This window comes from Hakea prostrata, chromosome 6 (assembly GCF_041222555.1).
Source record: "Hakea prostrata isolate BN-2017 chromosome 6, UWA_Hpros_2, whole genome shotgun sequence".
NCBI lineage: Eukaryota > Viridiplantae > Streptophyta > Magnoliopsida > Proteales > Proteaceae > Hakea > Hakea prostrata.
Genome location: NC_142605.1, coordinates 7,351,648 through 7,423,736, shown reverse-complemented (window position 1 = coordinate 7,423,736; position 72,089 = coordinate 7,351,648). Strand labels below are relative to the sequence as shown.

The 72,089-nt window shown below is 38.9% G+C and overlaps 1 protein-coding gene across 1 annotated transcript; it reads right to left on the bottom strand.

The window, feature by feature from the left end:
• Positions 1-29,888: 29,888 nt before the first annotated feature.
• LOC149012186 (uncharacterized) lies at positions 29,889-68,822 on the bottom strand. Its single transcript, XM_089158895.1, has 8 exons — positions 68,449-68,822; positions 68,255-68,363; positions 44,310-44,425; positions 38,319-38,438; positions 38,099-38,188; positions 32,734-32,885; positions 31,093-31,348; positions 29,889-30,998 (listed from the first exon to the last, which is right to left on the bottom strand). The coding sequence occupies exons 1-8, from the start codon at positions 68,650-68,652 to the stop codon at positions 30,846-30,848; spliced, it is 1,200 nt and encodes a 399-aa protein (XP_089015021.1). The 5' UTR covers positions 68,653-68,822; the 3' UTR covers positions 29,889-30,845.
• Between the last annotated feature and the right edge of the window lie 3,267 nt (positions 68,823-72,089).

The following is a 72,089-nucleotide window of genomic DNA, read 5'->3' as shown; positions in this document are numbered from 1 at the left end:
GGGTTACGTGGGATTTCACAGATATGAAACTATTGGCAGACATGCATTAAGATAAAACACCATACTCCTTTTGGTAGGTCTCAAATCACTCTCCCTCACGGCTCTGTTGCACGTCTTTTGGGTTCTCCGGTGGTAGTTGGGTCCTACATCCTTCTCGGACATTCCATGGCTGGGGTTTAGGGCAACACTATCGCTCACCATCATTGGTCTGAGTACTGGTGCATGTTAGGGTTATACCTAGCCCATTGCAAGTCATGTGAAATCCCGCAAAATCCTAATCTGAAAATCCTTAGTGTAGATCCAAAAACCCGAAGTCAAGGTAGAAGACAATTGTGGACTATCCAAATTTGAACCCATTAGGTCTGATCTAGTACCCTTAGAGGTAGATGATGAAGATCCCAGTATGGAAAACCTTGAGTTAGTTTGGAAGAAGAGGATGGACTTGGAAGATAGACTTTGATTATAGTGTTGACACCTTCAAAAGGTCCTATGAAGTTAGGTAAGACCCTTTCCTAAGTTGGTTGAGGACCCAAGTGGTAGAGTTGGCTTTCGGGAACCAAAATTCCGCATTTACTAGTAGGGGATCCCTTTGGTCGTCCAATCGACCAAAGCATCCTTCAAGGCAGAATTGACTATTTTGGGAAATTTTAGGTTTTGGGAGCCCTATATATTCAAACCTTTATCTAATTCATACCACTTCGCCTCTAAGCCTCAGGAGAATGTGAGAAGAACCCTAGAGCCTCCTCCTCAACCCAAGGAAGATCCGGAAGCATCCAAGCGAAGTTCCTCCATTGAATCTTCTTCTACAAGGTTAGTATTCGCTTCTATACTCTCTAGATCTTTTCTCTCTACTGTTTCTATTCTTTGTTTTGATTATGTGGAAGGTCTTACATTACTGTAATGACCTACTCTCAAATCCTTATAGTCTTAGAGTGAATTCCCAGTCACTCTATTCTCTCCGTAGACAATACGGTGTTATTTCGGTATTTTGATCTAGCATGAGACCATATTTACTCTTACTAGAGTTATTTGATTCTAAACTATGTTAGATCTATTCATAGGTTGTTTTCTATGCATGATCTACTGTTTTCTTATCATTAGAATGAATCGCCATTCATTCTAGTCTTTCCGTGAGAATCCACGGATCAAGCCTATTAGGTGATTTATTAGATTTCTATTCTAATGGCCTTGTTTGATTTTTAGATCATCATAGATAGTCAAGCCATGGAAGCGAGAAATGGAAGTATTTGACCCTAAAGTAGATGTGACTCAGTAGATGCCTTGCATTGGGCTAAGTTTAACCTTGACACATGCTAATACTCATACCAATGGTGGTGAGCGATGTGTTGACCAAAACCCCAGCCATGGAATGTCTAGGAAGGATCCTCCGTACTGGTGCACGGGATCTCTTCCGAACTTGCAAAATCATCTAAAAACATATCCCCTGAAGGGTGAGCTTAAAAGTACTCAGCAAGCAGTTCAAACACAATTAACAATTATAAACATTCACAATCTCAAGATCAAGAACAAGGCATGAATGCAAATGATATGAAACAATATGCAAGTATGCTTCTAACTCTATATATGTTGGTTTGTAGTGGCAGACATGCTTTAAGTCATAGCACCATACTCCTCTGGGTAGGTCTCAAATCACTCTCCCTCAACCATCTCGGTATCTTGGGGTCTCCGATGGTAATTGGGTCTTGCATCCCTCTCGGACATTTCATGGCTGGGGTTTAGGTCAACACTCTTGCTCACTACCATTGGTCTGAGTATTGGCGCATGTCAGGGTTTATCTTAGCCCAATGCAAGTCTTCTACTTAGTTATATCAACTTAGGGTCAAATGCTTCCATTCCTCGCCTCTCGCGATCCTATATCCTTCCCCCTAGAGTCATTACATCTAGGGCTCCGACCAACTCAGACTATGGACTCATTAACCCTATTGGTCATCCAAAAATAATAAACGGGAAGCTCTCGTGTCCTCTCATGGGTTGGTTACCGATCTTGAGCTCCCATGAGCCCAAGTTTATTAAATGCGACCCTACCAATGAATGACCCCTCACAATGTGATTCATGTCCTCTCATGGGTTGGTTACCGGTCTTGAGTGCCCACAAATCCCCCACTGCTGCCACTGGTCACTTGGTGTCAATTCCATTCCGTATCGGATTTGATATAACAGGGTATTCCTAGCCAAACACTTCTAGACATGCCCTAATTATGTTAACCAATAATTAGGGATAGCACCAAGGGGCACCATAGGAATGCGTCCCATACCACCTCCACTGGTGTCCAATGATAGAAACACCGAAAGGGAATTCCCCATTCCCCAATCACAACCTAGGCAATCACATCATGAATCCATACATATATCCAAACAAGATTCATTCACAAATCCAATCATTCCCATTCATAATAAATATGTAAAACACAATCATGGATAGGATACTATAATTACAGAATTAAAACAATATAGAAAAGAATCTAAAATAGTAGTGCTATCATATGCAAACCAAATCAAACAACATATAGAATGCAATATGTCAATTGTGAGTGAACGTACTCATCTAGAATTTGATTCGTAAACTTCGAGAAAGAGATCAATGGGCAATTCCAAAATCACCAAAATAACCCTAAACAAACATGGGTTAAGCATTAGGAACAAACCATAAAGATCGGAGATGAAACGGAAGCAAAATAGAGCAAATTTGCTGTCACTGACTCAGTTGGTCGCTCAGGGGTTGGTCTCTCCAAGCGACCAAAGGTGAGCGACCAACACACTGTTGTACAGACAGAAAACACTAAATTGGTCATAACTTCTTCGTTTGAAATCCGATTACTCCGATTCTTCGAAGGGGAGTTCCATTAAAACATACAGAGATTATCTATGATGATTCAAGTATAAAACATGGTCAATGAAATAGATTTCTAATCGAATCATAAAATAGGGTTTTTTTTTTTACCAAAATCAGTCTGTGTATCTAACATAAAGACTAGAGAGAAAGGGGTTTAACTCTAGGAAAGAAAGAATAGTAGTTCAAAATCAAGAATTGGCATCGGGAAGGGTCTAACATGAAATAGTAATCAAGGTCTTCGAATGATGCCCATTCTTGAAGCTTACCCTAGAATTTCCCCTCAAAATCAATCCACAGCAGATTCACAAAGTGATAGAGGGAAAAGGGATTCACCCTAAAATTATGGGGATAGAAGGGAAGGTCAAGGTAATGGTATGAGACCTTCTTCATAATCACAGAGGTAGATAGAAAACAATGAGAGAGTAAATCTAGAGAGAAATAGATCGATTACTAACCTTGTACAAGAAGATTCGACGGAAAAACTCCTACGAATGCTTGGGGATCTTCCTTGGCTTTGAGGAGGTTCTAAGGTTCTTCCCACGTTCTCCAGAGGATTTAGAACATCATGGGATGAATTAGAACGAAAAACACTTAAATAAGGCTTCAAAAACCTAATTTCCAAGGAATTGACCAAATTGCCCCTGTCACCTTTGGTCAGTTAGGGTTGGTCGCTTGGAGCAACCAAGGCGGAGCGACCAAGCTTGCCAGTAAGGTCAAAAATAGGTCTTTGATTCTCCAAAAGCCACAAACTCCACTAGGACTTATTCCAACATAGAAAAGGGTCTTAACTAGCATTGTAGGACCTCCCAAAGGTGTCAACACTATATCTTGGTCCGCCTTTCAAGTCAAACTTCATTCTAATCATATCATCAACCAAACTCACTCAGGGTTTCCATACTAAGATCTTCATTAACTACCTCAAAGGGTTCTAGTTCATACCTAATGGGTTCAAATTTGAATGGCCCACAACTATCTTCCACCTTCACTTCAGGTCTTTGGATCTACAATAAGGATTTCAGGATTAGGGTTAGGTGGGATTTCACAATAGAGATCAACATACTTAGAGTTAGAAGCATATTTGCATTCATTGTCTCATATCATTACATCATGTTGCTTTGAACTGCTTGTAGTTGTTTGTTGTGATTGAACTACTTGCTAAGTTCTGTTGAACGCACCCTTTGGGGAATATGTTTTTTTAGATTCTATTGCAGGTATCGATGACTTCGAGAGCCAAGACTATGAAGCCACAGCGAGTAATCGGTACTCTATGCAAGTTGTTGGCTGTTACGAAGACAATGGTGAAGATTTCTTGTGTGATTATGAAGCGTATCAAGATTAGTCCTATCTTGGAGTGGGAGCGTCTGTTTTTTATTACAAGAGTCTACAAATATGATCATACTTTATTTGAGTTGAAAGAGTTGTATGGTTAGATGTAGATTGGATTTCACTCAGTTTTATTCTTTGTTCTTTTAGACTTTTATTTTGGTAGTAATAACTTTAGAGCTACTTTAGAGTTTTGATATACTCTTCCGCATTATGAACTGTAGAGTTATTTTTTGCTATACTTCATAACTACTTACTCTGATTATATTTCAAGATTATTTCTTTGATTGATTTCTTAATAAAGTTAACATTGATTATTCTTTCCTCATGATTGTGTTATTGTGTAATGTGGGTATATGGTTTCTCTAAACTTGACCATGGGACTTGTGGATCACACCTTTGGGTATCATGGTTAGGGTATTGGCTGGGGGGATGTGGCAGAGTGGTATCAGAGCTCAAAGTTTATGAACAATCATAATCACAGAACACAATAATGGAGCATCCTTGAGTCATAAATCCAAAAGTGACTTAATCTTCTTAGAAGTGAATAATAGAAATCTTTTGAATAGAAACTTGAATTAATGAAGCATAATACACGAAGAGCACCTTTTTACAATGTTTGTTCCCTCGGGCGAGAGAACTCTTTACAATCTTTGTTGCCTAGGGCAAGAGCAACCCTTACAAATCTTTATTTATTCTAGGGTAGGAGCACCCATTAACTAATTCTAATCTTTCTAGACTAGAATTAAAACAACAAATTACAAAAATATGGTGAGATATTACCTTACAAGGGGTGTGACACTTTACCCCTTGTGTGAAGGTAATGCTAGTGAGAATGGTATGCTCAAAATGAATGTATGCACCATGTTTGTATGCCCAATATACTTTCAATCACTCCAAGCTTGGCTCCAATGAGCTTGCTTAAACCCTTTGGTATGTTCTTCAAGGGTATAACAAGTGTGAGAGGTAAGAACAAGTAAGTCTTTAATAATCTGAGAGCTTGAGAGTAGTTGGGGAGCATGTAATCAATAGGTAAGGTGGCAGCTCTCAAACGAGGGTGCTTGGACATATAAAAATGGCATTTAATTACTTGGTGCAACCCCCCCCCCCCAATGACTAGAATTAACAATCAGAATTTGGCTTAGATGGTGCATCTTTTGGTCAGACAGTGCATCATCACTTACAAAATTAGCTGTTGAAAATAGTTGTTAGGCTTCAAGGTTTCAAACGGACCACCATTTGAAATAGATGGTACGCTGTCAGCTCAGACGAAGTAATCCGTTTGAGCTTCTGTGACTTCCTAAAGTCAAAAAAGTTCATAGGGCACACTGATAATACTTTGTGTCACATCCTCCCAGCTGGTACCCATTTCCTTGAATATCTAGTGGTGTGATCCATAGCCCCAAATATCAGGTCTCAGATAATCATCAACCATACCACACAATAGTCCAATCATGACCAAGAATAAATCAATGTATTAATCTTAATAAAGAATTAAATCAAGTGTTAAGGATCTCAGAAGGAATTTAAAACAGAACCAAAGTGCGAAATGATGTCAAATCTAAAGTGTACAACTTTGAAAGAAAAATTAAAAAATTAAAAATTAAAATTTCCCTAAGTGTTCTATTGTTTCACCTTCTTCTCCAATTGCTCATACACTTGTAACTTAGGATCAATTTCCAGCTCATAGTCCCACCGGCGAATTAGGCAGTTTCTATTTTTGTAAATCGGAGCCGTAATAGTGCTCCATACCAGTACAGGGACTATACCACGAGCTACAGTCAGCTCCCATTGCTTCCTTAGCTGTATGATATATGGGGAGGATCTCCAAACCGGAGCTCGGGATCTCTTCTCCACCTTCATAGTCATCTAAAACAACATTTTCCCCAAGGGTGAGCTCAAAAGAACTCAGCAAGTAGTTCATAAACAAATAACCAATATCAAAGTCCAAATGAATGCATTACATGATGAAATATGATATGAGACAAAATGCAAGTGTGCAACTATACTCTAACATATGCTAGTCTTTGATGGCAGACACACATTAAGATAGAACACTAGCCTCCTCTAGATAGGTTTCATCACTCTAATCTCTCACAAGTTGGTTACCGGTCTTGAGATCCCAGGTAAGGGGTCAAGGCATTCTTCTCGGACTATCACCATGGCTGAGGCTTAGGTCACCACTCTTTCACCACACCATTGGCATGAGTATTAGGGTGTGTTAGGGATCTACCAAACCTAATGCAAGTCATCTATTTAGTCACATTATACTAGGTCTAGATACCTCCCCTTATGCTTCTTGCATTCTTGGTTTAGTATCATTTCCTATCTAGAGTCACCGTTTCCTTCTCATACCATACCTTCCCTTAACCCTATTGGTCATCCACATGTAATGGGCGGGAAGCTCTCATTTTCCCTCATGTTTCTCGCCTTCTTGGGAGCCCATGAGCCCAAGCCTATTATATGCAACCTTACCAATGAATGACCCCCATGGTAATGTTGTGTCCCCTCATGCTTCTCGCATTCTTGGGCAGCCACCAACCAAATACCTCTGCCACGAGTCCCTCGGTATCAATACCCCACCAATAAGGCAATGATATGATGGGGTTTCTAACCAAACTCCACTATACTTCCTAGTCATGGCATCCAATAATCATGAAAAGTGGTGAGGGGCATCATAGGATTGTGTCCCATACCACCTCCACTGATGTCCAAAGAAAGAATCACCCATATAAGTATTCCCCAATTCACAGTCATAACTTATATACACATAGCATGAAGGTTCAATCACATTCTCAATTCATAAGACAATCTAGGTCCAATAAGTCACATGTTGATCCATATAAGCATCATCAATCACTTATATACTGCAATTTCAGAGTCATAATAATCATATCTAAACCCTAAAACAACATGTAATCATATAAGCAAGTTTCATAACAATCAAGAATGTAACAATAGTTATGTGCAAAGTGAACGTCCTCACCTTACTACTGATTTGTAACCTTGTAAAAATAGGTCAAAGAGTATGTTCACACTTCCCAAAAAGTCCTATTAACATGTTGTAAGAAACAACCCTAGAGGTGTGATGTTGAAAAGAGAAGCAAACGACCAACTTGGCAGTGGGTGGATTGGTCGGATGGGTTGCCTGGGGCAACTAGAGCAATCAACCCAGACATGAAATCTACCAAAGCATGGGTGGGTTGCTTGGGCAACCAAGTCAATCAACCAGCCTTTTGTGTACAGATATATTTGGCTCAAATTGAAAGAAAGCTTCCTATTTGGGTTCTAAACTACTCTGAAAATACTTAGAAAATTATAAAATCATACTAGAACATGATCTATCATAGTTTAGAGATCAAACAAAGAAAAAAGCATGAAAACCTAACGAATCCTATATTAGGTCTTCTCCAAAATCTAACCGCAAGATTCACGAAAGAGTGACAGTGAATGGGGATTCACTCTTGAGTAATGAGGATAGAAAAATTAGGTTGTTACAACAAGTAGAAGCCTTCAACTAGGTCTTGGCAGTAGGAAAAATCAATCAAAAGAAGAGAACTAGAATGAAGAAGATGAATCCTAACCTTTAGGAAAAGTGAAACGACATTTGGAAACCTTGATGGATGCTCTCCACACCTTTCACCTTGGGGTGGGTTCTCTTGAGAAGCTTTGATGGATTTAGAACATAATGACATGTTTTAGAATGAAAAATCATTAAATAGGGTTTCAAAAATATCTTTTTCCCAAAATACCTTTTTTCTCCAAATTGGGTGGGTCTGTCACACCCCACCCGCCGGTCTCGGTTACCCGCCCGACAACCCATGGGAGTGATCCGTCACAGGATCCACAGTTTTTGTCCATCAATAATAATAAATGCAAGTAAAGATAATCGTGAGCAAGAATAAGTTCAATAATTAAATAAAAGGATTACAGGAGTCCAAATACTCCAATAGAATAATCAAGGAAAGAATAAATGATAAAAAAGAATATGAGTTCAGCGGAAGCAATTCAAAATGTTTAAATAAATTTCTTTCCGGTTTCTTTTTCTAAAGCTAAAAACACTCAAGTTTATCAAGGTGTGGGGTTCTCCAATTCTTCTCCAGACTATAGCCAAACTACCTGACAACTTGTCTCCTCCGCCCATCAATGGGTGCTATAAGCGCATTCCATGCACTCGCAGGAGCTCCCGCACATGCTATCTCCATTTTCCATTGTCGGTGCCACATCTTCTTCATACGAGAAGGCTCCTTCATGGGAAACCAATCCATCTTCTGGTGTATATCCTTCATTTGTACAGGTTAATATAACATAGACAAATAAAGGAATGAGTTCTAATGAACTCAATAAGAACAATAATAATTCTCATCCATATGCAAATATGAATTTAACTCTATGTATGCTGGTCTCTATTGGTAGACATGCTTTAAGTCATAGCACCATACTTCTTTAGGTAGGTCCGCTCACACCCTCAACCATTTAAGATATCTTGGGCAGCCGGTTGGTAATGGGTCCTGCATCCCTCTCGGACATTCCTTGGTTGGGGATTTGGTCATCACTCTCTCACATCACCATTTGGTATAAGTATTAGCGCATGTCATGGTAAACCTAGCCCAATGCAAGTCATCTACTCAGTCATGTCAACTTAGATCCGGATACTTCCATTCCTCCTCAACCATTTAAGATATCTTGGGATCCTTTTCTATATCCTTCACACTAGAGTCATGGATATACCCACCGGACTCATCAACCCTATTGGTCATCCACAAATAGTAGACGGGAAGCTCTCACGTCCCCTCACGGATCATTTCACCGGTCTTGAGTGCCCGTGACCCCAAGTCTAGCTATTTGCAATCCTACCAATAAATGGCTCCCACAATGTGATTCATGACCTCTCACGGATCATTTCACCGGTCTTGAGTGCCCACAAATCTCCATTGCCACCACGGGTAGTTCGGTCTCAATAACCTTCCGATTCAGGTCTGGCACGACAAGGACATCCTAGCCACACTACTAGACAAGTCCTATGTATGTCATCCAATAATTTGGGAAAGTGTCGATGGGCATCTTCGGAGAACATCCCATACTATTCCCTCTGATGTCCAAGGACAGAAGCGTCAATAGGACACTCCCAAATCCTAATTATACCTAAGCAATCACATGTTTATTTCCATCATATCATATATCAACGATACATCTTCATATTGAAAGATATGTCATAACATCTCAAGATCAAGTGTATAAGTAAATGACAAGAATAAATAGACATGATAAACAAAGTAATTAAGCATGGTGCTACTGTCATAAGGTAACTACAGTAGTCATATGATGTCTAGAATTAACTAATAATTAAGCCTACTAAGTTGCCAACAACAATGTAAAAGTCATACAGTCTATGTTATATGGCGATAACCGTCCTTACCTTAAGCTGTGATGATGATGATCCAAAAGTCACAAAAGAATGATCCAATGATGGTATTAAGACCCTAGACAAATATAAATGAAAGATTAGAGAAGAAATCGGGAAAATCGGAGGTCGAACGGGTCAAAACAGCGAAGGACACAGTTCAACAACATGCTTGGTCGATGCTCCTTGATTGATGGGATCGACCAAGGATCGACCAAGGACAGTCTCGGGCTGCATAGTGTATTTTGGTGATTTGGTCCGAAATCGGTCTTCCGGGACTCGGATCTATCCGAAACTTGGAGGGATGATTAATAACAGTATAAGAACACATCTAAGCAAGTATATTATAATCCAATGGCCCAATTAAAAATCCCCAATTTGAAACCCTATGCTCTATATGTTGTGACTAAAATATCCACTTCCGGTTTATATCGGTCTAACCAGATTCAGCTGATGAGATGAATGAATTTAAGGGACCACCCAAAGGTTAAACAAAGGCTTAATCATAGCCATCCGATCTATACTTTCCATCCGACGGTCATCAGTGACAAGAGCCAACGTATTAAAGCCTATAAATAGAGCCAAGATTCTCATGAGAGGTGAGCTCATTCGAATATTCACTCTTCTCGCTCATTTTCCATTAAAGCTCTTTGAGAGCTCTACTTCTGATCAACTACTGACTAGATCGTCGGAGACGGACCAATCAAGACGATCGGCTTCGTTTCTCATTGGTGTTCTATTTTTCAGGAGCGAGAGGTTGACTGTAGAGCGAGCCAAGATCGATCCAAATCGAGTGATTTGGTGCGAAGATTACGGTTCAAAGCCTCCGGCAATTTTAGCACCAACATTTGGCACCGTCTGTGGGAACCTGAGCAAGAAGCTATGGCTCAACTACCGGAAGAGCATGATGATTCACCGATCGTTCTTCTGCAATCTTTTTGTTTGGAGATCTTCTGCTTTTACGATCAAGTTTTTCTTGAACGGTTACTATGAAATTTTGTTAAAATCAACAATTTATTGTTGTGATTCGCTAAAGGAAAAGGAAGAGAAGAGACATTGTTCCTCGTCAAAAGCGACTTCCCGAAGTCTTGAGTCTAATCTTTGAATTTGTTGTTTTCTAATAAAAATCTTTTAGCTTTGTCAGATCTTGGAGAAGCATCCGGATACTCGAAGTTCCGTGTACTGCAAGCTAGATTTCACTCGGTTATGTGAATTTGAAGAAGAAATCAAGATCTTCTTGCCAAATATATCTGTCATCTTACTCCATTCTTCTGGATTTAAGTTTCTATGTTTTCAGATTTTAGATCTCTGTCGCTTTTCTTTCAGATCTAAATATCGCTGTTTTTTTAGGTCTCCATTGCTCTTTTCTGCAAGTTCGTGACCTTCAAAGAGTGCCGTACGGCCGAACAACCTATTCTTCCTAGGAAAGCTTAAACCACTCAAGCATCACCGCTTCAACTAGCCACAGTGCTTCCGGTGGCTTTTGAGATCAGCTACCACAGAGAAGTTTTCTTGTTGCAGCGATTACACCAGATCGGCCACGTATTTGGTTTCTCTCTCACTGTTCACGGTTCAGTTTATACGCAACAGAGTGTATTTTCTATTTGTTCCTTTCTGTTTGTGTCAACTCTTCTTTAGTTTCTCCCAACCGTTCAAGATTTTCTGAGATATTCGTTTCAATGGAGATGAGTATGGCGAAGAAATTTATTTTTAATCGGAAGAGAAGAAGAAAAGCTTGGCCTATTTTTAGATTTTAGATCACTTTTGTCGCCGTTCTTTCAGATCTAAATATCTCCAATTCTCATATCTTAGATCTCGGTTGCCATTTTTTCAGATCTAAACATTTTCGTTTTCTTATATCTGTCACTATTCTCTTAGATCTAAATATCTCTGTTTTCTGAGATCTTTTATCACTCTTTTCTGAGAAGCATGAAGTTAAACCTGTTGTAAAGCCACCTATATTCTTCAAATTGCTCTTATATTCTCTGATCGTCTTCTCCAAATGGCTTTTATATTTTTTCACCATTTCTGATAGGATCGATTCTTTGAAAAACAGTGACAATAATGGTGGAGCAAGAGGCATCCTTCTATATCTTGTTTCTTGATCTTTGGTTCTTGCTTCGATCTATCTCGAGATCTCTAGATCTTTGATCGGCAACTTTGTGCTTCTCCTGCCAGCGATAAAATTCTTATTATTCGATCGATATCTTGATCAAGGTGAAAGAATAATTCTTGTTGATCGGTTGCGGATCTCCATCTCATCTTGTTTGATTGCTGCTCTGGATTAGATTCGCTTGTTCCATATCTCTCAAGATTAGTTTCTGGATTTAAGATCAGAGGTGAAGGCATATAATCTTCAGCGAGCTTCTTCGTCTACAACAAGTTTGCGAGATTTCTAGGTTCATTCATGGTTCAATTATTTTTCCATTAAAAATAACAATTGACTATAGTATTTGTGGATAGTTATGGTCTGATTACTCCGTAATTGATCTGCAGTAACTAATAACCATATAATCCATGGTATAAATTGTTTTCTGGATTATGGCACCCAGTATTGTCTGGTCTGCAGTAGCCATATTTCTTACATGTCTTTGTAGTTCTTATGTATATATTTATCTGAAACATCTGTTTGGGCTTGATCTTTGCTTTTGTTTGAGCAGAACACTTGTTGCTACATGCCTTCCTTGGACGACTTTTGATGCTGCAATTTTATATTTCTTTATCCATTTCTCTGATTTCTGATTTTATCGTTTCTTTCCACTGGAGTCAATTCTAGACGTCTGAAAAATGAGAAAGCAAGTGAGAGCAAATTGCCAGCTTGACTCTTGTGACCAAGATAGACAAAAATAGGACAAGTGTTGGCCATAACTCAAGCTCTACCTTCCCTAGCTACTAGTAAAAGACAAATTCTGAATATAGAAATTGTGAGATTGGATTCTCCTCCACTTCGAAGAGAAGAGTCGTGGATCGATATGAATAAGTTTATCATGTTTTTTCCTATACCAATTTTTTGGTGAGGCACTGAAATCAAGTTTTGTAGATGGGGTTTCTGATATCCCATAAATCTTGAGGAAATTGTGGTGCCTAGATCTGGGATACAACTCCTGTAGCAGTTTTCATGCATGACTTCAACTTTGCAGGTCTTCTAGAACTTCAAGTCTTAGTTTCAGATTTCACTGATGCAAGGATACTCTAGGCTATTTCTTAATATAGGTTACAAGTGTATGGTGCTTAACATTAATATTAGGGATGAATTAATGGTAGTTGCATTTCAGAAAAAAGTAATTTACTTTTATGTTTGATTGTGATCATGTCTTTATACTGTTCTTTGGTGTTGTTGCTAAAAGTAAATATCTCTTTGCTTCTTTCTAATATCTAACAATTGTTGTTTGGTTGCTTTCTTTATCACTTTTGGGCAGTGGAAATACATTGATATATTTATAACAACCATAAGTATTGGGCTTGGCATTCATTTTAAGTTGCGTAGCCATGATTATCCAATTTATATGTTCTCTAATAGTTTTTTCTTTTCAGCAAGGGACTGATTTTGAGAGACCAATTGTGTCCTATGCACTTAATATCCATAAGCATATTTGAATCAAAATTCAACCCAAAACCATATCTCATTCAAGACCCATGGTCTAATATCTGTTCATTCTTAAACAAAGTCCTTATTTTTCTGATCCTTGGAAATGATTTCAGAATTCTACCAAGAAGACCCGATACCCAACACAACCTGTAAGAGTATGGTTTATATTGCACTTGCTGTTGTAGATCATCATTCAATTGAGCTTCTGTGTATGCTTGTGTTCAGTAAATATTATTTTAAACTGATGAATGTCTTCCTTAACTCATTGGAGATTCTTGTTTGACAGTCACATTGTTTTGATTTCTTTGCATTGCTGCTTCTGAAGGTATGGAAGTTTGAAGTGTAGAGCAGTGGGAAGGTATGGATGTATGAAGTGCTGGGATCATCTTATATATTCTTGTAAATGGAGATGGAATATTTGTACAACTGCAGAGAAACAAGAAAACAAAATTTTCTCATGTTTAGATGCAGGGGATGTCACCACATACACCTAGCTCATTATCTACAATCCAGAGGATCAAATGAGAAGAACAAAGAGATTTTCTCATGATCATGGTTGAAAGAGAAATTGGTCCTTGCTTCTCCCCTCCAAAGTGTCGAAAGAAATTTTGATTATAGCATGACTAAATATGGTTGGGATGCAAACTGCAAAATAGTTGAAGGATTGGGGTATTCAATATCTTGCCAATTTTGTTTTCTTGCCTAATAGTTTACTATTAGATATTAGTGAAATAGATTACCACAAAAAAATAAAAAAAGGAGAAAGAATAGACATTGGTGAAATATGCATTCTGTTAGTACTGTATATAGTTAACTTATGACGGGAGTTTGAGTAAATAGAATATAAGTTTAGAGGAGTCATAGAAGTTTTTATTTTGTTTTGTATGTTTTTGTTAATTGCATATAGATATCAGTACCCTAAACAAACAATTGTGAAGTGTCTTATTTGTTTTTATTATTAATCATAAAAGAATATCTAGTTATCCTTCTGGATGCATATAGGAAGGATGAGATATCGTCTTATCTTTAATGAGGCAAGAATCCATATATTCTATACTGAACTGATATGAAATGCTTAGTTCCTAACCATTCACTAATCATGCTTTTTATTAAGTTTCTAATCGCGGGCTTCCCTATAAGTGTTATGATATATTATTCTCCTTTTATGATTGTCAGGTTTAGAATTGAAGCTTTAAGTTTGCAGGTGGAAACAGAAAAAGGAAAAAAATACATCTTGGGAGTTCTTCAGTCCAAAACTACATAAATTAAAATTTCTTGAGGAGTTGCAATAATTGCAAACTTCATATTATCATTTTATTATTTGATCTTGCACTTTATGGCAAACTTTGATCTTTCACTCTGCTCAATTTTAATAGGCTAAACATTAAAGCATTGAACATTGTGCAACTTTCTATAAAGGCTTCTCTCAGCCACATAAAAGGTTTATCTCGGCTATGAAGGCTTCTGACCAGCAATTTTCTATATAGTGGAGGACCACCAAAGATTTGCATAGAAGTTGTTTAAGGCGACCATGAAATATAATCCATCTCAAAAGATATTATCAATAGCAAGAGCAGAGATTCCTTTTATTCTTGAAGACTTATATTATTCTTGAAGACTTATCATCATTCTTGAAGACTTATATTATTCTTGAAGACTTATCATCTTTCTTGAAGACTTATCATCATTCTTGAAGACTTTATTATTCTTGAAGACTTATATCATTCTTGAAGATTTATCATCATTCTTGAAGACTTTATTATTCTTGAAGACTTATATCATTCTTGAAGACTTATATTATTCTTGAAGACTTATCATCTTTCTTGAAGACTTATCATCATTCTTGAAGACTTTATTATTCTTGAAGACTTATATCATTCTTGAAGATTTATCATCATTCTTGAAGACTTATATCATTCTTGAAGACTTATATTATTCTTGAAGACTTATTTCTATCAAAGGATTCTTCTTCAATTAGTTCAAAAGATATTTTTGGCGAACCAATCTTCTGATCATGCCTTTCAATGCTGATCCAGAGTCATTCCTTCCAAGGGTAATCCCGACTTTCCGAAGTCAGGCTCAAGTAGCCAGCCTTCCGAGGCCAGGTCATGCTTTCCGAAGTTGATCACGGATCATTCCTTCTGAGGGTGGTCCCGACTTTCCGAAGTCAGGCTCAAGTAGCCAGCCTTCCGAGGCCTGGTCATGCTTTCCGAAGCTGATCACGGATCATTCCTTCCGAGGGTGGTCCCGACTTTCCAAAGTCAGACTCAAGTGGCCAGCCTTTCGAGGTCTGATCATGCCTTTCAACGCTGATTCAGGGTCATTCTTTCCGAGGGTGATCCCGACTTTCCAAAGTGAGGCTCAAGTAGCCGGCCATCCGAGGCTTGATTATGCTAGTTGATCTAGATCATTCCTTCCGAGGTGGTCCCGACTTTTTGTAAGTCAGGCTCAAGTAGCTAGCCTTTCGAGGCCTGGTCATGCTTTTCGAAGCTGATCATGGATCATTCCTTCCGAGGGTGGTCCCGACTTTTCGTAAGTCAGGCTCAAATAGCCAGCCTTCCGAGGCCTGGTCATGCTTTCCAAAGCTGATCAAGGATCATTCCTTCCGAGGGTGATCCCGACTTTACGTAAGTCAGGCTCAGGTAGCCAAGTCATGCTAAGCTAATCACGGATCATTCCTTCCGAGGATGATCCCGACTTTCCGAAGTCAGGCTCCAGTAGCCATCTCTCTAATGCAGCATCTCTTTAAGGCAGCATCTCTCTAAGATAGCCTTTTGATCGAGAGCAATGGAATTAATCAATAAAACAACTCAAGGATCAGGTTATATGGAGGATTATTTATCGAAAGCTCAAAGATTTTCAACAGACCATTATTTGAGAATATCTGATTAGCTATTAAGGTTTTCATCAGCTATATTTTCTTCAGAAATATCTCATCAAAAGCTAATACTGAATACAAGTTTGATCAGAAGTATATATCTAATCAGATATGCAATGATCAGAAGATGATAAGTTAATATTATAAAGAATTCCTTCAAACTACTACTCTGTCAAAGCCAAAAGGAGTTGATCAAGAAAATTTCTCAAAGCAAATTATATTGAAGATTCTAATCAAAGTTGCTAAAACTCTCTTCAACTATTGTCTAAGGACAGAAAGTTTCTGATCAACTATTGAGGTTATCATCAGCCATTTTCTCAAAAAGGCATTTGATCAGTTATTAAGGCTTTCGTCAGCTGTTTTCTCAAAAAGTTTCATCAGCCACTCTTTCCTAAGAATACTTCATCAGCAACTGATCAAAGATATAGCAAGTGTCAGAAGTATAGTATGTGGTCAAATGTGCACCAAGTCAAAGATTGCTGCCCCCTCTATATTCCTTTCATTCTCAAGATTCTCTTCCGTCGCCCATTATTTCCTTTCTAAAATGATTTGGGGGCTGAACATTTTCCAAGTGCAATAGAAGATCAAGATTGAAGAATTCTCACAACCAATACAAGATGCAGAATATTCTGAAGTCATTTGAAAGAAAGATTCAAACCTCCTGACCAGAGTCTCTATACAAGTTCGACCTGATCAGCAGGCTTGGGGGCTTGTGTTGTGACTAAAATATCCACTTTCGGTTTATATTGGTCTAACCAGGTTCAACCGGATTCAGCTGATGAGATGAATGAATTTAAGAGACCACCCAAAGGTTAAACAAAGGCTTAATCATAGCCATCCGATCTATACTTTCCATCCGACGGTCATCAGTGACAAGAGCCAACGTATTAAAGCCTATAAATAGAGCCAAGATTCTCATGAGAGGTAAGCTCATTCGAATATTCACTCTTCTCGCTCATTTTCCATTAAAGCTCTCTGAGAGCTCTACTTCTGATCAACTACTGATTAGATTGTCGGAGACGGGCCGATCAAGACGATCGGCTTCATTTCTCACTGGTGTTCTATTTTTCAGGAGCGAGAGGTTGATTGACTGTAGAGCGAGCTAGATCGATCCAGATCTGAGTGATTTGGTGCGAAGATTACGGTTCAAAGCCTCCGGCAATTTTAGCACCAACACTATATGCTAAACATCAAGTTTCATAATGAAATCAAATGCAATTGTAAGGGAAATCAGGGATTCAATCAAAAGAATGATAAGTAATAAATTAGGAATGATTACTAACATATAATCAGACCTAGCATACTATAGGAATAAGTTTAGGAGATGAAATTATGTTGCTATGAAGGAATTTCATAAGAAAGACAAGGTTAAGAATCGATATGAGATACATAGCATTGATAAAATGAATGGGGGTTTATAGAAATCAAAAGAGACACTAAAAGAGGTGGTTGCAAGGTTGCAACACCTTCTTCATAGCCCCAACAACAAGAATAAGGTGAGGTAGAAGTAGATTAGAGAGAGAGAGTGAGAGATTACATACCTTGTAGAAGAGATTAGAGAAGAGAGACAATGATTCTTGAAAATGATCATCACCCAAGCCAAGGAGGAGCCTAAGAGGAGCCTTCCCACGTTCTCAAGTGTTACAATGATTAGAATAGGGTTCAAAACACAAGGCTAGGCTAAATAGGGTGTGGAATATTCCAAAGGAATCATTAAGTCGAATCTGGGCAGCCTTGGTCGATGCTCCTTGGTCGATGGGATCGACCAAGCAGGATCAACCAAGCATAGTTCAGCAGAAAAATCAGCAATAGTTCAGCAGCTTCGGACAGGAATTCGGAGGGCTATAAGAGGTCAAATTGAGTGGGGTTTTCTTCTACAAGTCAATCAAGAAGTCTAGTTTTGGGAAATACTTTTGGATCGTGCACGGGAGTTCATTAGGTACTTCAACTAGTTCACCCCTCTTCGATGCGCAGATTCTCACTAAACACTAACAATGCTTCCAAGTATGGGGCACCATCAACCATATCCATGGGTTTCGGGTCAAACACCATGTCTTCCATAAAGAGGGCCTACAAAGACTTCTTCCTTCACTTCAGGACATTGGATCTACCCTAAGGAAAAGGTCGGACATGACCTCCTAAGGCTTTCAAAGATAACAGGATTGCAATCAAGGTCCGACCCCAAGGTCTAACATTAAACAAACCTTTCTTTAACCCAAAACAAATAGGGTGTCCTGGCTAGGTTTGGGCTGGATTTCACAATATTCGTAAAATAGACGAGGGTTTCTATTTATAGAAGTCTGGGGGCAAAATAGGGCAAAACCCTGCAACCAGGACCAGGCGGTCGCTTGGTCCAATCAACAGCCACTAGCAACCGCCCCCTAGTATATTGCTATACAAGGGTGCTTTGCTCAGGGGGTTGAAGTTCAAGTACAACCTAACCCTAATGAACACATGGGGGAGGTCTTACCTTCATTATGGACATCTCCAGACATCATTTGCCTTCCAGAAGTCCAACTACCGAGCAAGGCAAGCTCTTCATCAAGAGAATCTAGATCCATGGGTTCAGGGTATGGATCATGGACTTCTATCCGGACACTCCACAAATTTACCTGGTTAGACCTTTGGGTTCTCGGACCTGCAATACGGATCCCGGGTTAGAAATATGGGATTGTTACAGGGTCACCTGGGGCAACCAGGGCAGGCAACCCACCCCTGGTACTTTTGTTCCAAGTGAAATTAAGGCCCTAAATGCCTTAGCTCCACCTTAGGTCCTTTTCTATGTAATAGAAGAGTCTTTACATGATTTTCTGGGGACCTTCGCATGTATCACCATCGTATTCTTGATCCATCTACTTCTTCCAAATTTTGACAGAACTCCCAACTTAGCATCATCTCCATTTACTTCCATTGGCTTGAAAACCACTCCAATGGTCTCAACTTGTATGGCCCACATTTGCCTTCTACCCGCACTCCAGGTTTTCGGATCTATAATATGAATTTTCGGGTTAGGGTTTTGGGGGAGTTCACACTTTGTGTTTGTTATCATCAAAATTAATGGAGACTAACGTGGCAATGTTAAAATGGCATTTCCTCAATATAAATCATCCAGAGTGTTTCAATTTCAAAGTACCATTTCATCGGTGTGGAACAAGATACATTGACAACTTCTACAATTAGAATTTCCTTTTCTTTTTCTTTTGGATTGGGAGTGTTGGGGAAGGGTTTCGAATTTTGACTCTTATACCCAACATCAAATCCCAAGCACTTAAATGATTTCAAGCTCATGCTCCAGCCCAGTGAGTTAATAATGATTAGAAATTAATTTTGTCAATACCAAAACTAATCATCTAAGTGTGTTTGAACATAATTCCATCATTATGATTGGAAGTTTAAGAGGCATGCTAGAGAAGAGAGATAGCCTAGGTTGACACTAATCGATCCTAGAAACTTCTATCTTAAAGGTTGAAAATGCAAATGATGATCAATCTTCACAATCCAAATATATATGATTAAGGCTTAAAATAGCTTCTAGTGTATTAGACTTTTAGAAAATTTTAGTTTTTCAGCTAATTTCATATATCTATTAATTAAATTTTTTGTCAACAAAATTCATTCTTAAGAACAATAGTTACCAAACATCAATTTATTCTAATGGTCTTTCTCAAATGTTCTAAGCACAAGTTTTATCAAATGGTCAAAATTGCGCTTAGACCATCGTTTCATGATGAGAATGCCAGAAAATGATTTTGGTGAAGAACGTCGTTCTCAAAAAGACCATTACCAAACACATACTCAAAATTTCTTCTCTAATACTAGTTTGTACAAATACAAAATAGAGCTTAAAGAACGAATCTGGAGAAGTAGTTATCAAGCAATTTTTTACACCAGGAACAATTTATTTTTGAAATGTCTAGCCCCAAAACGAAGCTACAACTTTTTTAAATCAGTTCAATACAACAAGGAAAACTGAAATTTTACAAAATAGAGCAATTGAGTCTATTATAGACATGTCTAACTACTCCCAAAAAACTAGGACAAAAATAACTGAAATAGTTCTCTAACAAATTTAATCAAATTGGATCATGAACTGTTGAAGCACTCTTTTTTTATGCCTTATAAGAGTTAGTAGAGTTATAGAGCCCAAAGTAGTTTAAGACTCAACTCCACGTTGAAATTTGTGAGCAGGTATTCCATCACTCAAGTTGTTTTATTTTCTCTCATATAACTTTTCTCAAAAGGAAAATGAGAAGAAAATATGTATCTCTAACCAGCCTAAAAATAGTTTGGAATTAAAACCATTCCCTTAGGGCCTGTTTGGTTACATGAATCCAGAGATTTGAAATCTCTGGATTCATGAATCTGAGAATTATATCCGTTTGGTTGTAAAAATCTCTAGATTCATGAAATCTATAGATTCATGAAATCTAGAGATTCACCTTTTTACACTAAAAACGTGAATCTGTAGATTTATGGGTAAAGGATGAAATCCAGAGATTTCAAAAAATCTATACATTTGCACATTCACAAAAATCACGTCGATCAAATATTTTTTTAGGATGAATCCACAGATTTCATTCCACAACTAAATATCTAATTTTATAAATTATAACTCCTATAGATTTGAAATCTTTAGATATTTGAAATCTCTAAACTCATGTAACCAAACAGGCCCTTAAGAAATCTGCTCTGAAATTAATTTGTAAGACTACTAGATAGAATTTCAAGATGAAATCTAGGGAAGTAGTTATCATATAGTTTTTCACACCAAGAACAATTTTAAGAGCCATCTAACTGCATACAAGGCTACAACATTTTGAAATGAATTTAATACATTGTGAGAAACTAAAATTGTAAAAAAAATTAAAAAAATATAGAACAACCAACTCCTTTATAGACAACATGTCCAACTACTTCTAAAGACTGACAAAGAAAATTTAAGCAGTTCTCTAATAGGTTCAATCAGATTGGGTTATGAACTGGTTGAAGCACTCTCTTTTGGATGCCTTCCAAAAGTTAGTAGAATCTTAGAGCTCATATTTATTTGGGACTCCTCTCCACATTGAAATCTGTGAGCAGATTATTCATCAGACATGTTTTATTTTCTCTCATATAACTTCTCTTAGAAGGAAAATGTAGGGCTTTAATCAAAATGAAAATAGTATGGAATTAAAACTGTTTCCTTAAGAAATCTACTCTAATACCAATACGTAAGAATACAAGACAATACTTGAAGATAAAATCTAGAGAAGTAGTTATCGGGCAACTTTTTTGACACAAACAAAGCTACAACTTTTTAAAATTAGTTCAACAATACATTGAGGGAAACTAAAATTTAAAAAAAAAAAAAAAAACAGAGCAACTGACTTTATAATAGAAAACATGTCTAACTAACTACTTCCTAAAGTCTAAGATAGGTTGAATTTTTTTTTTTGTTTGTTTGGGGGGGGCCTCTTTTTTGGGGGCTTTCCGGGGTGGGGCTCTCCCCCTGGGGGCCTGTTGGTAATACTCCATATATCAATATTGTTTAATTGACGGGGAAAAGATTCCTTACCTGGATTCGCTTTCCCTTTTATGAAGTATTCGCAGCGGAAGTCTAGATCCACGTTCTCGTTCAACCACCAAAGCTCTACCGGGGCGATTCCACAATCACTAGGAAAGGGAATGATATCCACAACCCAAATACCGTGGATTAATGGAATGAAGATCAAAAGCGAGGAAAGGAAAAAATTTCCAAGCCCTGCGATTCTAAGAGAGAGGGAGAGAGAGATGGAGCCGCCGCTTCTCGAGATAAATCTCGTGCGAATGAATCACACACTTACTCACTAATGCGGTGGTTACCAAAATATATAACCCTATTTTGTAACCGCCCTAATAGTGAGTTTCCAATATTGCCCTTGGGCATTTAATTTATTAATCATATTAATAAATTCCAACAGCTCCCACTTGCACAAGGGCAAGTGTTAATCTTTCAATGTGTCCTGAACACACTTGTATATCCCAGATATACACATTCAATCTCTCTCGCTATGTATCCCGATACATAGACCTCTTGTGTCCCGACACACATGTATATCCTAGATATACATATTCAATCTCTCCGCTATGTATCCCGGATACATAGACCTCTTGTGTCCCGACACACATGTATATCCCAGATATACATATATATTGATCTCTTCACTATGTATCCCAAATACATAGACCACCCGTGTCCCGCACACTAATATCCACAAGTCATACCGGCAAAATGGGTTGTGCGACCGGTGATATACCCGCACGCGTGAGCCCCAAACTAGAAACCTTCCTGCAGGCCGAATGGCACATCACTCATAGAAACAAATCAAATAAGCATTAGTATAACACAGGTCCTAGGTTTATTCAAACTCACCGGACTAAAGGTATCTCGATCCCTCCAAGAGATCACCTTCTTGTCCTTAAAATGTTCACTACCGTAACACATACAATTGCGCCAAAGAAACACTTTTAGGGTGCAGTTGAATCAAACCTTTCCTTTCGCCTCTGCACCATCACTACACTTAGGATTGACTCCTTTCCCGTAGTGCCCCTTTAGGTCGAATCAATCATGACCATAGGTAACACCCCAAAGTAGCCACATCAACCCTTCGCTTCATGATGTCGCGAAAGTCACTAAGAACACTAATGGACCATAAGGTCCAGACTCACACAATGAGAGGAGCAGGGATCCATCCTCTCATTTCCAATGATCGCTAAGCACACATAGTATGATATACGTGCTATGGTGGAGCATTCTATATACAATAGAACGTATGTCCATCTCAACACCATACAGGTCTTAGCCAGTCGCAACCCCTTGCGCCTAACCCGAGTTTCTTTATTGTCGCCACCCTAGCGCCACATAAAGTACTCGCACTGCTCCTATAGGCAACATGAATAGTGGGAACATTCATGTCGATTCTCTTCACAATAGAGAAACTCATCTTGATTCCAAATCAAGGCGACATCATGATTATGAATTGACCTACACAAAGTCATTCACAATCCGTCTCATCTCTCGCTCGCCTCCAAGGCGCCGCAGGCGAATGCTCGGTGAGTGAGCCATTCTCTGCCTATTGACATATCTGTTTTATGCTAGAAAAACACAATCACACGTAAAGTGAATAAAATAAATGCTGGAATGAACTCATATTACTCAATAATAAGAAAGTCTCAAGACAAAATTAAGTCACAATCTACGCAAGCCCAAGGATTTTTCATGAGAAATAAAAACATCCTTGGCTATAGGTTTGGTAAGAGGGTCACTACCATCAAACTAGTAGATATGTGCTTAAGTACAACTTTCTTCCTTGATGTAATGTCTCTAACAAAGTGATATCTCAACCGTATATGTTTGGTCTTCCCATGATACTTGGGGTCCTTGACATAGCTAAGAGCCGCCGTACTATCACAGAGACAAGGGCAGCCTCTTTGGATGTCATCACAATCCCAGATGTCGAAGGAATCTCCTCAACCAAACAGCCTCTTGAACCGCAGCTGAGCATGCCACATACTCGCTTCCATGGTCGAGAGGGATATACAAGCCGCTTCTTGCTACACCACGAAATGGCCCCGCCATTCAGCAAGAAAGCATATCCAGAGGTTGATTTGCGCTCATCGATGTCTCCAGCCCAACGGCATCACTATAGCCAACTAAGCGCAAATCCAACCTTGGTAACACACCATGTAGTTACTCGTTCCTCCGAGATATCTCAATATCCTCTTGACGCTTCAAAGCTCTATGCCCGGGTTTGATTGGTACCGACTAACCAAACCCACCGCATAACAAATATCCGGCCTAGTACACATCATAGCGTACATAAGGCTACCCACCGCACCGAATATGGAACTCTTTCCATCTTGGTTTTCTCCTCCGGAGTCTTAGGACCCATATCAAGGCTCAAATGCAAACCCTTCTCCACCGGAGTATCAATTGGTTTGCAGCTGCATCTGGTATCTCGCAAGACATTGTCAATATAGGTCTCTTGAGATAAACCCAAGAATCTCTTTTGCCTATTTCTCGACAATCTTGACACCAAGCACATAGCTTGCTTCACCCATGTCCTTCATATCAAATACGGAGGACAACCATTTCTTAATGGTTTCCAATAGCTCCTTGCTATTGCTAGCCATAAGTATGTCATCTACGTACAAAGGTCGAATGACATAATTATTATCGTATCTCTTGGTGTAAACACAATGGTCTTCCTCAAGCATGGAAAAACCATTTTCCACATAGCTTGGTGGAAGCCACATTCCACTCGCTAGATGCTTGCTTTAAGCCATATATGGACTTCTTAAGCTTGCACACTTTGCGCTCAAGTCCATTTGCTTCAAAGCCTTGAGGTTGATCCATATAGATCTCTTCCTCAAGTTCTCCATTGAGAAAAGCAGCTTTTACATCCATCCGATAAAGCTCCAAGTCCAACCGAGCAACAATGGCTAGTATGAGGCGAATTGAGGCAAACCTAACCACAGGGGAAAAAGTTTCCTCATAATCAACGCCCTCTCGTTGGGTGTAGCCCTTAGCCACTAAACGAGCCTTGAATCTCTCAATAGATCCATCCGCCTTTCTTTTGATCTTGAGAACCCACTTGTTCCCAATTGCCTTTGGCTGGGGCAAGTCAACCAAGTCCTGCACATGATTAACTTTCATCGACTCCAACTCTTCCTTTATTGCTTTCAACCATTCATTTGAGCTTGACCCCGCAAGAGCTCCTCCACGCCTTGGTTCATGCTCACGACCAAGTCATCTCACACGACTCTTCAGAGTTACCATGTAGGCTTCATCCTCTATGTCGAAACGTCGACGAGGAACTAGCCCGCGCCCACTACGGCGCAAGTGCATGTCGATCGCTCACCGTCTAAGGTAGCTATCACATCCGCACTCCCACTCCCACTAGGATCTTCCGGATGAACCCCAAGTTCATTATCCATAATCAATCCCCGGAGTGACAAGACCACTATCTTGTATCTCAAAGAATTCCGATGATTCTTTGTTAACTCCCGAAAGAGATGGAAAATCATTCTCCAAGAATGTTGCATCCCTAGACTCAAGTTCCGTTCTCCTCTCACTCTCATCTAGTCCAATGAAGACATGGCCCTTTGAGGGTTCGGAATATCTCACAAAGATACACTTTCTTCCTCTCGGGTCCAAGCTTTCCATATTGGTGAGAAGTAGAGTGAACATATGCCGCACATCCCCATGCGCAAGTAACTCAAATCTGCTTCCTTCCGGTCCACAACTCATAGGTGTGGAAGGAACCGATTTGGTTGGAACTCGTGAGGATATAGGCCGCAGCCGAAAGCATCTCCCCAATAAGAGATGGGTAGATTTGCTCGCATCATGGATCTCACCATGTCTAGCAAGGTTCTATTCCTCCTCTCAAGAACCCCATTTTGTGTGGAGTCCCCCGGAATAGTAAGTTGTCTAGATATCCCCTTTTCATCACATAACCCTTTGAACATATCGGAGAGATACTCTCTACCTCTATCCGTTCTAAGAGTTTTAATCTTTTTATCTAACCGATTCTCAACTAAGCTCATGAATTTCTTAAAACATTCCGAGCTTCCGACTTATGAGAAATTAGATAAATGTGACCATACCTTGTATAGTCATCTATGAATGTGATGAAATAAGACCGCCCTTTTCTAGTATGCACATTCATGGGTCCACACACATCCGAATGGATAAGTTCTAAAGGAAGAGAGGCTCTCAAAGCCTTTTTAAATGGTTTTCTAGTTGCTTTTCCCGCTAGACATGACTCACAAGTTGGCAAACGATAGTGAACCTTGGCCTAAGAGACCTTCTCTGCCAACCTGCTCATCCTATCTAAGCCAATATGTCTTAGTCTAGCATGCCACAAATTAGAATCAATACACACAGATCTTGGCAAACAAAAGCACTACTAGAATTAAATGAATAATCAATTGTATCCAATACAATGAAACCATTCAAGAAAACCATAACCATAAACCGTATCACCCAGATACAAAACCAAAGAATTGTTTTCAAATACAACTCTAAAACCATGTCTCATAAACCACTCTTGTTTCTGTTCCCACCTCCGTACTTTGCCTAGACCACCGAGGTTGAGCTCTCTCCTTCTTGCGCTTGAAGCCCGCACCCTTACTAGTGCTTGCTTCAAGCAGAACTACTTCAAGTGTAGGGACATCGGCCAACATCCGATCCTCCTCTAGCTCAAGGTGCTTGGCAGCTTGATCAAATGTCTTGACCTCATCAACATGAGTCAAGAAGATCTTCATATGCTCCCAAGCTTTGGCAATGACCCGATGACGCGGAGACTTGCTCCTCATCGCCTCTCTGGCGCCCACATGCGCTCAACTCACTAATCATGTTAGACATGATGGTTATATGCCGCCTCATGGTGTGACCCCGGCGCATCTTATAACCATCAAAGGTGAGTCCGAGCTGGCGGCCTCTTGTGGTGGAAGTCCCTCCATACCGGAACTTCACAGCCTCCCACAAAGACTTTGCAGTCCCAGCTTCTCATAACGAAGCATCAGGTCATCCCTCATGGAGCTCAGGATTGTAATCCCGGCTACCCGGCCTTTCCTCTTCCAGCATTGTAAAGCTCAAGGTTCCCGCTATACCGTGCAAGGTACCTTCCTCGTGGGGACATGGTCTAGTTTACGGTTTCCAAGCATGTTCTATTCTTCTAGGAGATACTCGCACCTTTCGGTGCCAAAGGTCATAATACCTCTCATTCGGTTTATCTCCTTCGCGAAGTTAGCAACAATGCTCTTGGTAGCAGCCATTTATTCTAGAGACATTACATACTAGGATGAGTTCAACTATTCTAGCATAAAACACAACTCAAGCAACAACAAATCACACTAGCATAGTCAACCTATGGGATAAGCATTTAAACCAAAAGAGATGCTAACAAACATTCAATCAAATTCTCATGCAAACCCACATAGACTTATACACTAGTTTCATTCTCGCAAGAAACATGATTGATAGACCCAAAATAAAAAATAGTTTTATTAAAATAAAACATGCAATCATGTTAAAGCTATGAGGTGGTTCACACGTAACACTTCTACCTCATTAGCTCCCACTAGGCCCCAATAGGCCCTCAATGCCCAAACATCACACACGATTGTCGGGCCATTGGTGTCCAATAAGTTAGAAACACATTCTCGAATCGGACAGACCAATATCCAAAAAATCCATCTCCCAGACGGACGCGCTCCCAGACGGAATTCCGTCGCCTTTATGCCCAGACGGATGACCGTTGCCCAGACAAAAATTCCGTCTGGCATTCTGTGACCAGAAAACGGCGTTTTTCTGGATTTTTCATGAACGAAATTTTTCCAAAAACGGTAAAACACGTTTTTTCACTCAAAAAATCATCCAAAAACACATGAAAAAAATCCAACAAAAAATTTTAAACAAAAAATTATCATCATGGATTATCAATTCATGCGAATTTTCATTAGGGAAATTCACAAGGATCTCCCACTCGGATCCGAACCAAAAAAAGGGTTTCCATAAACCCTATCAATTCTCCCATGGGTTTCGTATTAAACCCTTGATCCTCCCATTGGATCCATACAATTAAAATAAACAATGGGGATGAACAAAGAACCGTGGGAACCAATGGCTCTGATGCCAATGTTGGTAATACTCCATATATCAATATTGTTTAATTGACGGGGAAAGATTCCTTACCCGGATTCGCTTCCTTTTATGAAGTATTCGCAACGGAAGTCTAGATCCACGTTCTCGTTCAACCACCAAAGCTCTACCGGGGCGATTCCACAATCACTAGGAAAGGGAATGATATCCACAACCCAAATGCCGTGGATTAATGGAATGAAGATCAAAAGCGAGGAAAGGAAAAAATTTCCTAGCCTGTGATTCTAAGAGAGAGGGAGAGAGAGATGGAGCCGCCGTTTCTCAGAGATAAATCTCGTGCGAATGAATCACACACTTACTCACTAATGCGGTGGTTACCAAAATATATAACCCTATTTTGTAACCGCCCTAATAGTGAGTTTCCAATATTGCCCTTGGGCATTTAATTTATTAATCATATTAATAAATTCCAACAACTCCAATCAACATTGAAATTTGTGAGCAAAATATTCCGTCATTCATAATTTATTTAGTCTCATGTAACTTCTCTCAGAAAGAAAAATAAAAAGAAAATATATGTATCTAATCAACTTAAAAATAATATGGAATTAGAACCATTTGCTTAAGAAATTTGCTCTACTACCGGTTTGGAAGAAACAAGACATAATCTGAAGATGAAAATTTACTCTAATCACAAACGAAGCTACAACTTTTAGAGATCAATTTAGTACATTGAGGGAAACTGAACTTTTAAAAGATAGTGCAACTGACTCGATTATAGACAATTTGTCTAACAGATTATTTTCTAAAGACTAGGACAAAGAGAACTGAAGTAGTTTTCTAACAGATTCAATCAGATTGGGTCATGAATTGTTGAAGCACTTTCTTTTAGACGCCTTCCAAAAGTTAGTAGAATCTCAGAGCCAAAGGTTATTTGGGACTCAACTCCACATTGAAATTTGTGAGCAGATATGTTTACCTGTCATTTTGTTTAGTTTTCTTGTGTATTACTTCTCTCAGAAGAAAAATGAGAAGAAAAATGAGAAGAAAATATGTGTCTTTAATCAACCTGAAAATAGTCTAGAATTAAAACCTTTCCCTGAATCTTATGGAGATGCACTTTTTGTGATACTTACAAATACTTCCACATAATATATTAGGCTCATTGATGACCTCAATGATCTTCTAGGTGGGATCAACACAATGATGTATTTAAGCCACACTTCTCTTAAATTTTATAGTTACCTGAATTGATTACCCATTGGTTAGAAAATTAAAGTTGGACCTAAAATCATGTTTTGATTATGTTAGGGCCTGTTTCGTTACATGAATCCAGAGATTTGAACAAATGGGAGATTTATACCCGTTTGGTTGTGTGAATCCCTGGATTCATGAAATCAAGAAATTCACCTTTTTATATTAAAAACATGAATTTGTAGATTTATGGGTATGAGTTGAAATCTAGAGATTTCACCCCTACTATAAAAGCGTTAAATATTTGAATCATGACTCCATAAATATTTTTTAAGATAAATTCATATATTTTATTCCTTATTCCAAAGATTCAGGCTAACCAAACAGCTAATTATGAAGCATGACTCCATAGATTTGAAATTTATAGATTTGAAAGTCTCCAGACTCAAGTAACCAAACAGGCCTAAGGAAATATCATCAAATTTGTTTCACTTGATTTGGCTTGGTTTTGCACCTTACTTCAACGAAGAAAAAAGTATTGTCTATTTCAGATTTTTTATTTTATTTTATTTTATTTTATTTTATTTTATTTTATTTCATCGTATTTAACTTTTTTTCCCCCAATGAGCACATGGTTAATTTAATAGGTCGTTAAAAGTAAAACCCCACCGTTCTTTTTCTCTTAATGTTCTTGCACCAGTACGTACGTCAATGGCATAATCTTGTGTGATTGTACACTAAGCAGCTCCGTTAAACATTAATAAGGGATGGGTTCAAGATCACATACTCCATTGATCTTGAATTCAATAGATCTAGACACAAAAGGTGTCTTTAACATCCCCTTGATCTGGATCTGCCTTCATGTATTCTTGCACTCCAAGTTTCAAATCAACTAACCTTAAAAGGTTAAGATAAGAAATGACCTCTTTCCCAGACAGAAATAACAAAAGCAAGGAGAGACAATCTGAAATCTGGAAAACCAGTTCAAACTCTGATTGTAGCTGACCTTCCCTTGAATTCCATCAAAATCCATGATTATAGAGAATCGTCTCATTGTAGGGGACTTTCACACTACTCTCCCTCCTCGTACCCATGATTAAGCCATGCAGTGAACCGTGGTGTTGCGTGATTCATTTGTTGTTAATAGGCTGAGTTTAGTATCAAAATCACACGAATCTCAGAGGGGCAGTCACCCTTAAAACAGAACATTGGAGTCCATAGCCATTAAACGGCATCATGCATCGTTGGATTAGCACTCGTCTCCTAGTCCTCCCGTAACCAAAACATAATCAGGCTGATCATCAACTGAAGTGGAATATAACGAACAGGTTGATCAGTTGGCTATGTTCTCTTCTCCACGACTCGGATGTTTCCCCTTCATCAGGTGCCTGCCTGGCTATGTGATAATACTAAAGCTACCCATCCGCGTCAAACCAAAGATTATCTGATACTATCTATCTTTCATGCTCTTCTGAAAAACATTTAAGATATCATTTTCACTTCATTCATCTGATGATGGTGGCATCAAAGTAACTACTCGTCCATTATGGCAATACTGTTGATCAGATTACTAATTTGCAAAGCAAGGATCTTTCATCAGCATTTCACACACAAAAACAAAAAGGAGAAGAAAATAATAATTACAAGTGGAAGAAACAAAAAGGCACACTGGCAGCATGTGAAACCACCTCCACTCTGTTTGTTGAGAAGATTTTTATTTAACTACTCAAAACATCTTCCTGAAACGTTAGGGACATGCAGATTGTTCTGACTGGCCCAAAACCATAATTGAAGAATTAATCTTCATTTAAACTAGACCAAAGACGACAATCATCTTATACATTACAGATTACACCACCAAGCAGTCACTCGCCATAAGCCAGGCTTAACCAGAAATATGTCTCACTTCCAAGAGCTGCCCAGTAGCAGCTAGAGGAGATCTACAAATTACAGAAAACAGGAAAGACAAGCAAGTACTTGCTATCTCCTGAACATACCTGAACTTTGGAGTGTTCTGCTATACTCAGCAATGACCGGAGAGTTCTTTACTGAATCCCATATTCGGGCAGAATTCCTCAACCACTCACGTTCTGACACGGACTTTGCAAAGGGCCGGCAATTAATGGACAGCATCTGAGCCAGCCACAAATATATAGAACAACATCAACCTTTAATATCCAGCAAAGCAATCACATATCTCTTTTAGATTAGAGAAAAGAGTGTGTACCAAATCACGGAGTTTCCCTAACATGGTAACATAGCTTTCACATTGAACTCTCTGAGAGTCATCTTGAATCTTAGATGGGAGCAGAAACAACTCCGGCTCTGATGAGCCTAAATCGTCAGTCTTGTTATCAGAGGACCAAGAAGGTTGGCTTTGCTCTGCATATTCCTTTCTCATGAACGAAGATGAGCTGAAATATTGTGAAAGTGCTCTTCTAAGATGCAGAGAATTAAGAGGATAGAGATCCACTTCTCTCAATCTATACAAAAGGAGAGGTAAGTCAGTACATATGTGTGAGTTCTTTAAAACTACTGTTTATATTCTTTACCAAAAATACAAAATCTACTGTTTATATTGCTATGGCTAGAGCCAGTCAACAGAATCAACTATCTCATAGCCATCACTTTAAGCACTCAACAATGATTCAAGGACTTTGAGATTTATCAAATTTAAAGGGGACTATTTAAAATGTTTTCTTTTCATTTTTCTGTTCTTTTCTGTGCATAGATATTTCTGACAATATCTAACAAGCAAAGAAAAAAAGACTGGTTAGCTTCAACAATCTCTATGTAGCTTCACCAGAGCCGTCAGAACCATTTGTGGCCTCAATTGGTAAGACCAAATTCCCTCAAAGGATCTGTGACCTTTAAGATTTTTAGTTGATTCCCCCTACCAGAAAAGGTGACCTTATATGTTTTTGGCTCCATGTTAAAAGAAATGAAAGGACATTCTAAGGATGGCAAAGATTTACCAATTAGATGATCGAAATGCCAATGCTGAGGTCCGCTAGATGGGCTACCCACCTTGGAGGCTTTCTGACATATTAAGAGGTCTAGTCAGTTTGAGGCCACTGGCCTCTCCAAATGTGGTGCAGAAGCAAATTCAACAAGAAAGGTCCTCTAGCAGGATATTGAAGGGAGCCCCTTCAGCAATCCTAGATCAGCTGGTATTAAACATGTTTTCAGAATCAATAAGGTATGGTTTTGTTGCAGTTGGATCGACCACTGCTGTAACACAAGCAAAAATTATTGAATGTTGAAAGTATCTATCGCTAATGGCTGGTGGACCAGTGGTCTGTCAGGAGACTTGCTTCTATTTGATTCACTGGCTCCAGTCACACTATAAGACAATGGCAGTATTTGTATCTATCTAAGAATGCCGAGATCCTTGGGCTGGAGAATGAGGTCTGCAACATGCCATAGCCAAAGAATGATTGGGGATCTGAATGGGGATCATGAGGCTGTGTCACGGTTTAGGCCTTGCCTTGCTTGTAGTGCTTTATGTCTGTATAGCTATTCTTTGTCCCAACAAATTAGAAGAAAAAGAATGAACGGACAATTGTGCCACTAGCCCTCCTCTAAGCCAACTGTGACTTGGATTAGAATATTAGGACAATAAACCCAGTGAAGCGTGAAACTGATGTTCTAAATACAGACAATGTGAAACTTCTCTCCTAATTTAGGAGGGGGAAAAGAAAGCTCCATCTCATCATATATAGGACTTGAATGTTTCCTGTTTATATTTTACATTATAACTTACTACAGGTGGTTGTTCCTCCCCCCCCCCCACCACCAAAAAAAAAACAAATTTGAACAAGAACCAAGTCAAATAATTCTAATGGTCATATGGAAACACTGAACTCACTTTGTATGCACAAAAATTGGAACAGCCAGATACTCTTCATCAGCCTCCTGTGGGGTGTCTTTGATTTCCTTTTCATGCCCCAGATTAGAGCCCTGAGAGTATGAAGAATTTAAAGAAGATGGGTCTGGAATGCCATGTTTCAACAAATCAACCTGCAATTAAATGAAAATCAGATATGGGATGATTCAGGCCAAGAAATTATCATAGAAATTTAATTGAATGCCTAAATGCTCAGTGCATGCTTAGAATCTGAAGAAGTGTTGACTTCATAGGTTCAATTAGGGTTACCAGGGTTTTCAAGTGCAGAAGAGTCCTGCTGTTGGTTGCTTCTCTTTCATTCATTCTTCATCCACAGCATCCTAAACTGGAAAGCAAACACCCCCAGCCTTCCCTCTTCTTCTTCCTTCGAATGCACATTTGCCTTCCCCAACCCATTTGACCTCTCTTCTTTTCCTCCAAAACCCTAAAGTTCATAATTCCCTATTCCCTCCACAGAATTCCCTCCCCTTCAGAATCACCATCTCCTTAATTCCTCTAGCACTTGATTCTAACCTCAGCCCCAGTTACCCACCTGAAACCCTATTTTTTTCCCAAACCAACCCTAAGAACTTGAATCTGAAACTGAACATAACAACAATTAGATTATTGTTTCAAGCACCCCAAGTACACACAACCCCCACCCCCCACCCCCGAAAAAAATAAAAAACCTAAACAGCCAATAATCTCCTATCACGGGGTTTAGTGAACCTTAATTTGCCTGCTATTCATCAAGGATTGTTGGTTTGACCCTCATCCCAATGAGGCAATATCAGGGATGCATTACATATATATACCTTCTAAAATTCCTAATTTAACTAAAACAAATGACTCCTAATCACTCCAAAAGACTCAAAAAGGTAAATAGAATCCAAACAATTACAAGTATCCTAATATAACTCAAACACTGACTTGAAAACTAAAATTAACTACTAATCCCGTATACTAGCATTACCCCCTTATAAATTAGGTTCATAACATCAATAAACCCAAAACTAAGAGCTCTAATGTCAATAGAACCCACCCTTGGACCAAATTAAGTATTTCAAAGCTCTAGTGATCCTTTTGGATATTCTTAACTGCATTACTAACTCAATCCAATGAATCCAGTTCTTTTAGTTTTATTAGAGGACTGGGTAGGGAATATCCCACCATCTTCCTGAACTACAAACTAGAAAGCCTCATTTTGGATGAGAATGAATACAGGCTTGCCAAAGGTACCCCAGAAGGAGAGACAAAAAAGCTTGCTTGAAAATGCTCGTTCCTTTGGGGTTAAAGTTTGCTGGACAGGTAATTGCCTCTGCTAATGCAAAATAGCAGATTGAATCTCCTCTGAATTCAACAAGAACAAGTTCTCAAATTCTAAAATCAACAAACGAAACATGATAACAGTGCCCAAAATGGTAAAAAAAAAAAAAAAAGGATCTAACTAACCGTCTGCACACTGCAGTATGCCTTACCTCTGATGAAAATTCACTCCCCCACATAATTTGCAATCTTGCAAAGGTTCCATAGACTACACATGACTCCTCTCCTGCTCAAATATCATCCTCTGCAGCCTCATTTGCTTCTTGCTATTAAGAAAGTGAAATTCAAGTGCAGTGCAAAAGAAACAATCTACTCTCTCTCTCAAGAGAAAACACATCCACTTCTATTGCTCTTTGTTTGTTACTAATTCTGTAATTGCCATTTTCTGACAACTGGAAACTTCAGACTCCTCAAGTTTTTAAAGAAGAAACACTTAAAAATATACTAGAGCCCTACGGTAGGCATTTGGCCTCCAAATACAAGAATGCCACAAACCACAGAAGAATACAAAAGGTATCATGAATGTCAATGGAGTTTTAATTCCTTAAGATTCGATTTCTCTGCAATTAGGTTTATAGGTTTTGAGAGATTAAAATTTGGCTGAAGGAATATAGTTTTGGGAATGTAGCAAAGAAAAGAGAAACACCGTGTTCCACAATTGAAATCTAGTTAAATTTCTGCCCTAGGTAGGAGAAGAAAGCTGCATTTATGGCTATTGCTGATGGTCTAGACAGGGCAGGAACTGATTTTGTTTGGTCCGGCATGGACTTGCAGAATAGAAATGTCTCTACAATCATTATTGATACAGGAATCTGTTGCAAAGATAGAGATACCGCTACAATCATTGTCACTACACAACTCTGACCTCCCCAAGCTGCAAGTTCCATAGCTGAGAAAAAACCAATCCAAAAGAAAAGGAGAACAAACTATTTTGCTTATCCTTATTGAAGAAGATAACCTGAAAGAATGACACTTCTTATTAAGAACATAAGACAGGGATGGGGATGTTGACCCTGGTAGCAAGAGGAAGAGGAAAGGGAAAATATGCATTATGCTCTTTATAAATGACAGCATTTCGTTAACATAATTTTTTCTCCAATACCACTAGCATGACCAGAGTTTGGAATTAATTGTTAGAATTACTCACTTGATTGTTAAAAAAGTCAGGGGAGGTCCAAGTAATTTACTCTTAATGATTTCAGCCCCTTTGTTTATTGTAGTATGAAGTAAGTTATTGAAGGGTCAATAATAGAATTGACTAAAAGGACTAGAATACCCTTGTATATACATTTTACAATCTCCTCCATCAATTCAGAGCATGATATCTCACACACGCCCAGCTTGCACAAAATCAGATGAGATAATTTACTGCCAATTCCATTGGCAAGGGAATCTGCTTACACTGACTGGACTTCATAAAAGAAGTTTAAATTGAACTCCGCCTCAGTTTTTACTTGATGAACTTGCAACCAATCTCAAAGTGTTTGGTGTGATCATGCAGAACTGGGTTTGGTGTAGCCTCAATTAAATGAGGGCCAGATAGAGAAGATGTTTTTTTTAAACCAACTCAAAAGGAGAAAGTTGGGTTTCTCTGAAAGTTCAGTTAGGGTATCTTTTAGGTGAAAATTACAAAGTCTGAAAAAGAGGCGTCCTTGGGATGCCTGTAACTTTGAGATGCGAATGGTATGTGATTCAAGACGACCAACCAGGAACCAATTTGAGCCAGCATTGAAGGCCACCTCAAACCAGCTAGCTGGTCAAACTAGAAGGTCCCTTTGCTCCAAAATTTTGACCAATAAACGTGGATTTCTACAATGGGACAAAACATGAAGGGAGGCCAAAATACTGTTCACGTCACTATTCACGTGAACAATGTCACAGCCGATTATTTGGCATGTCGGGAATATTCATAAAGGATTTTGTGGGACCAAAGATCAGATTACATGAAGATTTTATTCTTGAAAGATTTACAACCTCAATCTAATTTCTGGTAGTTTCTAATTTTGATTAGTTTCCATTCCGTAAGATTCTACTGCCACTAGTTACTAGGATATTAGTTTCTATTTTCAGTCTACTAAGTTTCTATTTCTTGTAAAGCTTCAGTCAACCTATAAATAAGCTCTTACATTGCAATAAAAACAAGACTTTTGGAACTTGGAAGAAAAGAAAAAAGGCTGAATTGAAGCTTTAACATTGTGCGTTTGCAGCCCCTCCCCCCCCCCCCCCCTCTCCTTCCTCTTCTCTTCTTCTTATGATTGTTCTTCTCCTTCTTCAAGTCCAATTCTTCTCAATTCCCCTTCTTTCCTTTATCCTCTTTATCCTTCTTTCCTCCCTATTCCATCCATCATTAGTATGGTTATGGGGAGATTCTAACGTGGTACCAAATCTCGCTCTCGAGGGCAACCTCACTGTTGAGAAAAAGCTAGATATTGCTCGAGCTGGCAACATCTCGAGATCTGGTATTTTTCCTCGGCAAACTCAAGTGATTTCAAGGGCCCATCTTGGAAGGGTTTTAAGGGTCAGATTGGCCTCAAAGTTGGTATTTACCATATTCTAGGCCTTTTGAAAACACTGATAGCCTTATATTTGTGAGAAAGCAACCCTAAGTATGAATTCTAACTCAACCCTAAGTTTGAAACCAAAATGTAGCAGGAATGAACATGCAAGGTTATAAAACATGAAATATAGAACACTTAAATACCAACATAATTCCATCCATATGAGTACAATAGAACATCATATTCTCAACTAGCAAGAATACAATAATACAATCATCATAAGTTCAATAACAAAATAAGGTGAAATCAAATGAATCAAGCTCAACCACTAGCACCCCATGACCATGACCACGTCCCCTACCGGTGGCTTTATGTTGCTCAACCAACTTGATGAGGTGGTCTATGATATCATCCCAATTAGGGACAGTGGGGCACTTGGGTGTATCCCTATGGTTTCCAACCAAGTGTTCCTTGAACCTCAGTTTGCTTATGAGTGTTGCAAGTCAAGATCCGGAGACAGTGAAAATTTGACAAAAAATGAACTTGGAAGCTGTTGGCAAGATGGGAGGCATGTCTCGCTTGTGTTTTGGGGTTTAAAAGGGTGGTTGGATTGAGATCTCTGGTCAAACCAAGATCTTGACTCAATTAAATCTAAGTCGAGATCGGGTACTTTTCTGGACTTGACCCAGAGCTCGTTTTGCCATGGCCAAAGAGCGAGAGCTTGGTGAGATCTCATACCATGGATTCTAAAGCCAATGGAACTACTTTATAGTCAACACAAGCTTCAAAGAAGAAGTTGTTACAGGGCAGGTTTCATTAAGGTGCAGGGCAGGATTCCTGAATCTTGAGATCATGTGGTTGGGTTGATACTAACTTCAGAATAACCAATGGAATGATATGGAGGGGATGGCCCCTAGAGTTTGGTGATGTTCCAATGGCTAAAGTGCCCTAAATCTAAGTTTCTCATTTTAGGGGTCTCAAGGAGTACAAAAATTCAAGAAAATATTTATATATCAAAACTGGCTGGAGAGAACAAGGTTAAACTAGAGTTGAAAACCTAGGGGCTTGGAAGACTGTGATCTAAATCTTGAACAAAGCTGATGGTTAAAACAAAAGTTATGAAGTTTACTTTAGATAGAGTGCAATTCTGTCCAGCTAGTATTTCTTGGCCTGGATTAAACAAAACAAAGGGGAAAGCAGGGAATGAGGCTGCCCTATAAAGACTTTGCCGTCAGTGGATGAAGTGCTAATGGAGATGACGGGCTGAATCCACAATCTAAAACCAGATTCTTGAACTTAAACCACCAAGGATCCCACAACTGGATTTCAAACACCCTCCCATGTTTTATTTACAAATAAATGAAGGAAATCACAACTCACAAGTAGACCCATATAGCATAATAGAATTACAAAAACTCAAATAGCTCTGAAGCTCATATCACAACAAAAACCTATTATATGTCACCTGAATAGTTCAGTTCAAAAACATTGTAGCTAGAAAATAGTCATACAAGGAGGCTTACCGTCAGCATCAGATGCCACATGTTCAGATCATGAACTCCCTCTGATACAACCAGAATAACATGACAAATGGATGCCAGGAAAACACCAAGCTAGAATGATTCCTTGCAGCAATTCAAAATTGATCAACTCCATTAGATCCAGTATAAAACATCAAATACTTTCTATGTTCATACGTTAGTGATCGGCATTGAAAGGAGACGAGGCATTAAAATGTGTTACCTGAATACCCATCAATTCATGAGCCAGATCAGCTGACAAGGACTCACCATGTAAAACAGAAATTGTTGATAAGCCATCAGGCCTCATCATTTCAACCAAAACAGATGGACTAAAAATAGGCTGCATCAAGAAGAATTTTGTTATACCCCAATATCCATAGATAAACTAAAAAAGAATTGATGTATATAACAACAAATAAAATAGCAGAACAAAAACTATGAATCTATGCAAGATTGCAAGTATCAGAATGTAAAGTAAACCATAACCTACTTTAATATTTGGCCATTATATGAACACAATGGAGGCAAATTGAGTAAGAGTCATTTATAGAAATGATCATCGTGAAAATGAAAAGGATGCCAGCAAGATAGAAATATAATGCAAGCAGACTAGAAGATTAAATTCCATCCGGACAGGATATGGAAAAAGCAAACAGAAAGGTCACCCCATCATAAACTCTCCACAAGAAAAAAACCATTAAATTTACACAAATCAGTGGCACGTATCAACAGGAGATAAACAAAGAGTTCCTATTTGAGTCCTTCAAGAGTGTCTTTTGGGTTTATGGACTCTTCCATGCTCAATTAGATAAACCTCAATAGATAACTGATACCTCAAAAATGAATTTCAGAAGCGTAAGGAAGTCCCCACAGTAAGATTATATCAACCTTAAATCAGTAGGCTATATCCCTTGGTTTTGGTGATGACACTTGCAAATGCTTTAATGGTACACTTTGACATTTATGTAGACAGGAAGAAGAGTAGCCTCAACCGTGGGAGAAATATTCAATGCCTTTTGTTCTACTGATGACTTCTTTTTAACTCCCAAATAAAAAAAGCTATCAAGACATAGATGGATTCAGGATAGTCTACTTTGGGGACATCCTTTGCTTACACCCCGTCTATTGACTAAACTTTTGAAATGGGAAACTCAAAATCCATTTTCAAGGACAGAAAAACTTGTATCAACGAATTGCCTCCAATGCCTTGTTAACAGCTTCAGCAATGGACACCCCTTTCACTGCTTCAGCTGGCACACTCTTCCCTAATTTAAGAATAGCACAGCTTTGATGATCTGCCTGAGGGTGATACAAAACTACATACCCAAGGAATTTCATCAGGTAGCGTAGTCAACTTACCTAACCAACCAGCTACCAATTTGTTTCACCAAACCACCTATATCCAACTGAAAACAGATAAAATTAGCCCTCGTTCTCTCTCCTATGAGTGGTTACACAATACCAGAATGATTAGAAGAACCTTGATTTTGATGTTCAAACTTAGAAACACTCCAGAATAGAAGTTAATTTTGATTCACAAATGATAGTCCAGCATCTGTGGACAGTAAAGTCTCTTCTATATGAGGGTCATGAGTTATGCCTCATAAGCTGGTGCAAGTCATACCTTCGCAGTGTCAATGATGGGTGGACAATAGATAGTACAAAGCAATGCCATCCCATCTCAAAGCATGGAATATCCATAAGAAAGTGTTTCGTTGGACTGTTGTATAGCAACCAAGAGAGGAGTGATGAATTGGATATTAACGTATGGGTTAAAGGGAAAACGCAAACAAGAAAAACCCACTGACGAACACAATACCTTATAATGGGATCAGGCCTCCTTCCCATGTCCACTCCCAATGCAATTCATGCTACTTGTCTTTTCACCAAATAGATTGACTTTCTGAGGTGCCAATTATCCTTACACAGTTACTTCCTAGCCTCAAAGTCCCAACTAGACCCTTAAGGAGCTGTTAGTGTGATCCTAGATTGGTAGAAGACCAACTAGGAGCCAACATCCAGATCTAGATGAGCCAGTAAGCTCTGGTGGAGCCAAAAAGAGGTTTGAGGTCAAAACTAGGGTTGGTTTTGTAGAACTATGTTAAGTGGATATAAGGAAGTCTATCAATGAAGGCATGGGTTATCATTGACCGCAAATCATAGTTATCAATCACCAATGCGGCACTGATGCAAATTCATCACCAACTTAAGCTTCTTACCTCAAAAATAGTCTAGGATTGCTTCATATATGTATTTGGCTTTTGATTCCATGGATGACATTTGTAGACCAATTTGATCAGCCTAAAATACGAGTAGAAAGTTGGAAAAATGGGATTTATTTCATAAGTTCAGTAGAGTCCTGTTTTGAATATATTTCTTTTATGGGTAATTTTCATCTGGACCCCCTAAGGTTTGGTCCATGTCATTTTTAGTCCAAAAAAATGGACACTTTGCATCTGCCTCCCCTGAGGTATTCAATAAGATCAATTAAGGACAATTTGTGATTTTTATGACCAAAATACCCTCACATCTATTATACCGTAAGATTTGCATATTTTCTTCACAATTAAATCTAACGGGTGAAAATCAAAAGAGTGGGGTGTTTACTGGATCCGCTCCTGTACTGACACCCTCCCATTACCTCCAATTGGCCGTTAGATTTTAGACATGTGGATCATTCCAATCGGATGAACATAAATCCATCTTAAAGAATACACATTTCTAAGTCCCCAATTCTCTCTCATTTCCTTCATCGTCTCCATCTTCGGTCCAGCATCACCGCAATCTCTGCCTTTTTTCTTCTTCAAACTCCGGCGATAGTTGAATTAAGCCTTTACTCACAGATGCTCACTGCCACACTACCATTCACTACCAATCACTACCTTGCTCTATCCTTTGGTCTGTGGTGGTGTTGGAAGAGTAGCAAAAAGGCTCCACTCCCCGAGGTGAGGCTACGAGGCTATGTCGTGTGCCTATGTGACCCTCGTGTCCCTGCAACCACAACGGCAGTCTTGAATGAGAGAGAGAGGGCAAACATTGAAAAACTGTCAATCTTTTTGGTTTTCTATTCTGAAATCCTTCTCTCTATTTCTTTAACTCCAAATCAATCTCTCTCTAAGTTTTGATTAGGGCAAACATTGAAAAAATCGATCTCTCTTTCTCTGTCAATCTTTTTGGTTTTCTATTCTGAAATCCTTCTCTATGTTTCTTTAACTCCAAATCAATCTCTATCTAAGTTTTGATTCTCCAGTAGCAAAGAGGAGGCAAGGGAATTCGTCGATCTTTTTATCTGTTATTTAGAAAAAAATGGCGTGTGCAGCCTTGCGTTGTGGTGTTGGAAACGATCTTGTGTAAATTCTAGTTCCGGTTAGCAGAAACAACAGTAGCAACATCAGAACTGTTTTTGCAGGCAAAATCCCCCATAAATGGTGCTCAATTCTTACAATTCTTAATCTTGGATTAGTACCTCAAGGAAAAAAAAGGATGAAGAGGAAAAAAGGTGTTCCAATCGATTCAACTGTCACCAGAGTTGAAGAGGAAAAAAACAGAGAAATGTGTAATTTTTCAGATGGATTTATGTTCATCCGATTGGAATGATCCACGTGTCTAAAATCTAACAGCCAACTGGAGGTAATGGGAGGGTGTCAATACAGGAGCGGATCCAGTAAACAACCCACTCTTTTAATTTTCAACCGTTAGATTTAATTGTGAAGAAAATATGCAAATCTTATGGTAGAATAGATGTGACGGTATTTTGATCATAAAAATCACAAATTGTCCTTAATTGATCTTATTGAATACCTCATGGGAGGTAGATGCAAAGTGTCCATTTTTTTGGACTCAAAATGACATGGACCAAACCTCAGGGGGTCCAGATGAAAATTACCCTTCTTTTATTAATTCACCTTTCTAGCCAAATCTCTGTACCTAACAGGTTAAGGATTGGGTTAGGCCTTTCCTTTTAGTCTAAGAGAGCATTTTGGAGCCAATTTCTGATTTTGAGTCCTAATTTGAGTTTAAGAATATGTCAGCCTATACAACAAGAAGAATAAGAAGAAGGGCAACAACACAAGCCTTTTCCAACTACATGGGGTCAGCTACATGGATCCTTACCTTCCAATCAGTTATTTGAGATCATATTAGATACATGCCCTAAATTATGTATATCCTATCCCACCGTTTCTCTTAAGGTTATCTTAGGTCTCCTCCTTGGTCTTTTAATCCCTTCGATTTAGACGAAGTCACTTCTCCACACAAGGGCATTTAATGGCCTTCGATGAACATAGTCATGCCACCTCAATCGACTTTCTCATAGCTTATCATTTATTGGAGCTACTCTCAGTCCATCGCTAATATGATCATTCCTTACCAAATCCGTCATAGTTCTGCAGCTCATCCATCTTAGCATCCTCTCTTTAGCTATTGAGTTTATCTATATGATGCTTCTTAACAACCCACACTTTACATCATACGTCATAGCTAATAGTATGACTTAGCGATGACGTCCTATAGATTTTTCCTTTAAGCTTTAAAAGCATACGTCAATCACTCAAGACCTTGGACGCACCTTGCATGTCAACTCATATGGCTAAAAATATAGATGTAATTGCTCATTGAGCCATGATCTGATGAATTGAATTCTGGGTTTTGTTTATTTCTACCAATGAGGTACAATGGTATCGCATGATTTTAAAATTGATAAATCTTCTATATGCCCAATCATGTCCATCATATTTTCTCCTTGCAGTCATATATTTGAGGCCTTTTCACCAGCCTGTTGAATACCGAGTTCATAGAAAATCCTGCCATACTATGTCAACTAGACTCAAAAGTTTGCTTGTTCTCACTCCACCCCCATCCCCAAGAAAAAAACCTCCTTTCCTTTTTCCCACCAATGATTCCCACAGATTCCTCGAAACATAGAAGTCCATAAAAAGGAGTGTCTTCGTGAAACATTAACAACAGTTCTGAGTAGGGCTAGCTGTGAGATTTCACCAAACTAAACTTTATTTAGGGATGGGGACACAACAGTAGTAGATGGGGAGTGTTGGTCAGCAGCTACAGAATTTGCTTCCCCGGTTTCTTCCTTCTTCTTAATTCATTCAAACTATTTCGTTGGAGGGATCCTATTAGGATTTTGCGGTTCCCCTGTTGGTTGGGACCCCTTTAGTCATTCGCTGGGGGTGAACCAGCTAATCTGGGGAATGCCATCTCACCAAACTTCCTCTAAAACTCACATCTTCCAGGTAAGTAGCACTCAAGATGAACTGCTTCTTGGGAACATCCTGCCTTAGATCATTACAGACACATATCATTCCAGGGGAGAAAAAAGGAGAATACACAGCGCATGAAGTTTTCACCACCGTCGGTGCCGGAGAGGGTCATTTATTCATTTGCACACCACATTAAGCCCACTTTTCAGAGATGCGGTTTCCTGAGTATCAAGGAAGAAAAAATTCTCAATTTGTGCTACAAAACTAACCGTGAGTCTCAAATGTGTTCCTTCTATAGTGGATCAACCTGCTCGGACCATCCCCCCTTTTCAGTTCGAGAAAGATAGCTGACAGAAGCACCCTAACCATGAATAATAAGTGTCACCAGCGAAGGTAGCAGTTGCATCAGTTTACCTAGCAGTTTATCTTGTCCAAGAACCTAGAACCCCTAGTGAGTCTCAAATGTGTTTCAATGCTCCCTTCAATGTGAAGATTTAGCATCACCTTTGCAATTACTAACCCAAATTCTTGATATGCTAACAACCTGATTTCTTTATTTCACGTGACAGACCAGGTTTTCAACCCACATATTGGATCTCTTGCTGAGCACCACAGCATGTATCTTGCAAGCACTTATAAATCAAACGTAGTGCAATAAAAAAAATTTGACATTTTTATTACAACAAAGAATTCCATAACCACATTTGAATGCAAGGGAAAGACTGGAAGGAGGGAGGTGAAGAAAATACTTGAAGGAAGCATGTTGAAAGAACAGAATAAATAATTTTGTTCACAACCAGCAAGAAGGCTCCATAGCACACAAGATGATCGACCGAAACCCAAATTATCCCCTTGATTGTTAGAAAACCCAAAGCTAAGATGACTACATTAGCTGAATTTTTAAATAAAATAAGACAAGAAAGCATTTCGTACCAGATACATGTCTTCAACAATATAAATGTAAAGGGGGAGCAGAAAGGGAGGTACAAAGACGACACCTGGGTATCAAGAAGTATAAGCCTCTCAGCAGAGACCCTGAGCTCCATACCCACAGTGCAGTGCCTTGCCATTGCTCTAGTTTCCTCTGTCTGTGTTGAAAAGGGTGGCAACATTCCTGCAAGGTAGCATAGCTAAATTTACTACTGGACAATAATCAATGAAGCAAGTATTACATGGAAATAAAATTGAAACATTTTTACGTAATGAGAATGTCTGATACTTTCTTCCTCAAATTTGTTGTACATCCTTCAAAAGATCTGCCATTCCCATTAATGGGATGTTGACTTTGGATATATTAAATCTTAGCGAACGAAGAAAAAAATGCCCCCCCCCCCAGCCGGAGGGGAAAAAAATAATGCTGGAGGCTAACTCTCAACTTTTGAGTGCTTGTGCACCAGGTTCACCAAGGTATTAGTGAAATCAAGTCAAGTCTGATGCACTTTGCTAGTTTGCTTGTCAAAATTCTAAAAATAGCCCGGTGTTGGGAGAACTACACCTGCACCATTAGATGTAGGTCAGGTGTAGGGTGATCTTCTACACCACTAGCTAAAATTGTGGGTTTAAGTTCAGGTTATTTAATTTTTCATTAGTCGATTAAATGTTTTATATAAGTCATGGAAGTAGTAATCCCAATAGGAAAGCTGAAGTTACTTTCACAAGAACAGTACCCGAAGATAGTAACTAATATAGTACTGTATTTGATTGATCAAAACAATAGCTAAATAGGACCTTTCACAGGGAATCAAGTTCAGATTTGATAGACTTAAGATGAAACAAAATTTAGATGTGAAAGAGGACTGAAACTAGAATGGTCTTATAAGGATAATAGCATAACAAGATGGGCTGAATAGTTTTTCAAACAGGGGCAGAATTATAATGAAGAAATTGAAAGGACAATATGATGGAATTGAGAATAATAATGTAAGTATGTAATACTTGGGCTTCACACCGCAAGGTGGACCGATTGGATCGAACACCAACCTACCTTGATCAAACACAAGAAGTCACCATAGAGAAGGAATGCTAACAAACCAATTTGATTTCAATAGATGAGTTGTATCTTCACCACTTACATAAATCTCTTTATATAGCATTCTAAAGAGATATAAACATTAATGGTAACTTCCAACCACTAGTTAACACAACCTACTACAAACATTAATGGAAACATCCAACTACTACCCAACACCACTAGTCAAAACAATAATGGAAACATCCTCCTCCTACCTCCTTTTGTTGACTTTTCAAAGCTAGACTTGGGCTTAGTTCAAAATAGTGGGCTAATGTTCTCCCACTAAAGTAATCCAAGCCCATGAAACCATGGGCTCATTTTATCCCACTACAACAGTCCTAACCCATGCAAGCCATGGGCTGTTTTGGATCATATCCTTAGGATTTGATGGGCTTGACCATTGGGCTTTTCTCTTTTTTGTATATGCTGCCAATTCTACATCAATTCTCCCCAGCTTGAAAACATTCGTCTTCGACAAATGGATGAATGATATGTAACGCTTATACCCATCGGGATCGATTTTCTCGAGGTTGTCAGAATGAATCCAAGTGCTATCATGTCATGGACGATTCTTCCATTTGATCTCGCCCTTGCTTTGCTTTAAACCTTCGGTAATAGGTGTCATGACCGCACTGAAGTTTTGAATGACTCTCCTGAAAGGCGATGCAAGTCGATGGAAATTAAGAACTTCAGCGATGGTCCTTGGGTTAGGCCAGTTGATGATGCTTCTTATCTTCTCTGGACCAGCTTCAAACCCCTTGGTTTTGAAAACAGTTTTCCATTCGCCTCCAGGCCTAATACAGATCTGATGATAATCACTTTTGAGGCCCAATTTAGATCTTAGCCCCGAACATCATGTCTAACATGGTATCAAGCCGCGGTATAGGAAACCTATACTTGACTATAATTTTTTTGATTGCTCGACTGTCCACATACTTACGCCATGAGCCATCCTTTTTTGGAGTCAATAATGGTGGTACAACACATGGATTTAAGCTCTCCTGAATGAATCCTTTATGTAGCGATTCATCCACCTGTCTTTTGAGTTCATTGTGCTCTGTTAGGCTAAGGTGATAAGCCGGTAGGTTTGGTAACACCGAACCCGGTACCAAATCAGTGGCATGCAGAATATAGTGCATAAGAGGTAGCTCATTAGGCAACTCATCAGGAACCACCTCAGGAAAATCAGAAGGTAACTCTTTGTTAAGTGGAGGGAATGTCACCTTAGGTTGAGGGGTAACTTCTCTCGTAATAGGAGCCAATACCAGCCCTGTGTTATGGCTAGTGTGAATGAACTCCCAGTGTTCAAGCTTAACCCTGTGAGAGTCACCAACATGCCTATTGAATGTAGGTTGTTCTCCAGTGAAATAACTTCGTATGTGCTCCTCAAAAGTTGGTTGCACAATTGGAATCCTTTGGGGTCCTCTTCCCATATTCCTCCAAGTAGGAAAATTGGCTACAGAATGAGTTGGATGGGATTCTTCACCAAGTGGAGGGTGTGGAGCATGAGTAGAGGCAACAACTCTAGCCTCCATTGCGGAGCACCTCTCTTCTTCGTGCTCGTGACTTGCAATGAGTTGGTTGCTCAATTGTTGCAACATCCCCATCACTTGTGCCATAAGGTCAGTATCCAATCCATAAGTTTTACTCCCTACCCTGGCTCTAATACCAAATAATATAGATACCGAATTTGATTGATCAAAACAGTACCCAAATAGGACCTTTTCACAGGGAGTCAATTGCAAATTTGATGGGCTTAAGGTGAAACATAGTTTAGATGGGAAAGAGGGCTGAAACTAGAATAGTCTTATAAGGATAATAGCATAACAAGATGGGCTGAATAGTTCTTCAAACAGGGGTAGAACTATAATGAAGAAATTGAAAGGACAATATGATGGAATTGAGAATAACAATGTAAGTATGTAACACCCGGGCTTCACACCACAAGGTGGATCGATTGGATCGAACACCAACCTACCTTGACCAAACACAAGGAGTCTCCATAGAGAAGGAATGCTAACAAACCAATTTGATTTCAATAGATGAGTTGTATCTTCACCACTTACATAAATCTCTTTATATAGCATTCTAAAGAGATATAAACATTAATGGTAACTTCCAACCACTAGTTAACACAACCTACTACAAACATTAATGGAAACATCCAACTACTACCCAACACCACTAGTCAAAACAATAATGGAAACATCCTCCTACTACCTCCTTTTGTTGACTTTTCAAAGCTAGACTTGGGCTTAGTTCAAAATAGTGGGCTGCTGTTCTCCCACTAAAGTAATCCAAGCCCATGAAACCATGGGCTCATTTTATCCCACTACAATAGTCCTAGCCCATACAAGCCATGGGCTGTTTTGGATCATATCCTTAGGCTTTGATGGGCTTGACCATTGGGCTTTTCTCTTTTTTGTATGTGCTGCCAATTCTGCATCAATAACTCTAGTCCTAATTGAGTCCTAGTTTTTACTTTGGTCCTAGTTCTAGTCTTAAGCCTTATCAGCCAATGTGGCTACATATATTGATGTAATAGCTCAGTTAAGCCCATGATTTGATTAATAAAAGTTTATTTTGAGCATTGTTGCTTTGTGAATTAGTTTTACTAATTCCCTATCTCTCTCCTATGATTCCCCTAAGTTATCCCATTCGATCTCCATTGAAGAAGCTTCAAGATTGTTCAAAATTCTCATAGTTCAATGATTGATTCAAGCATCACATTGGCTGTTCTTCAGTAACAGTGAATTTTTTTCCCTCTAGTCTTCTAAATCCCGATCTCCAATCACCCTTTTCTTTCTATTTTCGTTTTCCTTAAACCCTAGCTATTAAAACCTATCTCTAGCCCAAACTAATCATTACAATCCATCCCAGGGTCTGTACCTATCATCCCCTTCTTGCAATCAACAGTATACATAAAAAAACCATCCAAAATCCAAGGTTCTTAACACTTCTCTTGCAGTTTTTTACTCCCCAAAAAATTCAGATTTCCAACTTAGATCTACATCAATAACCATTAGAATAGTCCTAACCTTATGTTCTAAACTTAAGGGATCAACCCTATAAACCATTACCTAAATTGTCTCCAAGTTTCACCCTGTTTATTCCAATAAACTTTTCATATCTCAAGAACCGACACCATCCATCTATATATCCCATTACTCTAGATCGCTCCAAAACTATCCAACCACTATAACCTAATTTCCTACGTATCCCCATTATATTTATGAAAATCTTATAATCTTAAACCCTAACCTTATGAGTTAAAATCCTAGAAAGTTTGTCCTAGTTGAACTTCTTCAATTTAGGGCTGCATCAAAGTCTGCTGTGTCCGAATTGACGGCCTCAAAGCTCCATCACTGTTCAATCTAAAGGCTTCACAAGGCTTTCCCCATCCAGGCAGCCTTTAATTTATATTTTTCTTCTCAAACCCCTGGTTTGATCCCTTCTTTTCCTCAATTATCATGAAACCCCATACTAGAGTGAACTCGAGGGCCATCTCGGTGGCTTTTAAGGGTCAAGTTGGGCTAGAATTTGGTATTTAGCCTAATTAAGGCCTTATAAACACAGTGATGGCCTTAGTTGGGAGAAAACAAGTGTATAACAGAGTTCCAACTCAACACCCTAACTTTAACTAAAATACTGAAGGAACGAACATCCAGACTTATAAAACACGAAATACACAATCATTATTCAATAAAAATGAAAACATAAAATTTAAAGGTCAAATGATACATCAAACATGTTCAGATGTTTCCTGATTCCACATCATGACATTACAACATTGGTGTACTTATAAGTTACACCACAAGAGTACAAAAGTAAAATGAATCCAATAACTAAGTCATTAAGTAGCTCCTCTAACTTATGCTACAAGCATTTTCAAAACACCAAGTATTTTTCAAAATATTTTGATTTTAATTTTTCACATAATATATCTTTTAATTCCGAAATTTCAAAAAATAAATGACAACAACAAAAAGCTTTATCCCCCATTTAGATTTTAATTTTTCACACAATGTATCTTTTAATTCCAAATTTTCAAAAAATAAATTACAACAACAAAAAGCCTTATCCTCACTAAATGGGGTCGGCTGCATGGATTCTTGCCTTCCAAACAGCTCTATTTGAGGCCACAGTAGATCAAAAGCTTAAACTATGCATATCTTTTCTCACCACTTCTCTTAAAGATATCTTTGGCCTGCCCCTAGTTCTTCTAATTCTTTCAATCTAGATTAAATCGCTTCTTCGTACAGGGGCATTTATAGGCCTCCGTCGAATGTGGCCATGCCAACTCAAACAACTTTCTTATAGTTTATCATTTATCAGAGCTACTCCTAGACCAGCTCCAATATGATCACTCTTATCTTATCCTTCCTAGTTTTGCCATTCATCCAACTTAGGATCCTCATTTATGCTATAGTGAATTTATCTATATGATGCTTCATAACAACCCAACTCTTTGGTCTTATAATGGTCCTAAAGGAGTTTTCTTTGAGGCTAAAGGAATGTGTCGTTCACACAAGACCCCATATGCATCTCTCTACTTCATTCATCCTATTTTAATTCTTCAAAAAACATCATCCACTATATTACCTTTTCTATTTATGATTGAGCTAAAGATACCCAAAATAATTGCTTTGTGTAATCTCCTTCTCATCAAATTTCACCACCTCATCATCTGCTCAATCACAACTAAACTTACACACTAGATAATTCATCTTCGTCTACTTACTTTAAAGCCTTTTGATTCCAAAGTAGCTCTTTATTATTCTAGCTTGGTAATAATCCCTACTTTGTGTCTCACATATCAAAACAATAAATATGAGCTTAAAGTTGAATGTCTTTGGTTAATTCATCCATTATAGGTGCAAATAAATATGAGCTTAAAGACGATCCTTGATGTAGCCAAGTCTAATTGGGAACTCACCACCTTATCCTTCCCCCCCCCCCCCCAACCATTCTTACACTTGTCACTGAACCATCATTCATATTTTTAACTATGTCCACATATTTACTTCCACCATTTCTAATACTTGCCAAATTAACGCTCTCGGGACTCTATCATAAATTTATATATACATATAATTTTAGATCTTATTAAATTTATAAATATAATATAATATAAGATAAATATATATTAAGGTAAATAGCTACCATTGTAGATCTTGCCATAAACCAGATTGGTTCTCTATAATAGTGGTTACTTTTCTCAAATGGGTTTCAATTACTTTCTCCCACAATCTCATAATATGACTCATCAATTTGACACCTTTAGAACTATAACAACTTTGAATATCTCCTATATTTATTTATTTATTTTAAATTGGAACCACGATACTTCTACATTCATCTGGCATTTTCCCTATGCTCATAATCTTATTAAACTTAGTGAACCAAGCTAGCCCATAGGTTCCTAATCTCTTCCATACTTCTAACAAGATTTCATCAAGACTTTGTGCCTTGCTTACTTCATCCTCCTTAGAACTTTTACTTTGGACATCAAAATTCTCCGGATATACGTTGATAATTGGTACCATAGCAAGAGGTGTGATCATATGAATCATTGATATCTGAAGTACGTTTGTTAATAGACTAAAAAAATAAACAACCCATCTCTTCTTGACGTCCTCATCACATAATAATACTTTACCATCTTCACTTTTAAGTGAAATGATCTAGATCTCTACTCTTCCTATCCCCAGTTTTAGCCATCCAATGAATAGATTTTTCCCCTTCTTACGTAGCTTATTATATATATCTTCATACTTCTTCTCCCTTGCTTTTCCCACATTTGCTTCATTTCTAGCCAAAGTATACCCTTGCAAATCCTCTACATCCTTAATAGTTTGCCATGTCAAAAATAATTTTGGTTCCATGAAAGAATAGATCAAGCAAAGATGTTCATCATACATTCCATCAACATCCAAAAACCTAATGTAGAGCATAATATTTGAAAAAATGAAATTTGGGAAGAAAATTCACCTTGCTTAAAGAATGACTTCAACATCACTAGTCGAGAGGAGGTCGAGAGAATCGAGTTGACTCGCCAAAATCTTGTACTTAAATGCACTTGCTTGACCAAGATATCGACTTGACTCAGATCTCGGCCAAGATATCATAATCTCCTTATTTTGCAACTAACTAGTCTTGAGATCTCCTAAAACCAAGATTTCAGCAAGACCTCAAACCATGCTCCCATGGTTGAGTACCCTTAAATGTTTAGCATGCATGTTCCTACTTATTTTTTGGGGTTACTGTCCAGATTGCCTTCTTGTCCAACCGGATGCCTTTTCATATGTTAGACTAGAGCTGTTTTCTTAATATCTCTTCAGGCTTTCTACCTAAGGTTTTTGGCATTTGTTGCCTTTGCCTGTAATCATCATGTTTAGGGCAAGCTTGACCCAAATGGATGCATTGTATTTTTCTTGGCTATTTTGCTACACATAAAGGATATAAATGCTATAACTCATCTTCAGGTAAGATGTTTGTTATAATGGATGTGGTTTCCCAGGAGCATGTTCCATTCTATTCATCTAATGGACCTCTTAACAGGGAGAGTGGTTCAAGTAAAAAGTTCTCATGCTAGTTTCTCCCATGGAGGTTCCTTTGGATATGTCCAGTGAATATGTAAGTGGGCAAGAACAGAAACCAGAGTTCAAGTGGAACAGGAAACAGTAGCTCAAAAGGAGTAATCTCCCCTCTAGTTTCTGTTCATTTTTTGAATAAGGCAAAGAGGGAATTTCAAGCCCACCACAATTTCTTGAGACCAATTAGACTAATTGGATCCAAATCTGATACTTGTTGCTTTGCATAGTGATCCCACGACTGATCCTTCTTTATATTTATTGGTTGCTCTTTGAAGATCTTGTAGGGGATGCACCTAACAACCTAAAGAAGAAGAAGAAAAAGAAGAAGAAAAGGAAAAAGAAAGCTCTGGGAAAGAAAAGGAAATGCAAACTAGTTATCTTCCAGTAGAAAAAAAAAGTAGCTAGATGTAAGGTGTCTTGGTAAAACACAAAGCTGATGATATTGTAGATCAATACAAAGTTAAATATGTTGCACGAGGATTCACAAGAACTACGAAATTGATAACTAGGAAACTTTCGAATCTGTAGCAAAGATGAACACCAAGATAGTGATCCTTTGGTAAATCAAGGATGGAAGCACTAGTAGTTAGACAATACAAATGCCTTTCTCAACGGAGAACTACAGGAAATTGATAAAACCCTTATAATACCTTGGAAAATTAATACAAAGTTGCAAGAATTAACAAGATAGACTCTGGTTTCTATGGTGCCAGTCACCCCCAGACCTGACGGTGTCCCTCAGCCTACGGCTGCCTAAGAAAACTCTCATAAAATATTCGATATCCTCTCCACTCACTTGTCCCTCTATTTATAACCCTCAATTCTCTCTCTCTCTCCTCCACATGGCCTCATCCTAGGGTCCTAACACTACCGGCCCCTCGAAAATCACCTTGTCCTTAAGGTGAGGGAATTGTTGAAGTTTAGTCGTCTGATGGTGCCGCATAACTGTAGTAATTCAACATCATCCTCCCAGGCTGAATAACACACCCATTGCCCAAAATCAGACTTGGAGCAAAGCACTTGGTCTGGAATTTTTTTTTTTTTTTTTGCCGGCAACGAAATTAACCCCCATCGCACCGTTGCAACTCTCACGGAGCCTGCGTGTCATCTCGATTCGACGAGGTTGAAGACGATGATGCAACTCGAGAAACATTCTCAAAAAAAAACCAAGGAAACAATGCACAATATGCCGAACAGTGGTGTGCTCCGGCAGATTTTTTAGTCCAAGCGCCGCTGATGCAAGTCGCACCTCAGTATATAGTGCCGCTGTTGGAAGAGCTGAATGATTGGAAGCCCGAATTGCACTGGATGTTAATCGAAGGATGAGGGTTTCACTTGCCGTAATGGAGCATTGCATCTCCCCCTCAGTCACTACAGCCCCAACGTTGCCGCCTCCCTTTCCATTCTGAAATCCAGAGGTTGAAGACGATGGTTTGATCGGACCGCTGCTTGGTTGGTCGATCGGACCGCTTCTTGGTTGGGTCGATCGGATCACTTCTTGGGTAAGCCCTTGGTTCCTACTAGTTTTGGGGTTGGGTCTTGGTTTGTTTGAGTAATATGGGCCCAAAATAATAATGAGAAAAGGTGGGTTTTGGGTTAATGAAATGGGCCAAGCCCATGAGTGATGGTTAAAACGGGTGGGGTCAAAATACTTAAACCCATGGTTAAAAGAAATGGGTTGGGCGTTAGGTTGATGGACTGAATTGGGCTTTGGGTCATAAAAGTGGAATGGGCCCAATGTAATTTGTTTGAACGGGTTAAGAAATATGGGTTAATGAAATGAGATGGGCTTGGGGTTAATGAAATGGGTTGGGCCCAAGGGGGTTTCTTAGGGAACCAAATGGCCCAGTCTTTAAATTTGGTTCGTTTGGGCCCTATGTGTGAAAATAAGTGTACCTGAGTTGGGCCCAAATTAGAGTAACCTTGGTTCTTAATGAGTGAACCAAACCCGTAAACCGGTTTGAGTTGGTTCAAACCAACCCTAAAAATCCCCAAACACCATCGCCGTCTTCTCCTTTTTCTGGCAAACAGAACCTCAGCCATTGTAGGGAGTTTTCTACCGATTGCCTCTTGCTTCCATCGAAACTCGGCATGATTTCTCGCTGTTGCATCTTTAATCCGGTAGGCAACGATACCCAAACTTCTCCCTCTCTTCTTCTTTCTTCTCCATGCTTGGTGATACTCATCCACGCCGGTTGCAACCCCCACCGCCTTTGCTTTCGACTGTACGGGATGGTTTTGCGAATCGTTCTCCTTCACCTTGGTCACTATTCCACTACGAAAACTCATCAAAGTTGATCTCGCTTCTGCCTCTGTCCCGCCATCGAATTCGATTTTCAAGCCTTCGTTGAAGCTTGTCCAATTGAATTCTGACCATGTCTTCTGATAAATCCAATCAAACGCATCCCCAACCAAATGTTCGAGAGCTACTGCGAGCCAATGTTTGTGTTTAATCTGGTGTTGACAACAAAATTGCTCAACTTCTATTAACCACTCTTGTGCCTTTCCATCATCAAAAAATAATGACAAAACCATTTCACCTCCCTGGAATCATAAATGCTCTGATGCCAATTGATAAAACCCTTATAATACCTTGGAAAATTAATACAAAGTTGCAAGAATTAACAAGATAGACTCTGGTTTCTATGGTGCCAGTCACCCCCACACCTGACGGTGTCCCTAAGCCTATGGCTGCCTAAGAAAGCTCTCATAAAATATTCGATATCATCTCCACTCACTTGACCCTCTATTTATAACCCTCAACTAACCCTAATTCTCTCTCTCTCCTCCACATGGCCTCATCCTAGGGTCCTAACAGAAATCTACATGGATACTCCACTAGGATTGGCCTCTGCAGAAACTCATAGGAAAGGGAATAAGCTTCAGCATATGGATTGAAGCAGTCTCCCATGCATGGTTCAGAAGGTTTCATAAAGCCACAGTCACTATTGGCTACAAACAAAGAAATGCTGCTCATACTTTATTTATAAGAAGACAAATGCTCACTGCGCTGATCATATCTGTTGACAGAAGTGCTATTAAAATTTCTTATTGAAAACCATTTTAAGGATTGGATAAAAGTAATGGGAAAACTGAGATCTTTTCTAAGGATTGAACTAGCCTACTCACACTTTGATCTGCTAAAAGAAACAGGTTGATACAGATCTGGCACCAAAGAAGACTCTTTTTATCTTAGAAAACAACCTAGGGTTGGTTGATAGGTGCATGGGTTGGGCCCTTATTGATTTGGTTCCCCTCATAATCTGCCAATGTAATGGACCTCAAACATGGGTTCATGAGCTGAGTATGAAACTTCCATATTTGACTTATTAAATGGTCCAATTTCAGTGAGGGCGGTGGCAGAGTCCTTTCCCATTTAGTATTTGTTGCTAGAGTAGCAGTTTTAGTTGATTTTGAAGTCCTTCAAAAAAGGGAGGGTGGTGCTTATTATTTGTTTCAAAAAACCCTCTGAAAAAAGGATGGGCTGGTAGTTAGGGTTAGGTAGGATATTATCTTAGAGTTAGTTTAGGACTCTATTTCTTGTTCAGTCCAAAAAGAATTTTCTTTTCTATGGCTGTTAGCCTCCCATTAAGGGAAGAATTAAGTAGAAAGAGAAAATAAATTTAAAGAAATCTGACTTAGTGCGAATCAGGGGATTTAATTTGTGGGATAAGAAGCTAGTCAGGGACCTCTTCTTCTTCCTTGGGTCTGTTGGGCAGCCTCTCCATTAAAAGCCAAGCAAGTGGACTTAGGTATGAGTCAGCCTGCTTCACCAAGAGCTGTGAAGCAGTTTTATCGGTTCACCAAGCAGCTCAGGGACCTAAGCAGGGAATCTCCATCCTCCAATCTTTCTGTACTCCTTTAACTTCTGGCTTCGGATTTAATTAACCTCCATTAAACCTGTAACTGCTGATTTTGTGACCTAAACCTGATCAGTTTAAGTACTCCCTTAGGGAACACGGACCCTATATCTTCCTTCTATCCCCTTAAAATTAAGCTCCATCCAAACCCTCAGAGCAATTGACCTTAAGACTCCTATACCCCCATCCTAAGCAGTCTCCTTAAGGGTTTGACACCTACACTTCACTTCCCTTAGAATTTTGGTTCCCTCCACATCATACTGGTGTCTTCCACAAAGTCCCATCATCTTTTTTGACCATATTTCCTGTAAGTATGCCTAGGGGCTTCCTTTTAAGTCCCCAGCGTCTTATCTTAGGATACATAGGCTGCTACTTCCTACACTTACATGCATTGAACTGGGAGTTCAAATTGGATTATATCTACAGCCTATTTTGTGTAAATAAGCCCCCTCCACTTAAATGGGAATGCATCCAACTTTGATATGAATAATATAGCTTCTCAGTTTAAGTATTCTTTTCTGTATTGCTGCTTCAACTGTGTTTGTTCAATTTGCAAGGTCCAAGATTGAAGAATACTTTAGGTCTATGGTGAAGTCAAGCCTAAATTCTTGTTTCTGCAGAACTGACAGCATAAAAATCCAACTCATTCATCCCAAAGCTCTACAAGGCTCCTGATGTAATCCAGTGTTTAGGTTTAGATTCCAAGATCTTAAAAGTAGAACCAGCACTCAACTAGGATTTCTTGGTGTTTCGGCTAGGATTTAAAGGGGTGTCCAAGGCTGCTGGAGTGCTGAAATAGGTCTGAAACTTAATGGAATTCAAAATTTAAATTTTGAATTTTAAATTTTGAATTCTAGGTCATCCTAGGGTTTTGGTTGGGCTGGATGATGGCTTACAGTTGCTGCCTCTAATATTCAGAAGTAGTAGAGCTACTAGTCTGCAGATTAGAAACTGTTTCAGAGAAGGGAATTAAGTTTTAGGGTTTTCTGGAAATTTCAAAAAATTCTGCAACATCAATTGAAGAAGATGAAGTGCAGAAATTTCACAACTCAGGAAATAAGACTGGTTTGGGGAAACAGAGGTTAGGACTTGGTTCTACAGGCTTGGGCGACTCCAACAAGGGTATAATGAGGTATTTTGGGGCTGGAATGAGTAAGTCCTAGTTGGGGTGGGATCTGAAAACATGGGAAGAAGAAAGCAGATATGGTTCTAGGGTTTGGGAAAGAAGATGGAGCTTCAGGAACTTGAAGGGGAAGGGGCAGAACTTACCTGGAAACTGTGTAGCCTGCTCGAACAATCTCTTGAATGCTTGGGAAAGAGGATGAAGAACTCAAAAGTGCAGAAAACAAAGCCAGCCACAGGTCACCCTTCCAGGGATCCCATGACTTCTCACATGTCTATTCTCAAATCATAATTTTCATTCATCAACACAAAACTGAAAAATTACATGAATAACCAGGCTATTTATGGCCTCCACTGACCTTTCTAGACTCAACTAACGAATCCTAACTAAATTGCTATCCAATTACCCACTTAATTAGAAATTAACTAAAATAGAACTCCTTTTAAGATAAGACTCCAAAAAATTAGAAACCATATCTTCACCAACTAACGACTCCAAATACCAACATAACTCCACATGTAAGACTCCAAATTAAAAAAATAAAAACAGAACTACAAATAAAAAAATTTATTTTGAACTCAACCCTACTGACACAGGCTTGATCCAAGGGGTGAAAATGACCATTTCGCCCCTTGGTTAGATTCACCCCCACCCCCGGGGGTTTCAGCCTTATTCCAGATGGGCTTGGGCCCCTTCTAGGCTCTTTTGGGGCTGCCTGGGGGCTGGTTACATCAGCTCTTCCCTTCTTAAAAACATTCATCTCTTGATGAATGTGCTTCTCTAGCTCTCCTGGATCAATGCCTTGGAAATCCTTGGTGTGATCTCTTCCTCATATCTTGTAGTGGGGAGTAAGTAGTAGGTGCATTGCTGCTTGTAACTTCTCTGGACAGAAACTTGGTGGACTTGGACTACTGGCTATGTAATCTTCAGTCCTAGGGGCCTAAGTATTAGGAGCCCTAGGAGGAAGGGTGAAGTGGATGGTCATGCCACTGGAGCCCTTTACTGTTAGCATTTTAATCATCACTGTTGTTATAGCTCGTAGGATGTTTTTTGTATCCTCCCAAAGAAAGAAAGTAAAACCCAAGGGAGGTCCAGTTTCATATGGGACTGGTGCTGGTATGGACCTGATATCTGTGGGCAGCAATTCTCTTCCTGTACTGTAAAAAACCCTTGGGAGGAGTGGGTGTCTCAACACCTTCCTTAGTTGTTATGACCTTGTCAGGCTCTTCTATCACCTCCTATATAGGTAACTGTTGGAGTGGTGAAGAGGGTTCATCATCTGGTTGTCGAGCCTTGGCCTTGGAGTTGGTGGCATTGTCTTAGTTGATCTCTTGACTGGGTCCTTTGGTTGCTTTGAGGGTCTGCTTCTTCCTGATCTCTGCTGGTAGGTCCAAGGGCAAGAGTACAATTCTCAAGCCTTTATACATGAAGTTACACTAGTTTTCCCTCCCTATGATAATTACATTGTTATCATACAGCCAGGATCTCCCTAAAATAATGTCAAACAATCCCATGGGTACTACATCACACCATCTCTCCTCCGAGTAAGAATGGAGACTAAAAATAAAAAGTTTGGGCCTAAACCAGACACAAAGGTGCACCTAAGGCTGGCCGAATACCCCAGGGGTATTCTGATCATTTTCCATGCCCCTCTTTGGGGCCCAATATGGGTCATATTTAGCTACCCACGATCCTAGGGTTAGGGATATAATTTTATTTTTTATTTTTGATGAGTTAGTTAAGAGTTATAATCCATTAAAGTTTATGTTGAGTTGTTAGGGTAGGGTTCTTTAATTTTAGGCAACCCTATCTTAAAGTAGTTCTATTTTAGTTAAGTGTTTGTTGAGTCACAAATAAATGTTTGTAAGAGAGTCCATCTAAGGGTTGGAATCTCGTAGTAATTTAATTCCTTTTAAAAGTATTGATAGAGTCCAATTTGAGTTGTAATTGGATCTCATCTACACTGAGATCCCAGTTTGAGTCAAAGTCTTTAATTTTAGGCTACAAATAGCCTCTTTCTACATTGTAATTTGCAGTCTTGATTATTAAATGAAACCAAAGTTTGAGAAATTGACACACTAGAAACCCTAATTTTGTGCTGGTTCCAAATTAGAATATCTTGAAATCTAACCCTAAACCCTGGGTTTACATCAATGGTGTCAGAGCTATAGGTTCCAACACTTCCCAAAGTCTGTAACCATTATAGATGAAGCACTAAAGATTGACGAAAGATTACTATCAGTCTCACCAACGTATCTACAGGGGGATACGGCAACCATAGAGGCCTCCAGAGATGTACAAGTTAGAGACATATGACGGTGTCAAAGACCTCCAAGTGTTCTATGAATGGTTGTATGATCTAGACAACTACTTTGAGAGGTACTATCATTCAGAGCATTATAAGAAGAAGCTTGCACAGAGATATTTGGTAGGATATGCCAGTGAAAGATGGAGTCACAAGATGAAGCAATTGTGGGATGGACACACTGAACCAAGCACTTGGGCAGAGATGTCAGAGGTGAAATCAATTATTCTTTCCCCAAGAACATCAAGTCAGGCAACACCAATCATACCCATACTCCAATAAGCTCACTAGAGTTGATAGAAGAGATCAACAAGACTTGTACAGAAGAGCAAGACATAGGGATGATCACATCAGCTATCACAGCCAAGCTACTGACCATCAGAGGGAGCCAGAAATAAGTCAACAGCTGGAGCAGATCCTCGTACAAATCACTAAGATGAACAACAGAATTACAAGCCTTGAACAAACATTAAGTGCACTCAAAGAAGGGAAGTTGTTGACTTTAACAAGGGTCCACTAGTTCTTGAAGAGATCGACATAGACAAATCCCAAACAAAGAAGGACCCAGCTTAAAATGAAAAGATCCTAGTAACCAAAGAAGAAGTCGAGGCACCCACTCCACCAAAGGTAACAGACACTAGGACCATACCAGCCCCACCTCCAAGTGGAACCTCCTTTAAGCCTTCCACTTCTTGGAGAAGATGTTGTCCACATTCTCAAGGTAATAACAACAATCGACATAAATGAACTGATAGAGAAGGGCTCCAAAAGTTTCACCAAACACTTCCTCATGTCCTCTTGGTTTGTTGAAGAAGGCACTCCTAGACTTAAACACATCACCCAAGGCATCATCCTTCCAGAATTTTGTCTAGGAGCAGTACTTTAGGCTCTATAACCTACTACTCCCTCCTCACTGCAAGATGAGAGGTCAAGTCCACTTGAAGGCCCTCCAAAGATTTGATCTAGAAACACAGGACAAGCACATTCATCCCCCAATGTGTAGGAGAAGGATGTTGACGACGCTTATTGCCCGAGACGACCCCACCACCATGGAAGGTCATTTTTGAGGGTGGGCCGGCCATAGGTTCAAATCCTACCACCTTTCTTGTCGATCATCCTGTGGTTAAAGGGCGACCTCTCTATCTTAAAGAAAGACCCATCCTATGAATATTTTAAAGAAGGGGAGAGTTGACATGTCCAGGGTAGGAACACCCCCCCCCCCCAAAAAAAAAAAAAGGCCCAAAACTAGACCCAAAGTTGCACATAAGGCTGGCCGAATACCCCATGGGTATTTTGGTCATTTTTCATGCCTCCCTTTGGGGCCCAAAATGGGACTTATTTTGCTCCCCATGATCCCAGGGTTAGGGATATAATATTATTTTTTATTTCTGATGAGTCAATTAAGAGTTACAATCCATTAAAGTTTGTGTTGAATTCCTTAATATTAGGAAATCCTATCTTAAAGTAGTTCTATTTTAGTCAAGTGTCTGTTGAGTCACAAATAAATGTTTATAAGAGATTCTAATATAGGGGCTGGAATCTCAAAAGTAATTTGATTCCTTTTAAAAGTGTTGATAGAGTCCAATTTGAGTTGTAATTGGATCTCATATGTAAGGAGATCCCAGTTTGAATCAGAACCTCTAATTTTAGACTATAAATAGCCTCTTTCTGCATTGTAATTTTCAGTCCTGAATATTGAATGAAACCAAAAACTCCGCCAGTGTTTTGCTGCCGGTCCCAAGCCCGGGTAAAGGAGGAGGGTTGGTGCGTCAGGTCGGCAGCCGGCACCGGAAACAATCTAGCCAAACCTTTTTTCATGGATTCGACTTTATATGATAAAAACTATGCTAGGGCATTCCTCGACAAAAGAAGCGACACGCTACACTATGGCCCGGGTGTAGTGATAAGTAGGCAAGGGTTAGCTAGGGCATCCCCTGTAAGCGACACGTCGCATCGGCGCCCGGATGCGGTGATAAGTAGGCAAGGGTTCCCGCGCCGTGGACGAGTGCGGGTAAAGAAGCTAGTCCATAAACGTAGGATTAGATTGGCATCTTGGAACATAGGATCTTTAACTGGTAAGAGCTTAGAATTGATAGATGTTATGAGGAGAAGAAGGATTAATGTAGCTTGCATCCAAGAGACTAGATGGAGGGGTAAAAAAGCCAAAGAGTTGGATGACTTTAAACTTTGGTATACTGGGGATAAAACAAATAAAAATGGAGTGGGTATAATAATGGATAAAGATTTAAAAAATGATGTGGTGGATGTAAAAAGAGTGGGTGATAGGATTATTGCTATCAAGCTTGTAATGGAGAAAAAGTTCATAAATATAATTTGTGCATATGCACCTCAAGTAGGATTAGATGAAAGTCTAAAGCTAGAATTTTGGGAAAATATGGATGGATTAATTCAAGGAATTCGTCAAGGAGAAAAGATTATCATAGGAGTTGATTTAAATGCACATATTGGAAAAGATCAAAGAGGATATGAGAGTGTTCATGGAGGATATGGTTTTGGAGAAAGGAATGAGGAGGGGATTTCAATTTTGGATTTTGCTACTGCTTTTGATCTATCTATTATAAATACTTACTTCAAAAAGAGAGATGAACATTTAATTACTTTCAAAAGTGGACAGCATAGAAGCCAAATAGATTTCTTCCTAACTAGAAGGACTGATAGATTGTTGTGCAAGGATTGCAAGGTGATACCAAAGGAAAGCTTAACTGCACAACATAGACTTGTGGTCTTGGATATGTGCTTAGTACTAAGAACACATAAAAGGTCCAAGGTAAACTATCCCAGAATAAGATGGTGGAATTTGAAAGGAGAGTACTCTAAATCCTTCGTTAATGAAGTAGTCAAAAAAGGAAAATGGGATTTTAAAGGGGATACCAATGCAATGTGGAATGAGATGGCTATGTGTATTAAGAAGGTGGCTAAAGATGTTCTAGGTGAATCAAAAGGAAAAATCCATTCTTATAGAGAGACGTGGTGGTGGGATAGTGAGGTTCAAGCTGCTAGTAGGAATAAAAAAGCTAGTTTTAAGACATGACAAAGAACTAAGGATTTTGAGGATCTTCAAAGGTATAGGTTTGATAGAAATGAAGCTAAGAAAATTGCAGGAAAAGCAAGGGAAAGGAAGTATGAAGAGTTATACAATAAGTTGGGCACAAAGGAAGGGGAAAAATCTATTTATAAGATAGCTAAGATGAGGGATAGGAAGAGTAGAGATCTTGACCATGTTAGATGTATTAAAAATGGAGATGGTAAAGTATTAGTTTGTGAGGAGGATATTAAGAAAAGATGGGAAACCTATTTCTCTAGTTTACTAAATGAGCATTCTTCAAGCACTTATGTTTTGGACGATTACACTTTTCACCAAGGCACCAATGTCCGAACTTATATACGTAGAATTTTAATGTCCGAAGTAAAAGAAGCTTTAAGGAGGATGAAACTCGGCAAGACACAAGGTCCTGATGAAATCCCAATTGAGGTATGGAAGAGTTTAGGAACCCATGGACTAGTTTGGTTGACTAAGTTGTTTAATAAAATTATGAGCACAGGGAAAATGCCAGATGATTGGAAGAGAAGTGTTGTGGTTCCAATTTACAAAAATAAAGGAGATATTCAAAGTTGTAATAACTATAGGGGCATTAAATTGATGAGTCATACAATGAAATTATGGGAGAGAATAATTGAAACCCGTTTGAGACACTTAACTATAGTTACGGAGAACCAATTTGGGTTTATGCCGGGAAGATCTACAACGGAGGCTATTTACTTAATTATGAGACTTATGGAAAGGTATAAGAGAATGTAGGAAAGATCTTCATATGGTATTTATTGACCTAGAAAAAGCTTATGATAGAGTCCCTAGAGCGTTAATTTGGCATGTACTAGAGAAAAGAAGTGTTGCAAGTAAATATATAGATATAGTTAAGGATATGTATGATGGTTCGGTGACTAGTGTTAGAACAGTGGGGGGACAAAGTAATGAATTCCCGATAACAATTGGGCTACATCAAGGGTCAACTTTAAGCCCACATCTATTTGCACTGGTAATGGATGAATTAACCAAAGACATTCAAGATGAGGTCCCCTGGTGTATGCTTTTTGCGGATGATATTGTGTTGATTGATGAGACCCAAGTGGGGATTAATACCAAATTAGAATCATGGAGAGTAGCTTTGGAATCAAAAGGCTTTAAACTTAGTAGATCGAAGACAGAATATTTAGTTTGTAACTTTAGTCATGATCGGGCAGATGATGAGGTGGTGATACTTGACGATAAAGAGATTCCTCAGAGTGATTGTTTTAGGTACATAGGTTCAATCATAAGTAAAAGAGGTGATTTAGAAGATGAGGTTTCCCAAAGAATTAAAATAGGGTGGATGAAGTGGAGAGGTGCGTCCGGGGTCTTATGTGATAGGCGTATTCCATTAAAGCTTAAAGGAAAATTTTATAGGACCGTTGTTCGACCAGCTATGATGTACGGTGCAGAATGTTGGGCTATTAAAAAGAATCATATAGATAAACTCAGTGTAGCAGAAATGAGGATGCTAAGATGGATGAGTGGCAAAACTAAGATGGATAAGATAAGAAACGATCATATTAGAGTTGGTCTGGGAGTTGCTCCCATAAGTGATAAGCTTAGAGAAAGTCGTTTGAGGTGGCACAGCCACGTTCAACGGAGACCTATAAATGCTCCTGTACGGAGAGTGATATAATCCATATTGAAGGAACTAGAAGAGCTAGGGGTAGACCTAAGATAACCTTAGGAGAAGTGGTGAGAAATGATATGTATAGGTTAGGCCTTGTATCTAGCATGGCCTCGAACAAAACTGATTGAAGGGCAAGAATCCATGTAGCCGACCCCATTTAGTTGGGACAAGGCTTATTGTTGTTGTTGTAATATTGAATGAAACCAAAGTTAGAGAAATTAACCTGAGGAGTCATGGGATCCTTGGGAGGGTGACCTACAGCTGGTATTTTGCATTTCGTCTTCAACTTCAAGGTTTTCTTCATTATTTCAAGCATTCAAACACAAAAATTTCTGCAATTCTTCAAGTTAAATACCCCCACCCAAACCCTAACCACATCTCTCTCAGTACACAGCCTTCCCAACCCCTCCCTTTAGTTTCAGACCTTAGAAGCAGCCCTAACCCCATCGCATATACCCTCTCACCCTTCCCCTCTAGTTTTCTACAAATTCCAGTCCTTCCCTAAGCCCTAGAAGTCATCCCCCATCTCCTTCTTCTTCCCCACGTTTTCAGTCCTAACCCTAATAGAAAAACCATACTGAACCTTTTTCCCTTCCCTTTTCGTTGCCCGTAAGCCTGGAACACAGTCCTAATTTTATTTTCCCCAACTCTGCCATATTTCTGAAGTTTAACAAAAACCTGCATTTCATCTTCTTCCTTGGATTTGCAGAATTTTCCAGAAATCAAAATTTTATTGAGTTTTGTCGATTAGACCCTACTCTAGTTGAAGAAACCACAATAGAAGACAGTCTTTTCTGCAAAACCAGCAAGGTTAAACCCCTATTCTACCTTGGCCAAGACACCCTAGAAACCCTAATTTTGTGTTTTTCCAAATTAGAAGATCCTGAAAACTAACCCTAAACCCTGGGTTTACCTCTTCTTTTTGCTCTGGTGAAAAGACCTTTAAGATGGCATTGATGGAAGGGCTGCCATAGGAGTCTACGAATTCAGTTTCTTCCTCGCACATTAAACCACCCATGATGCTGACTACTGCTGGTTCATGTAGCTTTGATACCAATTGATGTAACCCAGGGTTTAGGTTACTTCCAGGATCTACTAAAGTAGAACCAGCACTCAACTAGGGTTTCTTGGTGTTTCAGCTAGGATTTAAAGGCGTGTGTGCAAGGCTTCTGGAGTGCTAAAATAGGTCTGAAACTCAAGAGCATTAAGGTTGCTGCCTCTAATATTCATAAGTATTAGACAGGTCTGAAAATAGATCAACCTAGGGTTTCGGCTGGGCTAGATAATGGATTAAGGTTGCTGCCTCTAATATTCATAAGTAGTAGAACTACTAGTCTGCAGATTAGAAACTGTTTCAGAGAAGGGAATTAAGTTTAGGGTTTTCTGGAAATTTCAAAAAATTCTGCAATATCAATTGATGAAATGAACTGCCGAAATTTCAGAACTCATAAAATAGGAATGGTTTGGGGAAACAGAGGTTAGGACTTGGTTCCACAGGCTTGGGCGACTCTACAAAGGGTATAATGAGGTGTTTTAGGGCTGGAATGAGGGAATCCTAGTTGGGGTGGGATCTGAAAACATGGAAAGAATAAAGGAGATGGGGAATGGTTTCTAGGGTCTGGAAATAGGCTGGAGTTGCAGGAACTTGAAGGGGAAGGGGCAGAACTTACATGGAAACTGTGTAGCTTGCTTGAACAGTCTCTTGAATGCTTGGGAAAGAGGATGAAGAACTCAAAAATGCAGAAAACAAAGCCAGCCGCAGGTCACCCTCGACTTCTCACAAGTCTATTCTCCAATCATAATTTTCATTCATCAACTCAAAACTGAAAAATTACATGAATAACTAGGCTATTTATAGCCTCCACTGACCTTCCCAGTCTTAAATAATGAATCCTTACTAAATTGGGATCCAATTACCCACTAAATTAGAACTTAACTTAAAAGATAACTCCTTTTAAGATAACTCCTAAAAATTAGGAACCATATCTTCACCTACTAACCAACTCCAAATACCAAGATAACTCAACATCTAAGACTCCGAATTAAAAAATAAAAACAGAATTAAAAATAAAAAATGATTCTGAACTCAACCCTACTGACATAAAGTCAATCCAAGGGGCAAATGACCATTTTGCCCCTTGGTCACATTTGGCCCCCCTAGTTTGGGCTTTATTCCGGATGGGCTTGGGCCCCTTCTAGGCTCTTTTGGGACTGCCTGGGGGTTGGTTACATCAGCTCCCCATTAAGGTATTTCGCAGCCTACACTCCATTCCCTTCTCATATCCAAATTTTATTGAACTTTCGGACTTTTCAAAAGGCCTAGAATTTAAGGTCAGATCTACATCATTCTAACCATTAGATCTTGTCCCATATTTTGGGTACATCATACCCCCCAACCCTAATGACCTTAGGTCCTAGTTTCACCCCAATTTAACCATCCAATTCTAAGATACAAATATTTTCTTGGATTCTCATATTCCTCAAAAACCCTAAACAAGAAGCCTCATACCTTTGAATTTGACCATTCAAACCAAACCAAACATGGGGGATTATATCCCTATACTATTACATACATTTCCTCCAAGTTTCATCCCATTCTAACACCTTTAGACCCCAATTTCCCATTTCAAAGAATTTATCCCATTTTTTTTGTGGGATGGGCTAAGTATCCTTGATACCCTAAATATCATTTACGAGTGTATGACTTTTAACCACAAAGCCATAACTTAACCCTTTCTTGTATTCTCGTATTCCTCAAAAACCCTAAATAAGAAGCCTCATATCTTTTAATTTGACCATCCAAACCCAACCAAACATGGGGGATTGAATATATCCCTATACTATTATCTACATTTCCTCCAAGATTCATCCCATTCTAACACCTTTAGACCCTAGTTTCCCATCTCAAAGAATTTATCCCCTTTTTTCCTACGATGGGCTAAGTACCCTTGATACCCTAAACATCATTTGAGCGTATGACTTTTAACCACAAAGCCATAACTAAACCATTTATGTACTCTCATATTCCACAAAAACCCTGAAAAAGAAGCCTTATCTCTTTTAATTTGACCATCCAAACCCAACCAAACATGGGGGATTAAATATATATCTGTACTAGTACCTACATTTCCTCCAAGTTTCATCCCATTCTATCACCTTTAGACCCTAGTCTCCCATCTCAAAGAATTTATCCCATTTTTTCCAAGGATGGGCTAAGTATCCTTGATACTTTTAACCACAAAGCCCTAACTTTACCCGTCCCCTAAAACCAAACCTATCCACCCCATAGAGTTGGTTCTCTTAAAGATCTTCAAAGAACTCACTCTCATTCAATTGAGGCTGCATCACCAGCAATCTATTTAAGGTGGTTAGGCTCTCTCCAAGAAAAAATTTACACATACATAATTTTGTCTATCCTACTAAAATCTACTTGACCCATATGAACCCCATTTTTGTAGATGACTAAGTGTTCCATTGAGGCTGCATCACAAGCAATCTATTTAAGGTGGTTAGACTCTCTCCAAGAATAATCTTATACATGCATAATTTTGTCTATCCTACTAAAATCTATTTGATCCATATAAACCCCATTTTTGTAGATGACTAAGTGTTCCTCTCCTTTTTCAAAGTAATGTTTCACAATGTACAAATGTAGCTACTACAGAGTCTAGGATTGAGGTCCATTCCTCATTTCTCTCCTCAGTGAACAACCACAAAAACTGTAGGGGTTCAATGACAGTACACAGTCACCAACTACTACTGAAATTCAGGTAAATTCCATTCCGAATTTTCCAAATATACATTTTAGAACCTCTTATGTTGTAGATGGTGTACATGCTATGGACCCGATGTTGGCATATGATGTCTTAATTATTGTAATGTATCCTACCATTTCGGCTACCACAATAGTGAATTCCATCATCACTTTACTAGAAAGTAGTCACTACCTGAGCCACAGAAGATGCTTTTTGTCATCATTTGAGTAGCATGTGTTGATGGCCTACATATTTTCATAAAAAGGGAAAAATCCACTTTTTTAGTTGCTTTTCTCTGTAAGCCATCTCTATATGAGCTAAAGCTTGTTAATGCTATGATGAATCAATACATTCTTACAGATTCTAAGTGTAGGATTCATTAAATCTCAATCGGCAATTGTGAAAAACAGAATGATTTGATCACCCCATCCCCCTCTTTCCTCGAATGATGAGGGATCCAAACTGTTTTTTCTTTCTTTTCTCCCCCTTCCCAAGTTCAAACGATGTGATAAAGTAAGAGATGCTACAAGTGAAATAAATAACAGAGTCCTGATATAAATAGAGATCCTTACCAGCCGAGGTAGAATCAAACCCATAAAGTTCATTCAAGACGGTCGACTTGCCCACACCAGGAGGTCCAATTACTCCAATAACAGTGAAATCAGTGTTCTCGGTCAGGAACTGCAAAAATAAAAATGGAACTTCTTTGCATCTTTTTCACAAATAGGAACACTGGAATGCTTAAGAGGGGTCGGAATATAGCTACCTGAAGAATCCGATCAGTGTGAAATTCCCAAGAATCAGAAAGGACATTAAGAGAGGCAATAGGTGGTAGACGAGACCGAAGACTGACAGATTCGTCTTCGCTTCCACCGGCTCCGCCACCACGATTCAAACCAGGTTTTGCTAAGAGTATTTTCGGTGCAGCGGCTGATGTATTTAAAGCATTACTCCCACTAGTTGCAGCCATTGATGAGCTTCTCTGTAATACCCCCACCAAAATCCTTTCTTTGTTTGTAGTGGTTCTGTAAAGACTCCCAACTTCTGTTCGTAATGGAAAATACAGAAAATTCGGAAAGGATTAAGATCGCTCAGGTTTTTTTACCGGCAGAAAATTGCTCTGGTTTACCCAAAAACAAAAGAACAAATTATATATAGATATCCCGAGTTGGTAATCAATCACAAAAGAACCCAACTATTAAGATTGGTGTTAAGTGATGGTTAGACTGGTAAATGGATGGTCCGCCTCCGAATTAATATTCGTATATGGAATTTTTCTTACCAAAATAATATATTTGTATCAGTCAGTTAAGCAACCAAATCTGGATTGAGATAATTGCTTATCCGATCGGATAATATATAGATAGAGTAAAGTATTCAATATTTTTTTATCTGAAAATGGATGATAATCGGATTTGAATACCCGTAATCGGAAATCTGAAATAATTCGGTCAAAGTAAAGTATTAAACACTTTTCTCTAAAAAATGGGTCTAATAATCGAATTCAGAAACTAGTAATTGGTATTCAGAAATTGGGAAACGAATATCGGAAGAAGAAAAAAATGGCAATCACCAATCAATAATCGGATAGTTGATTGGATTCAAATTATTATCTGACATTTGATAAAGTTTCGGATTCGAATTCGAATTCGGTCCTCTCACAGATATAACTCACTGGTCTTAAGCGCCCATAAATCCCTATTGCTACCACGGATTACTCGGTCTCAATACCCTTCCGAATCGGGTCTAATATAATAGTGACATCCTAACCAAACACTGCTAGACAAGTCTTAGGTATGACAACCAATAATCTGGGAAAGCGTCAAAGGGCACCATTGAAAATATCTTATACTATTCCCACTAATGTTCAAGGACAGAAATATCAAAAGAACATTCCCCAATCTCAAATCATACCTAATCAATCACAATCCCAATTCAGTCATAATGTACACAACTGATATCTCATCATATGAAAGAATACATAAAGACAAGATCAATTGAATATGCAACATATATGAGTAAGAGTCCATACATAGTCAAGTACATAAAGAAAATATAAAAGTAAGATCCTACTGTACTTATAGCAGTCATATCATAATTGGAAACTACAATATCAGTAACAAATATATGTGTTTCCCAATTTAGAACTAGGATTCACGCAATCTATGTTAATATGGAAACAATTATCCTTACCTTAAATAGATTCAAAAATATTTCGGATGAACAAGAGAATGAATCCAAAGTTAGCAAACAAACCCTAAACAATCATTAAAGAATCATTAGGAAGCAATCCTAAAAGAATAGACATCAAACGGATCAAGACGGATGAAGAAATCCCTTGTTGTCATGCTGGGAAGGCTGGCTGGGTCGATTGGTCCAGTCGACTCAAGCAGTCGACCCAATGAACAGTACGCATCCAAAAACTAATTTTTTATCCGAAACCTATTCTACAAGATTCAAAATGCTACGAAACTTGGAGGGAATATCTAAAACAGTAATCTAAGACTGAATAGCATAGATTAGACATCAAACAACGATCAAAACCAATACTTACTAATTTAGAATCATACTTTCTAATTTGATAAAATCATAGTTTTCAATGAAAACAAGCTATGAACTCAAGAGAAGAACTAGAGATGATGAGATCTAATTCTAGTATGTTAACACAGTAAATCAAGGATATGAATAATCATGAAGATGCATCTATAATGCTAGAGAAATCAAATCAAGAGTATGATCATAGTTTCATTAAGAAATCATAAGAATCATGGTTAAGATTAAGTATGAAGATCATAGCATATAATAATGAATGGAGATTGTAGAAGAGATGATTGCAATGATGCAACATCTTCTTCATAATCTCAGTACAAAGAATAGATCATAATAAAAGTAGATCAATACCATATAAGAGAGATTACTAACCTTTGATTGAAGAATAAGAGAGGAAACTTGAGGATTTGCAAGAGTTCTTCACCAACACCAAGGAGAGGATGAGAGAGGAGTTCTCCACACCCTCTAGGGGTTTTAGAAACAAAGGAGGCTAAGAAACACGAAGTTCTATTATATAGAGCAATCATAAACCTAAACAGAGGATCTTGCACATATTCTGTCTCTGTGGGTTGATTGGCCCATTGACCCAGGCTGTCAGCAAAGCCTGAAACAGGGAATTGAAAGTCTTACTCTTATCAAAATCAAATGGGCTTCTTACAACATAAACTATAACTCACCTAGCATGGAGGAATGCCTTCAAATCATGTCCAACCAAGCTCTAGGGTCATCAACCAAACTTCTCTTCATCAAGGTGTTGTCTCTTTCCTAATTCCATAAAGGTCTCCAAGTATGGGACATCATTGTCAATCTCCATGGGTTCGGAGTCAAACACCATGTCTTCCACTGATATGGCCCATAGTTAACTTCCACTTCTACTTCGGGTCTTCGGACCTACAAACAATAGAGTATCCGGGTTAAGGTTAGGGCCGAGTTTCACAGCTAAGGGCGTTGGAGTTCGCAAGGCTGATCAAGGATAGTCTAGGATCTATCACCGAAAATGTTGTCAGAAGACAACTGACAACTCTACTTGCAAAAATCACTTTCTTTCCAGATGCATGTTGACAGAACAAGAGCTTGATGCAACGAGGAGAACTTATTAAGAAATCACAAGGAATTCCTTTGAGTCTCATTCATCCGAAACAAAGAACCAGTATGGGTTTAGTACAACAAGAGGGCTTCAGGTGAACTTGCGGTTCATTGAGGAAGTCCAAGAAGTTGTACTTTGACCAATATGTGACTTATTAGAAGGAGGTAGCCAAGTAATACACCAGAGAACATAGCAAGGCTTTTCAACAAGGGAATCTAGTCCTCCGACAAGCTGATGTCTCAGCTCCAAGATTAAGGAGTAAGTTATCTCCTGGGTAGGAAAGTCATTACCTCATGGTACGTGGGCCCCTGCCGAGAGCTTACAAGCTTAGAGATTTGGGGACTCACAGGAAAGCTTACTTATGCATGAGATGGTGAACACCTAGAGAAATTCTACTTACAAATGAAGCACATTGCAAGACAAGTAAGAATTACCAACTTACACAAATAACTAAGTGTTTTCCTTCTTTGGTGATTACTCCCCATATGGAGGGCATGTTCCTTGAGAACTCCTCCTAGGAGCCTATGCTTAGTCATTTATTTGATAATTTCTTGAGTTACTTATGCGCACTTCTCAAGGAGAACGTTTACACTGATAACTTCTCCCTAGAGCTTACTCTTAGCCTTTTTCTAAAAAGTTGGTTGAAGTACGTTTTATCAGTATCTTGCTGCCAAGAGTCCATACTTAGTGTATTCTATAAGATAAACTATGCAAACTCATCAATAGTGTAGAGGCAGAATTTGTAAATTCAAACAAGGGGACGATGAATC

Excerpts from the sequence above, each read along its gene's own strand:
- LOC149012186 (XM_089158895.1), bottom strand. The coding sequence starts at position 68,652 with ATGGCTGCAACTAGTGGGAGTAATGCTTTAAATACATCAGCCGCTGCA. Across the intron at positions 44,426-68,254 it reads GTTTGATTCTACCTCGGCTG|GAATGTTGCCACCCTTTTCA; the intron begins GTAAGGATCTCT and ends GCTACCTTGCAG. Across the intron at positions 30,999-31,092 it reads TAGGGAAACTCCGTGATTTG|ATGCTGTCCATTAATTGCCG; the intron begins GTACACACTCTT and ends TGGCTGGCTCAG.